This window comes from Glycine soja, chromosome 19 (assembly GCF_004193775.1).
Source record: "Glycine soja cultivar W05 chromosome 19, ASM419377v2, whole genome shotgun sequence".
Classification (NCBI taxonomy): Eukaryota; Viridiplantae; Streptophyta; class Magnoliopsida; order Fabales; family Fabaceae; genus Glycine; species Glycine soja.
In genome coordinates this window covers 36110609-36182697 of record NC_041020.1, presented here as the reverse complement: position 1 = coordinate 36182697, position 72089 = coordinate 36110609, and the positions used below count along the sequence as shown (strand labels likewise).

General features: G+C 31.7%; 5 protein-coding genes across 5 annotated transcripts in view; all 5 read right to left on the bottom strand.

The window, feature by feature from the left end:
- Positions 1-6369: 6369 nt before the first annotated feature.
- LOC114400139 (ricin B-like lectin R40G3) lies at positions 6370-9964 on the bottom strand. Its single transcript, XM_028362438.1, has 4 exons — positions 9297-9964; positions 8919-9041; positions 7112-7340; positions 6370-6679 (listed from the first exon to the last, which is right to left on the bottom strand). Coding segments are annotated over exons 1-4 (936 nt in total). The 5' UTR covers positions 9879-9964; the 3' UTR covers positions 6370-6677.
- Positions 9965-26064: 16100 nt separating this feature from the next.
- LOC114400762 (NAC transcription factor 47-like) lies at positions 26065-28507 on the bottom strand. Its single transcript, XM_028363390.1, has 3 exons — positions 28172-28507; positions 27453-27748; positions 26065-27128 (listed from the first exon to the last, which is right to left on the bottom strand). The coding sequence occupies exons 1-3, from the start codon at positions 28332-28334 to the stop codon at positions 26532-26534; spliced, it is 1056 nt and encodes a 351-aa protein (XP_028219191.1). The 5' UTR covers positions 28335-28507; the 3' UTR covers positions 26065-26531.
- A 25177-nt stretch (positions 28508-53684) lies between these two features.
- LOC114399683 (pentatricopeptide repeat-containing protein At5g15010, mitochondrial-like) lies at positions 53685-56955 on the bottom strand. Its single transcript, XM_028361893.1, has one exon. It carries the CDS (start codon positions 56059-56061, stop codon positions 54241-54243), a length of 1821 nt encoding a protein of 606 aa, XP_028217694.1. The 5' UTR covers positions 56062-56955; the 3' UTR covers positions 53685-54240.
- A 764-nt stretch (positions 56956-57719) lies between these two features.
- On the bottom strand, positions 57720-66036 carry LOC114400472 (apyrase 2-like). The gene is made up of 9 exons (XM_028362936.1): positions 65203-66036; positions 64875-65003; positions 64557-64613; positions 64371-64463; positions 59218-59423; positions 58946-59037; positions 58582-58799; positions 58292-58481; positions 57720-58191 (listed from the first exon to the last, which is right to left on the bottom strand). Exons 1-9 carry the CDS (start codon positions 65512-65514, stop codon positions 58079-58081), a joined length of 1410 nt encoding a protein of 469 aa, XP_028218737.1. The 5' UTR covers positions 65515-66036; the 3' UTR covers positions 57720-58078.
- A 5220-nt stretch (positions 66037-71256) lies between these two features.
- LOC114400473 (aquaporin SIP1-2-like) overlaps positions 71257-72089 on the bottom strand; it is a 10415-nt gene continuing 9582 nt past the window's right edge. The window contains exon 3 of the mRNA XM_028362937.1: positions 71257-71756. Coding sequence (XP_028218738.1) covers positions 71598-71756 — 159 coding nt within the window. The 3' untranslated portion in view covers positions 71257-71597. The remainder of the gene's footprint in view (positions 71757-72089) is intronic.

Below are 72089 nucleotides of genomic sequence, written 5' to 3'. Positions count from 1 at the left end.
TTCATAGAGTTTTTTGGACTTTTGGCCAATGTAAAGAGGCTTTCAAGTACTGTAAGCCAATCATACAAGTTGACGGGACACATTTGTACGGCAAATACCGTGGGACCCTCTTGATGGCCACATCACAAGATGGAAATGGTGGTGTCCTTCCTTTAGCATTCGCGGTGGTCGAAGGTGAGACATTGACAGCGTGGTCATGATTTTTGGCACACTTGCGTGAACACGTCACAGATAAAAATGGTATTTGTCTAATATTTGATCGACACGCGAGTATAAAGTCCGCTGTCGCTAACGAAGCACTTGGTTGGCAACCTCCCCACGGTTATCATGTCTACTGTGTGCGACACATGGCAAGCAACTTCAATCGGAAATTCAATAATGCCAAACAAAAAGAAATGTTGAAGAAATTGGGTAAGATTTCATATTTCATGGTCACGTTTATTTAACTTTGATATATACTTAAACTTTTTATTCATAACTAATTTTATGCAGCCTACACTCCTTGCGAGCACATTTTTTATCAAAATCTAGAAAAATTTCGTGAACTGAGTCCAGCCATAGCAACATGGATTGATCGCATTTCAAAAGAAAAATGGACGATGACTTATGATAGAGAAGGATGTCGATATGGCCACATGACAACCAACCTCTCAGAATGTATCAATAAGATTTTGAAGGATTGTCGCAACATTCTCATAATAGTGTTGGTCAAATCAACGTACAGTAGGTGTCGAAAATACTTTGTTGAGCGTGGCCGCCAAGCCCAAAGACAGTAAAATGAAGGACAAGTATATTGTTCAAAGCTTGTTAAAGAACTTAGAAAAAATCAAGAACAAGCTTGTTCGCACATCGTTCGCGTGTATGATATCCACTCCACAAGGTTTGAAGTTGAGGAGACCTTCAATCCTATTACGCAACGTGGCGGACAAAAGTGGGCTGTTAACTTGAATGGTCATTATTGTCAATGCGGAAGGTATTCTGCGCTTCACTATCCATGTTCACACATTATTGCAGCTTGTGGTTACGTGAGCATGAACTACTACCAATATATAGATGTTGTTTACACAAATGAACACATCTTAAAAGCTTACTCCGCACAATGGTGGCCTCTTGGGAATGAAGAGGCTATTCCTCCTTCTAATGACACAAGGACACTTATCCCTGACCCAACTACAATTCGTGTGAAAGGTCGGCCAAAATCAACAAGGATAAGGAATGAGATGGATTGGGTCGAACCATCTGAGCATCGACAAAAATGTAGTAGATGTGGAGCCGAAGGGCATAACAGGCGTCGCTGTCCAATGCAATATGAGCATGGGAGTTGTTCAAATCATTGATTTATGTATGTTAGTGAATTGACTTGTATTTGTTTAAGTTCTCTTAAATGTATTGAATTTTTCGGGTTGAATGAATTTGTTAGTTTATAACATTACTTATTTTGATTTGTGTACATTACTTATTTTGGTTTGTATACATTACTTATTTGTGGGGTTCAATGAATTCATTACCCTAAGCGCTAACTATTACCACTAACCCAAAACCCTAAGCATTAAACCCTAACCCCTAGAACCTAAACCACAAACCCTAAACCTACACCATAAACACTAAACCCCAACCCCTAAGCAATAAACCTTACCCCTAACCCTAAATGGTGAACCCTAAACCCTAACCACAAACCCTAAACCTATATCCAAAACCCCAAACCCCAAGCCCTAACCCTAAACAATACACCTAAACCCTAAACCATAACACGTCAACCCTAAACATAGGTAGAGTGAAAGTGGGGAGTCCAATGCTTTAGTTAAAGGTATTCAAATTGATACTAAAGGAGAACTATCTACAATGATGAAGTATGGACTTTGTCAATGTGGAGTATCTGCACGTTTGTCAATGATGAAACTTTATTTGTTCTTCATAATTTCTTTTTATTATTATAGTTTCATGCGCCACATAAACTGTATACATTAGTAATAAAAATTGATAATAAAAAATAGAAAAATAGAAAAATGTAAATTAATAAAATACATAAAATTAGTAATAAAAATTGTCACAAGTCCCAAGTCACAACTCACAAATGATGACATCAAGTGTTGCGAAGGACACTCGGGAATAGGTTGTTGCATCCCAAATTGTCGCAACACTTTATCGGGTTGGTGCCACTCAACAACATGGAAACAAATTAGTGGCACCACCGCGCACCATGCTACGCTACCAACCAAACATATCGGAGGCAACGACGACATAATGGTTGTTGTGTAAGGCTCCCACAGAAACTGCATACAATAACAAAGTTGTTAATTTTCACTTAAACATGACATTGTATTAATTGTTTAACGAATTCATTATGATCTTCTTACCTCATGTCGTTTCATGATATCCAACTTGCGACGAAATACAATCAGATCATCATTCCCAATATGCTGATTTCCACGTCCCAACCACCTAACAAAAATATGAAATCATCAGTGGACACGCGTTACATTATTAGACCTATTCAAATGAAATCTTATTTTCAAAACAAATAACCTGTGTCCGAGTGGCTTATTTTGGATCACGGGAGGAGTCCTCTTTGGAGCCAAAGTCGTGCATCGTTCCCATGCCCACATTTGGATTAAGATGCACATACCTCCGATTGATTTTATTTTGTAATCGGTGGCGCTGCACATCTCTCTATATAAATAGGCAAGCACGGCAGGTCCCCATGCATACATGCTGCACTGCTCAAAGTCCCGTAAAAATTATAGGTACCATAGGGAAACTTTGCTGCTGCTTTTGTCAACAAATAGGACTCCTCCTATGAATCTAAGAATCCATGCACGGGTAAACCTTTGTAATTGTTCTACGTTCCCGTCATGGTTATTGATGTGTGAAAAATGATGAGCCAGCCAGCTTAATTTAACGACATTGCCTTGGAGTTCACCTTCCTGTAGTTTGACTCCCAATAATTCTTCACACAATTCAGCCCAATCAAGATTAGTTTGACCAATTAATGGTACCCCGTCAACACGCAACACGCAACACGCATACCTAATAATACTGAGACATCTTGAAGAGTAATTGCACACTCTCCACATCTCATGTGAAACATATGTGTTTCGGGTCTCCATCTTTCAATCAAAGCAGTAATTAATGAAGCATTTATTTTTAAATAGTCCATCTTGATTATCCAATAAAAACCGCATTGCCGAAGAAGAGGAATAATTTCCTCTGGAATTTCTTCTTCCCCTTGATACGTGGGGACAGCTCGTCTTATGTGTAATTTGTTGTTTTCTTCCCTGTTCCAAACATGTTATGAAACATGCTTAGCTTGCATCCATAGTACGTCTCCATCAATCGGGCCAGACTTAATTTTAATATTTGATGAAGATGATGACGAAGATGTCATTGATACTGCAAAAAAATATATAATACAATAAATTCACATAATAATTTATACATTAGTTATAAAGAAATAAAACTAACTACATTTACAATAAAATAATTAATTATATATCCCACACAATTTAAATTTTAATAAATAACAAAATATATAAAGAATTTATTTAAATATATAACAAAATTTAAATATATATAAAAATTTATTCAAATATATAAAAAAATTATTTAAATCTATTCCGTAAATAAAATAAATTACATGCAAAAACAAATTTTAAAAAATAACATCATATATATATTTATAGCCATAAATTTATATAATATATATACAAAATTATATAACTAACCTAGCATAGCAAATTTAAATATTTGTAATTAAAACTAAACCTACACTAAATAATTTAAATTAACAAATTAAAACCTAATTTAGCATTTAAAACTAAAACTAACTAAACACAATTTTTTTTAAATAACATCATTTATCATTTTTAATTAAAACTAAGTAAACACAAATTTAAATAAATAACATAGATTACCATTTAAAAATAAAACTAACTAAATATAAATATATAACGTAATATATATATATATATATATATATATATATATATATATTTAATATCATGTAATATATAACGTAATATATAACGTAACATATATATATATACCTACAAAAACTAACTAACTATAACTTCAAATATATAACATAATATATATATATATATATATATATATATATATATATATATATATTTAATGTAATGTAATATATAACGTAGTATATATATTTACCAAAAAAAATTAACATAATATATATACAAAATTAAAACTAAACCTAATATCATATAAATCTCATATAGAAAACTAATCTATCATAGAAAACTAATCTAACATAATCTACCATAAAAAATTTATACAATGTATCATATAAACCTAAATTACCATACAAAATTTAAATATATTTCACTAAAACTAAACCTACAACTAATCTAACATAATCTAACATAAAAAATTTATACAATGTATCATATAAACCTAAATTAGCATAGAAAATTTAAATATATTTAACTAAACCTAAACCTAAACCTAATATTATTTAAAACTAAAAATAAATCTATTGTACAAAACTATAATTATCAAACTAAACTTAATTTATCATTTCTAACTAAAACTAACTTAAAATACAAAACTAATAACATACATTACTAATTATAATCAGAATACAAATAAAATAAATATATTTAACTAAACCTAAACCTAATATTATTTAAAACTAAAACTAAAAATAAATTTATTGCACAAAACTATTTCTAACTAAAACTAACTTAAGATACAAAACTAATAACATACATTACTAATTATAATCAGAATATAAATAAAATAAAATTTTAATTAAACAAACTTACTACAACTGAATTCGTTTTGAGAGAAAGCTTCTCAAACTTAAGAACCAACAGCTTCCTCTAGCTTCCTTTTTCTTTCCTGCTGGATGCTCTAAGACACACGAACAACAACAACACTCACGTTCCTCTAGCTTCCTTTTTCTTTCCTGCTGGATGCTCTAAGACACACGAACAGCAACAACACTCACGTTCTTTCTGCCTTTTTTTCGCGTGATGGTCTACGGGGGAAGGGGGGGATTTAACGAAAACAAATCGCAGGTGCTGTTGGCGGTTTAGGGACCTCAGCAAAATCGTCAGTCAAACTGGCGATTCCTTGCTCTGCAGCTCCCTCGGAAATGGCTTCTGTGCATCCTGCACCCTAGCCTGATAGCCTTGGAAATCGCCAGTCAAAGCTGCGATTTCAGCACAGGCTTGAAGTCGCCAGCAGAACTGGCGAGACGCGCTTCCACCTGAAGTCGCCAGCAGCACTGGCGGGTTGGGCTTCCACGTGTCCAATGCCCACGAAGTAGCCAATGGAGCTTGTGTTTTGCATGCATTTTGCATGCAGACCACGTAAAAAACAACACCATGGCAGAAATTGTTTAAAAACGACCCCATTTGGGGAATAAGTTTGCAAAAGGGAACCATTTTGGAAAATTTGCTTTGATTGTATTTTGCCTTATCACTACTGATCCTTTATATTGTAAATTGATGGTAAAGTGAATGAGATTTACTCACAAAGGAGCATTGAGTGGGAATGAAATTGACGGTAACGTAAATGAAATTGACGGTAAAGTGGAAGAACAAAATTTGAAAGAAAGAAAAAACCTATAACACGTAAGATGAAGGAGCATTGAGAGGATAGTGGGATAATGGATGTAAGGAAAATATATCTGAATTTTTACAGCGAAGAGGAATTCTTGTCACCTTAAAATAAATTTTTCCTACCCTATCCACCGGAATTAAATTTTGGTTAAACATGGCATTAAATGACTCTCAAGAATAAAATATATACATAAATAGTTATTTAATTTCTTCGTATCAAACGTATGTTAAACAAACATCTCTAGAAAATTTAGTTTCACCATAATACAATGACTTCATTTGTTGAAACTAAAAATACCAGAATGTATCTTCTATGCTTTAACAATAACTATAAACTAAAAGATTTTGTTTGTGTAAAATTTATAAATAAAAATAAGAATGTTTTTATTATTAAAAATAAATATTTTATTTTATTAGACTCCTATAAATACTCATTGAAAAGTAAAAATTCAATACATAATACTTATAATTGTATTTCAAAATAAATAACGCTACACTTACAAGTTACAACATTTTTTTACAACTTTATATAATTCATTTTTTCCACCTAACTTGAGATTAGATTATTCATCTTATGATCCATTTCTCTTATCTTTTTTCTATTTCTTTTTTAAACCGTAAAAGTTGTAAAACAAAAAATAAAAAATCAGTGGCATTTCTCTTTTAAAAGAAGTTCTCAAATATAAAGGAAAATTAAGAATGAAAAATGAAACATTGAAAACCCATGATCTAGCAAGTCACATTGTACTCTCCCCGTGTTAGTTAACTAGTCATCACTCATCAGTGATAGATGTAACAAGTAACAACAGCAGTAATTGTTCACACTGAATCACATTAAGATATACTAGTAAGAAGATACATGAACTGTATACCAATATATATATGGCAATCAGCACATTAACCAGTGCCACATGTATGCAATAAATATTAGATAAACACACTTATTCTATTGAAAAAAGCCGATTGCTTGGTACCAGTAAATGCAATACACACCATTCATACTCTAGACAACACCAAACTACTCAAATAGAAGGGCCAATAGTCCTCTCAACTTAATGCATCTTCAAAGCCACTCACAAATCCCGTCAATTTTACTCCTGCATTTAGCATAATCGTTAAGATTTAAGAAGGAATCAGTTACAATATTTCATTCTTAGGGAAAGAAAAGAAAAATGGGGACAAATGATTTTGTCAATTTTTCAGGCACATTCAGCAACAAAAAGTATGTCAACTATTTTTTTTTTTCTTCTGGATCATATGCTACCAAAGAAAAAGAAACATAAGCTATTGAGTAGATAGTATAACTTCGGAATCATTAGGAATCCTCTGACCAAATGTTGAGACTTGAGACACTTAAAACATCAAAGGTTAGTCTTGATAACAAACACAGCATATATACATTACAAACTTCTTTACCGTTAGATAATAATGTTTTAAAACTATTTAGGCATTTAGAAGGAATCACAAAAGGAAGAAACATGATAGAGATTTGCTGGGAATTTAATTTATGTTATGGATAGAAAACTTACAGTAAGGTAAGATCTTCCACCGTTGGTTATCACCTTTGTTCCAGTCCCAGAGGACTATTGTAGTGCCATCACGCACACCTCCAGAATTCTTATCGCCATGAAAAGCATCCACATTAAGATGAACATTGTTGACCATCCTTATAGCTCTGTGGCCATCTCCTAAGTCACGGCTTTCAGTCCACAGAATAGACTCATCAAGATAGTCTGGCTTGTAAGGTATCAGCCGAACCTACATGAGAATTATAAGATTTCTCATGTAATTAACAAATTACCAGAAAGGGGGAAATGAAGAGAAGGTAGGAATGAAGATGTTATATAAAATTGCTATTTTCTCCCAACAAAAGGATCTTCCCCTCTATCCACTTTCCATTCACTTTCTACTATCCACGAAACAGGATACAGGGAGAACCACACACAAACAAGTGATGATATGGGCAACTCAACCATAAAACTCAAGAATTCAAAGCACATTACTGAAAGATCAAATTGGCAAAGTATAGAAAAATAAAGAGATACTGTCACATGTTTTTGTTATAAAAGTTTTAAGGGCCAGAGAGCATTTTGATGCTGTCTCACTGCAAGGTTACGCCATGCCACATGCCTTGGAAAAGACTACTACTACTACTAATAATAATAATAATAATAGTGATAATACTTGAAGATGACTTGTCAAAGAAAGTCTACTGATAAAAATTGATCCCAAGATCGTTTTACTGTTGCTCTTGGCTACACTTTTGTTTCCTTTAACTTTGAAGTTTGAACCCATTTTTTATTCACTTTGGGGGAAAGGAAATAGACAAACCAAGATGCTTCACTCTGCAATTATCCCAATGCAAACAGATTGGTAATTTGCACATCAGAACAAAAGCAACTTTATCTTAAAAGCAGAAAGCCCCAAGCAACTCATAAAGCTATTTAAAAAAGGACCTCACTCATCAGGGTAAGTTTCATTATTTGATTCTAGAGTAATTATTATTATTATTATCATGTATCCACTTTCTCATCCATCTCATTTCCACAGCAACTCATTATCAGATCTATCATTTTTTTTTCTCTTTACTTTTTCTTTCTACCTCTCTCTTCCATCCACTCATAAACCCCCCCATTTTTGGGGTGTAAGTTAGCCATTTCCTTGACTTTATTTGAAACAGAAAAGCTAGCAAAGCCATCATGTTTGTACGGTAAATACTGTAGTAACAGAACATCAAGAATCAAAATTACCGATTGACATGCATTTGCTGTAACAGACATCACATTCCGATTCAAACACAGATTCGCTGCAATCAGGAATTTAACACATTCCCGCAATCAGCTAACTGTAACCCATTAGATGAAAATCAGACGAATCATATTTTATCTCCAAAATCAAACTTAAAAAAAAAATGCATCTGAAATTTAAACCGTCTGATCTTCATCCAACAACAGTGCTGTTTCACTATTGCATGAAAGCAACAAATCTGAGTCGGGTTCCTTTCATTTCCATCACGAAACACAGGCAAGAAAACATAGCATAGCTACAATGCTTATCACCTATTAGGATCATTCAAACAACTCACAATTCTAAGGATGAAACTTTCTTAGGCTGTTTGGACAAACTTTTCTAGAAGCATTTCTGGGAGAAGAAAAACATGAAATGGACTTCTCCGAAAGCTAAAATCATTTCATTTTTTTTCTTCTTATTTTCTTCTAGTGGAATTGCTTCTGGATAAACTTATCCAAACATGCCCTTATTCCAAAATCTTAATTGAAAACCCAGCATAGCAAGCATGATCATATCAACGGGTAAAACTTGAGAAAGAGATCTTACTGGATGAGTAGCACCGATGGAGTGCTTCAAGGCCTCACCAGTGGCCTTGTTGATCAAAGAGAAAGCAGGGCACCCCTCTTCATCCTTCACCCTCGTGCTGTACTTCTCATCCTTATACCAATGCTGCGTTTCAAATAAAAAGATAAACAAAAAATAAAGGCTAAATGATCATATTGGTTCCTGAACGGGTAACCGGATAAAAAGTGTGACAATTTCATCCTGTCTTGTGGTGTCTGCGGTTAAGTTTCTTTCTTTTATTAAGGGACTAAATCGTCACTGGCAGGTTAAAATATATTCAGGGACCAAAATGGTGAAACATTACAAAAAGAAAAAAAAAATCAGATTTAGGGTAGAATTGGGGTTGAGAGGGAGACACACCTGGTACTCATTGGTGGGATCGGAGGGAGCGAGAATGACTTGGCCGCGACGAATGGTGAGAGAGAAATTGGGATTAGCTTTGGTGAAAACCCTGACAGTGGGTTTGGTCGAGAGACCACCGGTGTTAACCTGGTGGCTCACGTGATGAACAGTGGTGGGGGGTGCGTTGTTGTGGGAGGAGAAAGCGGAATGGGGGGTGTGGTGGTGGGACTCGTGAGCCACGTGGTGCACGGTGGTACTGCTGCCTCCGTGAGCGGGGTAATCAGCTGCAGCGGGAGCAGGTGGGTAAGCGTGGGTGAAGGAGTCATGATGACGATCATGATGATGGTGGGAAGGGGGTGGAGGCGGGGGAGCGGAGTAGTTGTTGAAGTCATGGGACACGTGTCCTGGTGTCACGTGAGCGGAATGGAACACGTGGGTCTCCGGCTGAGGGGGTGGTGGTTGAGGGACGCCGTAGAACGGAGGTGGCGGGTTGCTGAAGGAGTTTCCCGGCGGAGGGTAAACGGTGGGTCGTTCGTCGTCGTCGTCGTCCCTGCGGTGGTGGGTGTGGGTGGCGTGAGAGTGGTTGAAGGGGAACGACATGGTTTGGCTCTGCGTTTTGGAATATGAGTTTAGTTGAGGGAAGAGAAATGGTGCTTTGTTGTTAAGCTGCTTACTTTGGTTTATACAATTTGATGTTGAAATAAATAAGGGGAGGGCCCACCTCTGCATCTAAACTTCAAAAAATATCACTGGCTTATGGCTTTGGGGTCCTATCGGATACGTGGCGCCATCTCGCTTCGTGCGGAGAGGTTTTCTTTTCTGCAACTTTCGATTAACTATGTCATCACGATGTTAATTGATATTAATAAATTGTTAAAATTAGACTAACGTGTCCGTGTGAATTGATAGACATACGATTTGTTTGTGTTTTTTTTTTTGATAAATAGTTTTTTTAAATCATATATTATTGGTATGTAATATTTACTTATTTTATTAATAATTAATTTTTGTTGAAAAATTTGGTTGATTATTTTTTAGTAAAATTCTCTTCTTTCATTTTAAAATCTGAGTATAAAATTTTAGTTAAGGGAAATCAAATTTAATATTACTCAAATTAATTTGGTTTTTGATAAATTGTTTGGGTTTATGTAGTAGTGTTTTGAAAGTTTATAAGTGACTTTAATGCTTTAGATAAATAAATTAAAAAAAGTTAATAAAAATATATAACAAAAGCAAAATTATTTAATTATTTAAAAACTAGAAAATATTGAATGAAATATATTAAACTTTACTTGTTTTGTTTATATGAGAAGTAAAAAAAAAATTCAAAAAGACAAATCAAAATTAAGTTAATTAATAATTTCATACATTTAAATTGTATTTTAAAAATATTCATAAAATTAAATGATTTAATTTTTTTAAAATAATTAAATAATTTAAGTAATGATTATATTCAATCACACAACACATTAGTCACGGAATAACTTTTCCAACTAATGAGTGTACTTGTATTGTTATAAGTCCAACTAATGTATCAACTTACATAGGGAATTAATTAGCATGTGTTTTATTCTCTTAGTTCTTTCTCATATTTTTTTTATTTTAAAAAAATAGTTCTGAAGTTTTTTATTTGTATTCTACAATAATGCATATGTATAAATTAATTAAAAATTGAGTGAAAAATAAAGGTATCCTTATGGCGCGCCTATACCAGTAGAGTTTTCACTTCTCGTCATGTTTCAAGGGAGCAAAATTGCGCAGCTGATACTTACTTTAGTGAAGTGGGCTTTGGGGAGTGATTCTTCTTTCACTATTCTTGATGAGCCTCCACATTTTAATAAATGAAATTTGAGATAATAAGTGTGCTAAACATTAGGTTACTTGAGCATGTTCTGTTAAAATATATTTTTTTTTGTAATGTTAAATTATTATTTTTTATTTTCAAGTTTTAAAATTAATTTTTTAAAATAATAGAAAATATTACCCTCTCCCCCCTCCCATATAATTTGTTTTGTGAATCACACATGGAGATGTACTAGTTATAATTGAAAAAAAAATAATGTTACTTTAAACTTTGAAAATGTCAAATAAATAGATTTTTTTTTTCAAAAATCCAACAATTAAAAGAAACGAAGACAACATTACTCTAAAAGAAAATTAATAATTAACCTATCTAACATTGGGTCCATATTTCTATTTCTAATAATTAAGACAAAAAAGTGCACATATTTGTTTGTTATATAAAACATTGAATAGGGTATTTAACTATTAAATTTTAAATATTTAATTATTATAAAATATATTAAATGAAAAGTTATTTCTCACCACGAAGATGAGATCACAATAAAGAATATAGATTCATCAAATGGGGTTGGAATTGAAGGTGAAACGTCTGTTTCAAACATCATTTTGATCTCAACAAAATTTCTAGTATTGACGTTGAAGAAGCCATAAAATCTAGTAAAGCATCTACATTAGAAAGTTAAATTTCAATTCGAATGATTAATGTGAATTTTTCTTTTGGAACTAAACAAGAAATTTTTAAATATGAGAGATTAAAAACATAACTAACAAAAAAACAATTCTTTTTTTTTTTATCGGTAAAAAAAAATCCTTTGGATTTGATTAAATGAGATTACCATTCATTTATTTTTCACGATAAAATGACACTTCACCTAATTACTGATGTTGCATTTGAATTATCAACTACTCTAGATTGCAATGACCATTGCCAATTTAAAGAAGAGAAAAAAGCTCATACTACTCATCTCTCTTATGTTTATTAAGTATTAAGTCAAAACCAAGTAGTTATTGTGGTTCTTCCCCACAGATGGTCACCCTATTATAAACCGTAAACAATGCTATATAAACTTTTGTATAGATAATTATTTTAGTAGTTATAAGAAAAAATAAAAATAAATTAATTCATTTTTTTCGTAAATTAAAATTAATATACCCCCTTAGTTTTTATCTAACTTCTTCTTCTTCTTCAAATGTTAAAGTACGTAAGTTACTTTTAACTTGCAACATCGTTAGAACAACAATTGGTGCTGCTATCCTTCCAATCCTCGTGCAAGAGGCAACTACGGACAAGAAGGGTCATTGTAGAACATAAATATAAGGTTCTCTTTAGATGAATTTTTTTAATAAGTATTTATAATAAGAAAAAACAAAATGAAAACTTTTTTTTAAAAAAAAAAACTTATGTACTTCTATTTTTATAGATATTCTTTTCTTTATCTTCTCTAAAACCTAAGATGATTATTTATTTTTAACTTATGAAAGAAATTTGATTCATTTTATTTTATTTTCATAAATACTGATTAAGAAATTTATAAAATTTTAAAAATTTATATTTATATATATATATATATGAAGAATATTATTCGAGTATACAAATTGTTATTTACATGTTCTCGCAGTTATGATATCTTAGGCTTTATAAAAACTAGACCCAACCATAAACCCACACGACCCAAGCTAATGTGGGCTTGCATCACTCTTTAGAGGGCCCAAATTACACATAAAACGATAATAAATTAATTGAAACGAAGAGTTGGCAACAACTTTGCATATAAAATTGGATATTTTTTAATTTTAGTCTTTTCAAGCTTTTTTTTTAATTCTTTAGGAGCATTTGTTTCACGGATAATTTTTTTAATCTTCAGAATTTTTTTCCCTCTAATGTAACATGACAATGTTATTTTTGATTAATCATAAGAAAAATATGTTTGGTTAACTATTAAAATTGGTGGATAATATTTTTTATATTTCTAAGAATAATTACTTGAGTTTTGCAGAATTATTTTTTCTTAAAAATATATATATTATAATTATTAAAATATCCTTATTGTATTAAAAGATATTTTTTATACCGAATGTAACCAATGTGCAAAAACCTCAATTTCTATCTGCCAAAATGCTAAACAAGTTTCGTATCTAACATTATATACATAACCATTCGGCATGTAATTGGCAGTAACATGAACAAAATTGAGGGAATGAAATAGGTGCAACATTAGGGTTGACATTGTGGGCGGGTCTTGGCCCAGCAGTCCAACCAACCAAAAATGTCAAGAGGTGGGTTAGGTGACTCAATTTCTCTGTCCCCATATTGTTTATCCCGCCTAACCCTGCCAACTAAGCGGGATGGGACGAGTTGGCCCACCGATCTGTCATACATTTAAAAAAAAAATGTAAATACTAATTGGTATTTGAGTTTTGGGTTGTCACTTTGTATTTTTTTAAAAATTTACAATATTATTTAAAAAATCAAAAAACATATTTATTATTGTTTTATATTATTTTATAAATTAAATTTCTCTAATACTAATAGGAAATTTTTTATTAAAATCAAATTTAAGATAAATAATTGATATATTTTATGTTCTCTAACTATATTTGTTCATTTAGGTTAATTTTATGAAATAAAATATTAAAACTTCCCTTTTTTTACCTTTTCTTTTTATTTTTGACGGCCAATCCACCCCTTAAGTGGGATGGATCAGGATTTTCAACCCATCCGAACCCATTTTTGGTAGGCCAAGATGGGTCTGACCAGCTTTGCCACCTTACGCAACATATAAAAACAAAATTTGTGAGAAAGGAAAAAATCATAACACCTAACATGAAAGAGCATTCTAAGGATAATGGGATAATTGGCAATAAGGATGGTATATCTGGATTTTAACTTATGAGAAGAGATTCTTGTCACTTAAGAATAAAATTTCCTTATTCCCTTCACCGGAATTAAATATTGATTAAATGTGAAATTATAGTTTATCTAGGAATAAAGATTATCAAAACTAAAAAAAGTATCTAACAAATATTCCTTTAAAGATTATTTTGTTTTTGTTTTAGCCCAATGATAATTCCCAACATAATGAAGTTAGGAACCCATTTCCTTGTCATATAATCAATGACCATGACAATGCATTCATATGTAATTTTTTTTATAAACTAAGTAAATTCTTAATCAACTAATTATTGTGACATCATCAAATGTTTTGAATAGATAAGGAAGTACTTGCATATCTTTTGTTGTATTAGTCTAAAACCAACTTTTGATTGCCTACCTCGATATAAAAAAACATTAGTTACTAAAATTTTCATTTTCTATATGATGAAATTTGGTTGCCAAACAAGTTAACAATCAAATTGATGACCAAACCATGATAGTCACAATAAATCTTGTCGCTAACAATTCTAATTATTGAATAAACATTCAGTTGAAATTAGCGACCAATATATTCGGTTAGCATTTTGTTTGCAAATCAGTTAATCATAAGATTCTTGTTGCTAAAATCTTAGAAAGGGGTGAAATTAACAATTGAATATTTTGGTCGCAAATTTAGATGCTAAGTCATAATTCAACATAAATATTAAAATAAAAATTGCGTTTGTAACTGATAATGTGATCATCACAAAGATTTACATTAATAAAATGATGCTAGCGACCGTTCCTTCGATCTCTATTTTGGTAACTAAATATAAATTGTACAGAGACATTGTTATTTGATTAGTTTTTTTTACTTGCTTTATTATTATTATTATCAACAGAAATTAAATAAAATAATAAATATGTTAGTTGCAACCCAAGAGATCAAATAAATATGATGAACTAATTTTAAAAAATGATAAAAAAAATATATTTCAATATAGTGTTTCATGTGTCAGTGCGCTAAATGGCATGCTTGAAAAATCAATTTTGAATTGAGATAAATTAATTGGGCACATCAAATGTTAATTTTGATTCAATCCAGTCAGGTTGAAATTATGCCTATCCAACGCATGCATATATTCATCTGGGTGCATGTTGACTAAAAGAGAAGATCTCTATTTCTTGTTTTCCATTTTTCGGTGCTTATTTCTTACCCATTTGTTTTAATATCCTCCGTGTAATAAACAATAAAATTTAGACATATGACATGTTTGGATGCACAACTATAGAAGATCTTATAAGAAAAGAATTTATTCAAGAAATTCTTATCCAAAAAATTGTTTTTACACAAGCTAATTTAATGTTTGGATGATAAATTCTTAAATGTTTATTTAAAATAATATGATATTTGGATGAAATTGTAGAAGGTCTTTTACATACTTAAAATTACCAAAAATGATATTATATGCTTTGATATTATTAAAACTAATAATTAAATACTTTAACATTATTATATAATTATTAAATGTTTTAAATAATTAAATATTATTAAAAATTACTTTTTTCTTCTATTTCATTTATAAAACTATTTTAACTTTATCATTATATTTAAAATATTTTTATATATTTTCTAGAAATTTTGATTAAAAAATAAATATTTTTATAAAAATAAAATAAATATATCTCATAAAAATATAATTATATGTATTTCTATATAATTAATTTTCATATTTAAAATTTAATTAATACATTATTGTTTTAGTAATGTTATCACTCACATTCTAGTTTATAAATTTAATTATTATCTATGTAATAATATTTTGTAACATATAAAATATAAAATGTCATTAACCTGGTAATAATATGATCAATAATGTCTTCCAATATAAAATTATTCAAATGTACTCATACCATAAACATGCAACTTTATATTATTAAAAAAATAAAGAAATTAAATACGTGTTGGAAACATATTCTTTAGAGATTCTCTAAATCGTTCCATTTGTAAAGTACTTTGAGCATCCGATTCTTCTCATGTTGTAATACTAAGACCAACTTCACTTTCATCTTCATCACTATCTATTTATTCGTTATCTTCATCTAGTGAATCAAATTCTCTATCACTCTTGTCATTTCTTTGAATGAAGTTATGTATAGTCATGCAAGCAACAATGATTTGGTTTTGTTTCTTCAAAGCAAAAGGTGGCATATTATCCAATATCTTTTATCTCGCTTTACATAAACCAAATGCATGTTCAATTGTACTTCAAAGACTAGAATGATAATAATTAAAAACTTCAACTCTCCCCCTTATTCTAGGCCCAATTCTAAATTGCGAGAGATGATACCTAGTTTTCTTGTATGGCCCTAAAAAACCCATAAAAGTAGGGTAACCAAAATCAATAAGATAATATTTACCTAAAGAATAAAACAATATTGCATGTTAGAACACAAAATTATAATGATACAAATATTTATAATATATAAATGTTAAGTACCTTGAGGAGGATGTGGAAAATGCAATTCAAGCTTACGTAAAGCCTCCATAAATATCTTAGTATCATGTGCAGAACCTTCCCAACCTGCCCAAACAAAAGTGAAACACATGCTAAAGTCACAAGCAACCATGACATTAGTGGTAGTGTAGCCTTTTCGACCAATATAGACTCCTTGTAGATGAGAGGGAACACAAACTCGTATATGAGTACCATCTATTGCACCAATACAATCCCTAAAATAAGGGCGATATCTGACATCTTTCATACTCTCATCTCTCATCGGGAGTATCTCTAAATGATGGATCAACAGGCTTAATTATGTCATTTGCAAACATACACACAGCTTCTAAGACACTATGAAAATGTATAGATATTGTTTCACCTGAATGTTGAAATCTTTCCTCACAATTATGAATAAAACCTGATTGACTCAACATGTATAAAAACAAGCCAACTTGCTCATAAATGCTGACATTTTGAGTTTTCTTTAAGTTGTACTTGGTTTCCAAGATATCACATAATTCAAGAAAGACAAGTTTCTTCATTCTAAACATTTGATAACAACGTATTAGATGACCATTTAGAATTTTAGATACCCAATGATGGTCTGTCATGCTTGAATCTCTACATGAATTTTTCACAACATAATTCATGAAGTAATTGGTAACATTAACTACAACAAACATCAACACTTTGTTCTTCGTAATGTGATCGTCATCGTCAGATGAAAAGTCATTTGATGATAGTGATGAGTCATTTGATTGTTGGATCAAGTGGCCTCATAATAATTAAGAAGGGGAGGGTTGAATTAATTATTCCTAAACCTTTACTAATTAAAAATTTACTCTTCTAAGGTTTTTACTATGTTGTTAAGTGAATAAGGAGTAAAAGAGAAACTTAACCAAAAGTAAAAGCGGAAATTAAAATGCACAGCGGAAAGTAAAAGAGTAGGGAAGAAGGAGACAAACACACAAGAGTTTTTATACTGGTTCGGCAACAACTTGTGCCTACATCCAGTCCTCAAGCGACCTGCGGTCCTTGAGATTTCTTTTCAACCTTGTAAAAATCCTTTTACAAGTAAAGATCCACAAGGGATGTACCCTCCCTTGTTCTCTTTGAACCTAGTGGATGTACCCTCCACTAGAACTGATCCACAAGAGATGTACCCTCTCTTGTTCTCAGTCAACAATCCAAGTAGATGTACCCTCTACTTGTACCACAAAGGATATACCCTCCAATGTGTTAAGACAAAGATCTCAGGCGGTTAAACCTTTAATACTTTGTGAATGGGGATACAAAAGAATTCTCAGGCGGTTAGTCCTTCGAATACTTTTGTATAAGGGAAAGGGAAGAATCAAAAGAATTATCAGACTGTGTCGTTTTGAATTCTTTGACAAGGGAGAAGGGAGACACAAAAAAATTCAGGCGGTTAATCCTTCTTTCTTTTGGAAAAGAGACACAAAAAGAATTCAGGCGGTTAGTCCTTGGCGAATTCTTTTTGGCAAAGGGAGAAGAGATGAAAAGAATGAATAGCACAAGTTTTCAAGGTTTAGAAAACCAGAAAACTTTGGAAAGCTTTTGGCACAAAGAAGAAGAAGAAGTTCAAAGAGACTCAAAAACCAATGTGGAAAAATTGCTTGTGTAAAGAATGCATTCGAGAAGATAGATGTGTAGATTAATAGAATGGATTGATGTAGGATAAGATAGATGTGAAATGCAAAACAAAGTCTTGCTTTTATAGACTCTTCATATCTGGTCAAGAGAACCATTAGAAGAGTTATGACTTTTAGAAAAACTTAAAACCAATTTGAAAAAGTCAAAAACCATTTGAAGAGTTACATCTTTTGATTTGTTTAGAAACTATCACTGGTAATCGATTACCAAATCATTGTAATCGATTACACAAAGCTTTTTTGTGAAAGAATGTGACTCTTCACTTTTGAATTTGAATTTCAACGTTCAAGCACACTGGTAATCGATTACCAAAACATTGTAATCGATTACAGCTTTTTGAAATCAATTGGAACATTGTAAATTTTGTTGAAAACTTTTTGAAAACCATTTTGCTTACTAGTAATCGATTACCAGAGAGTAAAAAACTCTTTGGTAAACATGTTTTGAGAAAAATCCATGTGCTACTTAGTTTTTGAAAAAACTTTTTAATACTTATCTTGATTAATTCTTCTCTTGAGTCTTGAATCTTGATCTTGATTCTTGATTCTTGATTCTTGAATTCAACTTTCCTCTTGAATCTTGAAGTGTTCTTCAACTTTCCTCTTGAGTCTTGAAGTGTTCTTGATTCTATCTTGAATATCTTGAACTCATTCTTTGAATGACCTTTGAGTTTTTTGTCATCACCTTTGTCATCATCTTTGTTATCATCAAAACATCTTTGAATCAATCTTGATTCATCATGAAGCTTTGCTTCTACATTAATGATAATGATGAAGACATCCTGTAGAAGGAAAGAAAAAGTCATAACACAATTGAAAATAAAAATCAAGAGTCAAACCATAACCAAGTTCCATAGCATAACCAAAATTAAAAACAAAGATCCATGACATAACTGAAATTAAAAACTAAGATCCATAACACAACCAATGTTCATAACCAAGTAAAACTAGTAGGTGTCAATGATATCAGATAGAGGAGAAACTAAGAAACTTGTGCTTAAGTGTCAGACTTGATCCATCCAAGTTGTAGCTCAGACTCTTCTAAAGCAACAAAGGTGATCTTGTTTGCCCTTTTTTTCATAAGTCTAGTGGCTTTGTAAAATAGTTCACTCTCACGCTCAAGTCCTGATAGATCTTTCAACTTTGCTACACGTGTAGTAATGCTAGTTGGGTCTTGAGCAAATACACTAGACTCAAATGTTTAAATAATACGATCTAATTGTGAGGAAAGCTTGGCAACAACCCTAATTCTTTTGTCACCCTCTCTTCCTCTCTTCCTCTGTCCACTTTCTTTTTCCAAAAACGTTATCTGAGTTGTTGTGTCTATCTCAGGCTCATTCACTTCCATCTCAGTGTTATCATCAATGTTATCATATGTCTCTTCTGTTCTTCTGTTGAATCCTTCATTTTGTCTTGAATCTTTAGATGGTGCATATGTTGCCAAAACCCGTAGCAATAGTACCCTTAAAGAGAAATTCCATCTCAATCAAGAATTTGAGCCTTACTCTCTAAACTTTGTTTGTTACTTCAGGATCCTCCTATAAAATAAAAAATAAGAATTATAATATATATTTGATATGGGAGTTAAGAGATAAAAATTTATCTCATTATAATATATAGATAGATTAGTAAAATACATTGTGCTCTAAACCACCTAATAAAATCATCCCTAGTAAAAAAATACCAACTACTCCATAACCGACACCCACCACCAACGGGATAAAACCATCTTCCTATACACACGACGAGACATATGTTCTCTGATCCGAAAACGTGTCAACCTCTTACCAAGTAAATGTTTCACAACCATACAACTAACAATTCCAATTCATAAAACTCAACTTTCAAATTAGAATCCGCTCAATTAACACTCCATTAACACCTATAATTTCTTTAATTATAACGTACATATCTACATTTTTCTCTCTAAATGTCAAGTAAGATAGTAATATTCATACATAATTTTTCTTCTTGAAGCATTATGGAACACATGTACATGAGCAAAATAAGATTAGAAAAAAACTATGTCACAAAAGTTAAGTTAAATGTATATATAAGAGAGGCTTAATTACTAGCTACAACTCTCTCCAATGTCAATAGGAAAATAGTCACAGGTAATGCTGCAATCTTGAGGAAGTCGCACCTTTCCAAAATAAAAAAAAAGTGTCCTGTTTTAGACATTTAGAAAAATCTACTCAATAATTAAGAATTTTTAACGAATGTTTTCGAAAACAAACTGATGCATGCAAAACTGCTCAAGATACTAATTCAAAGTTTAATGGTTTAATTATGAGACAAATTCGACATTGATTACTTTTTAGATAAAAGCTATATAGATGTATTACTGTACTAAATTTCACTTCTGACATTATTTCATTTTATCTTGTATATATCATCTGCTTATATATACATGACTATCCATTCTGATACTATTGAGATTAAACTCATTAAATGGTATGTGTATAGGAAAAGGAAAAATACACTAGTAACATAAAATGAAGGGATTCACCTAATTAACAAACTATTATTCCTTATACAAGTAATTTTTATGTGTTGTAAGATGTTTGTCTCCATTTGTTCCTTACCTATAGTCAGTCATTGAATGCATCATTATTGTTAGGGGAGGAATAGACGTATGGTGAAGAAAAAGTAACCGCAGTGAAAATGAAGAGTATTGTTTTTCTCTTAATGGAAGCTGAACTTGACTAGATACCATATGAATATATGCAAACCTTGATTGAAGCCTTGCAGCATTGAAAGTCTCAACATATTGAGTGGCAATAAGGGTACTTCCATAGTAGAGATAAATGATCACTGAGCTAAAGTCCACATGCACCTTCTTGTTTGGATTGTGAAGTTAGCCAGCATTGTTAGATCAGCATTGAGTAGATATCCAAGGTCAAGGTATGCAGCATTTAAGGTCACACTAAACACATCAAAATGAGGACTTTGGGGGCGAAAAACTAAGTACACTATATGCAGCATAAATACTCCACCTCAATATTCAACATTCTAACTCCTCCATTCTGACATTGAACTGCGACGGGATAAATCATATAAAAAGTCATCTTGCCCGATAAACTACGTTTCATAATTAAGCAGAGACGAATGTAAAAAGTAAATATATTAAAGTTGCTTTCATATTCAATGGCAAGATCCAGGAATTAGAATTATCGGCTTGAAATCATAAATTTAGATAACCAAGCCTTTGATTATTCCTGGTCTAATTATGTTCAATACTGGATGGAAAAATCTATTTCTTCTTCTGAAATCCTATATTCAGGCAAGTTGAAGTCCAATTTCATTTTGATAACCTGGGATTATATTAGAAGTGGATTCTCAATACAATTGTGATAAGAGTTTCTAAAATTGGTTTAATATGTGTGAATGAAGAACTTGACATACCACATGTTGGAGAAATGAAAATCTTTGAGAAATACACAGTGAATGAATGAAGAAAGGATTTGTCAACCCAGTTTCAATACTGCACTTTTCCAAACTAATTCTAAGATGTAGCAGTTTTGAAACTAATTTCCTAATACAATGCATTGTCTGACATTAATTTATACATTACAATCGTGCAAAAAATAAAGGACAGGAAAGAACATAATGAGATGGGACAAAACTACATCATCTGAGCAAGAATTTAGTAAAAAGATAGATAACCACCCTGCAATTATTATCAGTGAAAAAGAAAATCAACAATGGGATATTACGATTAAAAGTAGAGTCCAGAGAAAGCGTAAGATTGCAACAGAAAAGAAAAAGAAATAGAAACAGAATCACACATAAAGAACAAAAGAACAAGAGACTGGCTTGCACGAAAATCACACATTGAGCAAACAATACTGATCTCAAATTGGAGATAAAATTCTAATCGCAATGTTTTTGGAAACAACACATTGACCAATTATACAACTACCACTAACTTTATTTTAGTTGAATAATACACACCTGAATTTTGGCTTCCCACCATTCATCACTAGCAGTAATAGTTTTCTTCTCTCCATCCCAGCCAAGACCAGTGTCCTTCCCAATAAGCTTAGCCCATAATTGTCATCCCTTTTTCAAAGAATCCCACCTATTTCTGAATTGTTTGTATTCATATATCAAATTTGTTGTCTTATTGAACTTTTCTGCAACACTTGCCCAACTAAGCTTAGTGAAGTGGTTGTGAGGTTTATTTCCAACATTCACCTCTTCTATGCACACTTTCAACATAATCTCAATATTTTTATCATACCATCTTGCTTTCTTTCTTTTCACAGGAACTTGATTGAGAGACATTTCTCAAACTTAATGAAGCAAACAAAAGCATAACCCTAATCCATAACAATTCAAAATTTAATGAGAAGAAAAAGAAATTAATGAAAAATTGGTTAACCCGTGATGTTAATAAAGGAAGAAGAAGAGATGCTGAAGGATGATCTGAAGAGAAATTGAAAATGGAAGAGAGACTGAGGAACAGAGGAGGAAGGAACAACATGTAACTTGTGAGGAACAAGAGAGAGAAACTTTGAAGGTTTAGAAAATATGGAGGGCATGCTTTGTCATTTTGAAATTTTTTGAGGACATAATTGTCTAGGCATCATTTAGGGAACAGATTCCCGAAAAGTAAAAATTTCACAAGCTGAAAATTTGAGCTTCAAGAAAAGATTTGCTAAGAACTTTTACTTTTATAAAAGCTTAAAAAAAATTAATAACCAAACACTCTTAAAAAATAAAAAAGATCTTTTTTTAATAGATAAGATGCTAGAAGGTCTTTTGCGCTGCATCCAAACGACCCTTTAGCAGGAGGCTACTTAATTTGTACATGTAATTTTGCATGCATTTTGTGTAAGACTAACAAATAAGGGGATTGAAGAGATAAAACATATTAAAATAAGTGGAGTCTGGTTAGCACATCAATTGCATTGTATTGGTAGTCCTTATGTTTCGTTGTTGTTAATTAGCATTAGAAGTCAAAGTTCAATCGCCACACACATGAAGACTAGTCAAGAACACGTGGGAGAGTAGTTGGAAACAAACATGATAATCATCCCCCCTCATGCAACCTTAATTATATTTTTTTATTATCCGTGAGAATTGACAATATTTTTTTTTGAAATAGAAAAAAAGATATATTATTGTAATGTCTAGGGTCCACAAAATACACTCGGCATGCTACCTAACACTCATAAGTATATGTCAGTCCTGGCATAGGAGCATAGACATCCATTCCTCAGCAGTCAGGCACTCAATGAACATGTTATCTCTAACCCTCTTATTATTTGAATATATTGCGATCTCCTTATATCTTGGGCAGATATTCAATTATTTACAAGTGACACATTATCTATAAGTAATAATTATCTACAAGCTTTTATCTCTAAGTTATACATTATCTCAAACTTTATCTATAAACCACCTTTATCTAATTATTATCTACAAGGGTTGTTACGTCATCGTAACAACCTTTGTCAACAAGGACTCACAACTCCCTCTCCACACTATAAGTATCAGGTTCTCTCGTACTCTTTTCACATTCTCATTTACTCTTCTAACTCACGTACTTACGAGTGTCGAAGTCATTTGCTTTGCAGATCTCCCTTCTTGTTTTCTTAACAAAGATAACTCTCAGTCCAACGTGTTAAGTCTAGGAGTTCACCTTAGCCACGCTACTCTCACAACTAGGGACCTTCCTCTGAGACGTTGCTTGATCGCGATCGAGGCACTGCTAAACAAGGTGGCCTTAACAGGTGTTGTGTCTGGATTGGAATGTGAAGTAGGAGTTGGTATTTATATAACAAGTCTAGTTTGGTCAAATGTGTTAATGTCAGGTGATTCATAAGTTATTGTATGTTTGGTTATATTTGGGTGGGTAGCTATCCTTAAAACTTGGTTATTCTATATTTTTGTTTCCTAGTCATTAATATAACTTAACCTTTGTTCTGGGGATTGGTTTTGTTGAACACGGTTAGGGGCATATGTGTGTTCCTTTGTCTTGTAACCGTTGTCTGGGTATATCTTATACCTATGGTGCTTTTGGTTTATATAATTCTATATTAATGACTAGGAAACATAAATATAGAATAACCAAGTTTTAAGGATAGCTACCCATCCACATATAACTAAACATACAGTAGCTTATGAATCACTTGACATTAACACATTTGATCAAACTAGACTCATTATATAAATACCAACGTTTGCTTCACATTTCAATCTAGACACAACACATGTTAAGGCCACCTTGTTTAGCAGTGTCTCGATCGCAATCAAGCCACGTCTAAGAGGAATGTTCCTGGTTGTGAGAATCATTATGGAAAGGGCACATCAAAATTCTTTCCCACAAATTTTAGTCAACACCAAGTAAAGTATAAGATATTCTCCATGAGCAAGTCCTTGTCAAAAACTTTCCCCTGAAAATACAAGAGTTTCTAACCCTCCAAGTATTCCAAACCACAAAGCACCACAATATCCTCCACCTATTAGGAATTAAAGACAATGTCAAAAAATTTATCACAATTTACACATTTTACTTAACTAATTAAATTAGACCTCTTAACATCCGATCTTAATTATATGACAAAAGACAAACATAGAATAATATTCTTCTTTGGATAGGGGGATGCGATGCATCCAATCCAATGCATGTTGCTATTTTATATAAATTAAAACAACTTCCCAATGTGCTAGCTAAATTGCAATAGTTAATTAACTGTCCACTATTTTATATGCATATATTATATGACCAGTTTATGAAAAGACAATTGATTATTTAGTAATTTTTACGGGTTTATGATTTTGATTATGTCATCACTCTAAAATAAGTTATTTGCTATTAGCTTATTTTTTGGGACTTCCTATTTCTCTCTCTTGTGTTTTATTTATAGTTATTAGAAACAATTGTTACAATTAAAAACCAACAAATGATTAGTCCGGAGAGCGGTGGACACGGATTCCTCTAACATATTGGGATTCAAATCCTAACTTATGCCTACAAAGTAAAACTTGGTAAGAGCATTATAAAAAAAAAAGAGAAAACTTGTTTAAAGGGGACAATCCACTTGTTAATATAGATATATTATTCGTAAATCATAGACTTTAATGATGACTTATTGCAAAAAAATTACATTATCAACTATTAAAAAATTATCGTTAATATAATTTTTAAGATAATTATTATAAAATTTAATAAATTTGAAATTCATATTAATTTCTAATTGATTGATAATATAAAATTATTTTATACTAATATATGTGCATGACCTATCTGTTCTAAATCATATAATAATAAAAAAAATATTTATTTTTATAGTGTTTTCAACTCAAATGTATTTCTTTAAAAATTAAGTTTTAATATTTATTTTTATATTAATTTCTTTAAAAAATAGTGTCTTTCTTATACTCTAGTTCTGCCAATGCTACTAAACACGATACTGTATTCGTGTTCAATAAAAGAAAGAAAATATTATAAAAGTGAATTATATTTGCTGTATTTTAAAATATAAAAAATGAGAATATCCAAATATAATAGAAAAAGAAATATTAATTCTTGAAGTACAGTACCATGAAGTCAATAAATATATATGCATTTTTATAAAAACATAAATAATCTTTTAACCATATGCTGTCACGCACACTTAACTATTATATGGTACGACAAAGCAAAGTTGGACTTGGCAGGGTATTTTACACTTTGAAAAGTAACCAAAAAAGTTGGACTTGACAACTGAAGTTTGGAGCCAGTTCTTCAACTAGATATTTAGAAGAAGAACCAAGGAAGAAACGAAGGGGGCGGAAAAATAAATAGACAGAAACACAAAGATGACACGTATTCATTGCTCACCCTATTGATGTAATTCATGTTTTTATTAATTATTTAATTGATGGTTTTCTTAGTACATACTCATAGGTTGAGGTTCAATAATGCATGTCATGGTACAAAGCATGTGAATAGAAACGCCAGCATGTTGATAAAGATAAATGTGACTATTGAACATACTGAAATGGCAAATCGTACCATTCCAAATCCAAAAGAAAATTCGTAGCTAGCTAACCTTTCCAGGAAAAGAATGAAAAATATCAACACAACAATCAAGTACAATACCTTATCTACAAAAGTATATTATAAAGCTAACCTCCAAACCCCAACATGTACAAATTAACATTTTTTGTACACAAATTGTTTCTAATTTGTCATAGAAACTTGGATATTTTGTTTTAATTGTTTCTTGACCCTCGAATGATGGAATCTTTCTTTATAATAAATCACTAATTACTAATCCTTTTCTATATACTAAATCACTAATTACTAATCCTTATCTAATGATCAAATTGATTGCATTCTTTGGTGGGCTCAGCTTCTGAATATTTTACTTTTCATTAATTTTCCTATTTCATTTTTTTTTGTCCGACTTAACCTTTTGATATTTTTGGATTATCCTTGAAATTGAAGATGAGGACCAAGCATTAACCGTTGATTCAGCAAAGACTGCTTCATGAGGTAGTTCCATTGTGGGTTCTCGTATTGGTTGTTGATGTTAGTAGGGAAGTTGCAAGAGGAACTAAGGTATTTCTTTGATGGGTACAAGGTTTCCTCATCCATGTTTGAAACTTGGCGCTTTGGCCTCATCATGTTTTCCATGTTGGAGACTGAAGGGTTCAATTGGGGGTTGTTCTTCTGAAACATGTAACCATTGCTGTTGTCGATTGGAGATGGTTGCTGATCCAAATTCCCAGTGTTGAAGCCTGTACTTGATCCAACCCCTGGTGGGTGGGTGGTATGATTTTCAGATAAGAAACTGCTTAGGATAGAGTAGTCCATGGCATCCAACAAGTTGGAGAAGGACACAGATTTCTGAGATATCAATGTGTTTTGAGGTGGAGGTGTTGGAGATTTTGAGATTGGCAAAAGGGTCTCTTTGAATACGTGCTCCTCTGCTTGATCTACATCACCTACCCCTATTGATGCCTCTGTTGAAGTTAGAGGATGTTTGGATTTCTTGTAAATCCGGCACAGAACCCAGTCATCCAACTGCAATAGACCAATAATTAATGTAGATCAGCCATAAGCAATCAGCATGTGTTATTGTTAATAAGGTTTTGAAGAAGGATCTATAATATGATAAATTATTACATGATCTGATCAATCTCAATATGACACCTTATTAGCTCTTTTTGTGTAAATTGAAAAATACGGTTATGCATCACTTGGAAATTGATTAGGATCATATAGTAGAATATAATAATTTCTCCTACATTAGATTCGTCAATATCAAGAATTCCGATGAAAATATAATCTAATATGACCGCAATTTAAAACCTTGGTTGTTAGTTGGGATCGACATGGGACACTTACTCTCATGGAGGAGTCTTTGAGCTTAATGGGTTTGTTGTTGTCTACAAGGCGATATTCATGCATGATCCAATTGGTCTTCACACCCTTTGGGGGTCTTCCTTTGTAGAACACCAAAGCCTTCTTCACACCAACGCTCTCTTGTGCTCCTCCTTGCAATGATGTCACTATGGTCTTATCAGTGCCAGTGGCCTTCCAATAACCTGAAGCAGCTGCCCTGTTTGGCCTTGCACCATTAGGGTACTTTCGGTCTCTAGGACTAAAAAAATACCATTCTTTCTCCCCAAAGGTTGCCTTAGCTGATAGAGAAACCACAAAAACAAATCATTAGTAAAGCTTCCACATCAAACATTAATAAATGGACTTGAATGACACACATCACTAACTCTAGTCCCTAACTTAACATGATATTTTTATCTTGAGTAATAGAGTTTATACTATTTCATTTTATCACATTATGTCAATTATCAATTATTACATATATTTCTCTGGGATTATAAGATTGATTTAATGATAAAGAGAAAAGAGAAAATATGATTTGAATATTTTACTAACAAAAAAACTAACATATTAACTAAGAATATGTATCGATCAAAAATAAAAATAAAAGCATACATTTCTCTCTTTCTAGGTGTAGATTCGTACATGGGTGTCCATGCATCATTTATTGAATATCTTTGTAACAAAGTATCAAAATCAAAGGAACTAGAAGAGATACAAACCTGGTAAGTCCCATGGATCTAACTTGTAGATATCAACCTCTGCAATGATGGAAACGGGCAAGGGTATGGATGCTACCTTTTTACTAAGGTAGTGAAGAATGAGCTCCTCATCGGTTGGGTGGAACCTAAAACCGGGTGGCAAATTGGATTCTGGGTTTCCCATTATTTGCCTAATTAATAATTAATTTGGCTAGCTAGCTAAATGATGTTTAGGGGGTTAATTTGATGAGGATGAAAAAAAAAATGAAGACACTAAACAAAGTGCCCAATTGGTACTACTTGAAAGCATAGAACAAGAGGGAAAGAAAGAGAGGTTGAAATTTTTGGGGTGTAGAGATGGGAAGGGGTTATATGGTTGTGGAATTTGTCGCCTTGTGGGAAAGGATTAGGTCGAGATGGGCATGGGGTATGAATGAGAAGAGATTAGAGATGAGTTCAAAATTTTCCCAAGTGGGGTCCATGTAAAGTGAGAGAAGCAATATGGAACTAGTGATGGCTAGCCACATCTACGGAAGAAAAGAAGAAAAAAAAGAGAGACCCAATTGGCATTGTTTTGTTTGTGAATTGTGATATTATTATTATTATTATTATTATTAATACATAAATTATCTTTTATATTAAACACATAACCAATATCTTGTATTTTTTATTTTTATCTTTATCTTTTTATAACATAATAAATTTTATCATATTTAGATTTTTTTTTCTTTCTTTTTTATCTTTCTCTCTATGTATTAGATACCATTTGGGTTGTTTATACAACATATTATTATAATTATTCAGACATTCCACTTTTGTAGTTTCTCTTTTAAATCCTGGTCCAACGCTCCAGGATTATCGTTGTGCAATGGCGGCTGCAAAGTGACATCATCGTTCTTGAGATAAGATGATGACACGTGTTATTCCAAGCCCACAAGGTAGAATGATTGATGATATCATTGAGGGTAAATAAATCACACGGATAATGTTACCTTACCTTTTCTTTCAATAGTTTTTTCTTTATTCTCATATATTTTATAGAAATTTTTTTGCCAAATATAAAACATGTTTTATGTTTTGTTTATTTAATAAATATTTAAACTAATTAAAAGTGGGTTCAAAAACATTTTTATCCTTATAATTTAACTTTTTTTTATTCTTACAATTTTTTTTTAGTCGTTACAAATTATATTCTTTTATTTTTAATTGTTATAGGATTTTATATAATATTTTTACTGTTCAAAAATGTTATTTAAAATATTTTAAAGATAAAAAATAAATAAATAAAATTTATAAAAGTTAAAATAAAAAATGTATTTAAACCTATTGTAAGATGGCGAAGAATTGTTCGATCACTAAATGCATGGTGATTAACGTTCTTTGTGTTGGTAATTTGGTATTCACTTTCTGATCCTAGGAAAGGCAGAAAAATATTGTGGAGAAATAGAAATAGTATGTTATTCTCACTAGAAAATGTACATTTTAATGTTTGTGGCCGTTGTCATCGTCGTGAATTAAGGTACTCGGCTGGGATTATTATGCGTGTGGCTTTGACACTTTGACTAGATACCCACTGTTTTATACTACTAGGTCTAGAACTAGGATAATATTTTTAGCTCTTTTTCTTTTTTTATTTGTTATGTTTTTTATTTTAATTAATAATGTTTTCGGCTTGAGTCAAGAGTGTGCATGGCACGAGCATATGTTATTAAAAGAAGTTCCTAGTTTTATGGTACTTATAGTACTTCTTCTTTCTTCTTTCATTCAACGTTATCCAACACTTCATTTTATCCTTTATTTCTATTTCTAATTTATTTCATCCAGTTATATGTATGGAGCTTCCAAGCATAATTAGTCGACTGTTTCGTTGATTTTTTTATATGTTCATAACCCTATAATAATGCTATACAAAAACGAGATACATGTACAGATTATTAAGTATTTTTCTGTTGTTTTTTCTCTCTCTCATTGTAGTTATTGTTTTACTTTTTAAATCACATGTAACAGATATATAATAGAAATCAATTTCTATTACCAAAATAAAGCTTTAATTTTAATTGAAAAATAACACAAAAACATTTATAAAACTGTATCTAAGTTTTATCATACTATATATCAAATCATCACAAACTATAACAACGTCTCAACCAGTGGACCAGCGGATTGGCCCACATGGCAATCACCTAAACTAAGATAAAAAAGGATAATAATTCAAAGTTTTGGAGTGCTATGGGACAAAAGAAAAAAGAAAACTTTTGGAATACGTTATTATTATTGTCCACTGCTTCAGAGAACTGTAGCCAAAGGCATAGCCTCAAAACTCAAAAGTGCGGCTAGTGCTTTCTCATGTGGGCCAAAAGGGATAAAAAAAAATATCCTTCGTTGAGCACGGGGAAGCATCTTTAGTAGTATCAAATTTATATTTTTTTTATAGGTTTTTTGGGGTTGTTATATAGTTTAGGTTTAACTTAATATTTAATAAAAAAGATTTATTATGCAGATTATTAAAAATTTAATTATGATTAGAAATTAGTTCAATAATCATATATCCATAAATATCTAAATTTTATTTAAATTTCTATTAATTGAAGAATATACGTGTATGTGACAATTATGATAAATAAGAAATATAAATAATTAGGGCATATATAGATGGTCAATATTAAAAGTTAGTTAGCGATTACATTATTACTTAAATAAAATATGTGCTTTGAGTTTGACCTGAGATATTTTTTCAATAATGTTCTTTTTGATATATTGTCTTTTAATTTGAAGTTTAAGACCAATGTTACAAAATTTAGATTATGTATTAAAATGATAAGGATATTACATTTAGTTAACGGGTTATTGGTTACAGCAATAAGTTACTCTAGTTAAATTGAAAGAATCTATATAAATTATGATAACATGACGTATCATAGGAGATTGGTTTCGTAGTTCTCACGAATATATTTATACTAGCTAGTTCAATCTAATTAATGAACAATTTAATGATGTTAGTAATAAGCGAATTAACTTATTTAATAACTAAATTGACCTAACCACAAGTCTGATAATTGCCTAGGCCGAGTGAATTTTAATAATAAATCTTAAGACAATCTTTTGAAGTCTTCAAACATCTAGAAGTTCAAGTTTTCCTTCTTTGATCTAGCTAGATGTTTTTTTTTATATAAATGTTAATTATTAATTTATTAATTTTTATTAATGTGAGAGATTCAAACACATGACCTCTCATTTCCTCTTCTCCCTTCAACTATCAAACCAATCTTATAATTCTTTCTTCAATCTAAATGTTAACTTGTTCTAATGATCCAATGCATTTTTCTTTAAGGGTTTCCTCTCCAATAAAATTTTGCTATCATATACTCAACTTCCAAACATATGTGATATGGAATTCTAAATACATCAAAATAACTTGAGCCACTGGTTTGATTAGCTCTTCACGACTTTCTCTATACAATGGTCTCTTTTTTCATCCCTTGAAATTCTTGCCATCACAATAATTTTTGCTATTACAGTAGGCCTCGAGGTCATTAACAATACAAAGAGATTAATTATCAAGGTTTTTCCTTTTGTAAATGGCATACATTATTTTTTTGTCAACAATACATATATAGAGATTATAGTGAACTTTTCCATCGATAAATTACAATCGTATTTTCTAATCAACAAATATCAATTATGAAATTTTAATTATTTTTTTATACACAAAAAAAAATATAGATAGTCAAATTACTAAAGGCTAAGCCTATGGTAATTTATAGTTGACTTAGCCAAAAATAATTACTAAAGGCTTAAACCACTATACTTTATCTAGAGATAAAGCCTCGATAAATTACAATAAGTTTAACTCACTGTAAATAAATTATGGTATATAATTAACTTATATTATATATTATTTATATAATGTATAATATTTTTTTATAATTTAATTACAATGAGATTAGTTCACTGTAAATTATTGAGGACTTCTCTGCTAGTAATTTCTTCGAAAATAAGATAAAAATTCAAAATTTTCCTCTTTAGTTGAGGAGTCATAAATTTCAAACGGTTGATAATTTATCGATAAAATTGAATTATAATGATTTTTTTTCTGATTACAGTAATTTTTTTAGCATGAATGAATTTTATAAACACAGTCCTAGACAAAAAAAAAAAAAAGGGTGATACTTTGCTCTATCAACTATTATTGGAAGACCCTAGAGTACTACTAGTATTTGACATGCCTTTCTACCCCATTTATACCCTTTGAATCTCGTTTATTCTGGGAGCACATTCCAGCTATAAATTCCTCCAGGTTGATTTTCTATTTGCATGCCAGCTCACAGGCTATAAGGATTGCACTGATACATTGCTTTTTTTTATTATTATTATTATTATTACATACATTGCCATTATTTGTCACATGCATTGATGTTTTTCTATTCATCCTTCCCATGCATCTTAGATTCCGCATAGAAAATTTTATTCCATATGCATAGTACGTGATTTACGAAAGCAAATCTTTTTAAATTAAAATTTGATTAATTATTACTGGGAATACTTAAACTTCCCAAAAAAAATTATATTATATAGTGTTTTTGACAGAGAAAAATTATAATAATCAAACCTCTTTTATTATGCCAATACATGACTGTATATGATAGTTAAAAGTTTTAAACGAATTCAAAATTAATTACATTAATCGTTGTGAAATCACTTATGTGTATGAGTGTATCACATTAATCGTTGTAAGTAATTAAAGGCATAGGTATAGAAAAATTAAATATCTTTTTTGTCAAATAATTATAAAAATATACATATTTATTTAAAGCAAAATGAAGTATAAACTAATGCCTTTTTTTTTATTAATAATAAATATTTTATTAGAAATAAATTGAAAAGATAAGATTCTTTTGAAATTAAAGGAATAAAATTATAAAAAAAATAAATTAAGACTCGTCATTTATGAGGATTTGTTTGAAAAGAGTAATTAATACCTTACTTAAAAGTTGAAAAGTTGATTCTAATTACAAATTGATTAAAAAGATTATAAATTAATAATATAAAAAGTTTTAGGTACCGTCATTTAATCATAACTCATTATTTATGATAAATTTATTGATTTTTATGATAATTACTTTAAAAAATCATATTAATAATAAATTATTATCAGTATAAAAATGTTTTACATTTATAATGTGTGACCATTAAACTCTTAAAAATTATTAGTTAAATGTTATTAAAATAGTTTACTTATATAAAATTTTTGGTAAAATCAAATGTTGAACTAGCTAATAAATGTAAAATGATATAAAAGGATATATTTATATGATTTTTTCCTTAATTTTTTTGAATTTTTTATTATTATTATACTTTAGATTCTTTAGTTTTGAAGTTTATTATTATTTAATGGTAAAATATTTACAAAAAAATTAATATATAGTGTGATAATTAAAAGAAATAATGTAATATTAAAAATAACCCCCAAAAAGTAAAAATAAATATAATAAGAGCTCAATTGTGAATGTAAGGGTGGTGTTTTTTTCAGTTTTTCCTAAATTAAAAGAAGGTAAAGGAAAAAAAATATTTACACATTAAAGGTTAAAATAAAGAAAATGATACCCTAAGTTTAAAATTATTCTGCGAAACGTCTTTTTTTTTAAAAAAAAAAATCATGAGAATCAAAGACACCTTTGAGGAGATTTATAACATTCTTATAACTTATTCAATTAATTAAGTTATACCTTCTTGTTACTTTAAGAAACATCTAAAAAATAATATTCAGTTAGTTACATAAATTTATTTATCAAAAAGCAATTTTGATGATTAAGAATACAATAATTTTAAAATCCAATTTATTAAAATAAATATTTTTAATTTGATATTGTGTGTCAATATTTAAATTTAATTTAAATTCAAATTAGTCTTATATCAAAGTTTAAAATTTGAAAATATAGAAAATAAAAAATAAGAGAAGACACTTAATATAAGAGAAATGGCTTGACTTAATAAAAAAATACTCCTAAGAATACTTTTTTTTTATCAAATAAAAATACTCTTCTTTCAAGAGAGTGAGAACTAGTGCATTAAAATTATTCGTTTACTTTGTGTAGTAAACACGTAAATGACGTATTCCAATCATTTTCATTTATTTCTTAATTTTTATTTTATTTGGATCATCTGCAATTTTTCTTAGACTAATGATAACTCGGTATTGCTAATGTATGTTAAGTATGAATAAGAATTAATCTATGATTTAGGTCACGAAAGTCAGTTGTTTCTCATTTTTCAAGTTGGTCTAAGAGACACACGAGCACGAGAACAGAAGCTACTTCACACCTAAATTTTTTGGAAAAAGTTTGTTAGACTGGCGTAGTCATCTAGTTTAAATATAATAGGTGATAAAAAGAAAAAAGATGAAAAAAAATAAAAGTTGATGAAATACATGATATATTGAAGTGTCTATATAGCATACTAAAAAAATTTACATGATATGTATTAGGTGATTAACGTGGATGCATGAAATACCCCACATGTAACGACAGAAAAGCAAAAACTGTAATTACTATATATATAAGAATACATTTTTAAGAGAAAATGGTCTATATATAAATAACGTAAAAGAGTTTTTGGTTTTACAAATTCGTGTAATCAAAATTTATTATATTTACGATAAATTTGTTAACTTTTTATAATAAGTATCTTAAACATCACAATTATTATGATTTCTTGTTGATAAATTATGTAAATTTTTTTACAATAAAGATATGTAAAAATTAAATTATATTTGAAATCTCTGACATTTAATTTAAAATTTATTAAATAATATTCATGGGATAATATACTCAGGTATCTCCCAAAGAATCTATTTGCTTAGAACGTAAGGCATGCACTCTCCAATAATTTGTAACCCCTCGTGGCCTCGTGGGCCAGCTTGCAAATTGATTTGCTCAAGATAAGTTATAGCCAACACCAAAACAAACAAGGAACCATCCTAAACAGAATAAAAAATTCAAAAAAGTAATAATCAACCAAGTATGGAGTCACGCCACTTCCTCTGATCTTCTCCATGTATCATTAACCAAAAATCAGCAACGTTATGTACTAATCTTTCTTTCATTACCACATATCTGGGAGAGTTATTAACTCAAACAACAATGCTCCAAACTACGTGTCACTTCCACAATGACCCAAATGGCCAACACTTGTATCATTGCCATGTGGTCCAGGTCCAGAGGAGGGTGATAAGTGATAACTTTATCTCTTTTTTCTGAAATTAGTATTGTGCCTAATGCACTTGGCTTTCCTTTTGAGATAGAAAGCATAGTCAAAAGCAGCAATGTATTGGTTAGGACATTATGGATCTATATATCAGTATGTCTATATATCTATGATTGAAGTGCTTGTTGAATCCTAATTGTGGCTTTGATTTGTTATTGATTGAATAGTTTATTTAAATACCTTTTCAACCCCTTATTTTATTACTTAATAAATGAACGAATCTTGGTTTTAATTTGCGTACCAATGAAATCGAGTGTGGGCAATCTTTCTTCTCCAATTAGAAATAATAAGAATTAAATATTTTTAACCTTATTCATAAATGATCAAATTGTTTAAGTCTCTGTTGTAAATTTAAGTGATGATATGATATAATTATATATAATCGTCAATAATATTAAAAATATCGTTTTATAAAATGATATATTATCACTTAATTAATAAGAGTCAATATAAAAATTTCAATATATCAATTAAGTTTTAAAATAATAATTTTTTTTATTAGAGATCCACACAAAAGTTTAATCATTTATTAAAGATTTTAAAAGCTAAATAATAATAGTTTTTGAAGAGCCCAATGAAAAGGGGAAACTTCCAATATAAGTGTGGTTAGGATAGGTTGTGCACTATGTACAAGGAGGTTGGTCCTGATTCTTTGGACCAAATAAGTAGAAGAAACAATGAAACTTGCTATATAGGGAGATCAGGGTCTTACAACTTTGAATTGGATATCAAAATATCATGCTGCATGCACATTCCTACATCATTAAATATCTTGCATCCTTTAATCTTTCACTATTTGTGTCCAGGATGAAAAGAGAGAAAAAGATGAGGGATGCAAATAATGATGAAATCCTTTTAGAACAAAATTTAAGTTATTATAAATAACTAAAGAGAAAAAAATTATACATTAATTGTGTAATTTTTTTTTACAAAGTCATCCGATTACAATCCATAACCATGTATTAAATTTATTAACTTTTTAAAATAATTTAAATGGTAGACATTAAACCCATAATTAAATTATATATAGCTAAATTAAACCGGTGAAATAATTTCTTAAGAAAATAAATTCCATACGTCTTTTAATTTAGGGATGTTTGTGAGATCGAATTTACCTAATAACTCTGACAAGATATTCTTTTATCAGCTTTTTGCATATCTCGTGTTAAATTTGCTCACATTTTATATTAAATTTCAGTTTTGCCTTTAAAAAACGTAATAAATATGATAATTCAATACAATTAAATCAATTAATTTCAAATCAAATTAGCTAGGTCTTCGAATTTTCTTTTCAACCTGAATCGATCTAATGATCCAATTAAAAAAAAATTGACTTTTTCATTAATACTTGTAAAAAAAATCGCTTGTATTAATGAATTTTATACTTTAGTACTTAAATTTTTTTGGGTCAAATGTGTTTTGAATCTCTTTATTTTTGGTGAAACTTGATTTTAATTTTTGAATTTTAACTTTAATGAATTTGATTCTTAAATTTTATAAAAAAAATAATAATTTTCATCTCTTCACGATGAAAACTGTTTGTGATGAGGGATGAAGATTTACTTTTTTAAAGTTGAGGATCAAATTAATCAAAGTTTAAGTTCAATAATATTTTTATCTTGTACTATAAAATTAAGATTTATAATTCACCAAAATAAAATAAAATTAAGATTTATATAAAAAAGAAAAACTTGAAAAAGTATATTTTTTTATTATAGCATAATATTTTTTCATCACAACTAAATGATTCAATCAAACCAAATTAACATGAACTTAGTTAAATTAGTTTAGTTTAGATTAATAAAAAAAAGTTTTCATAAGTTGAATGAAATCAGTTATTCAATTAAATAACATTGTTTAAGATTTAATTTTAACCTAGGCAACTACTATTATAATTTACATGCCTATAGTAAATTATATATTATAATTATATTAGTTTAATTAGTAATATCTCAAGTGTAGGTGTTATTTATGTAATTAATTGCATGAAATACTAAAAAAAAAGATTTTATTACTCGACTGAAGTAAAATTACTTAATACATGTGATCTATTAAAAAAACATTTTTGGGGAGAGATAAATATGTGAAAAATAGGAATTTCTAAGCAAAGTTACCCTGTAATGTATGCAAAAAAGTACGTGAGAGCTAAAATGTAAGCCACTGTTATGAACCCAAGGTGATGATTATCCACAACTGTGAAACTATAATAATTATACCTTTTTTCTGCCTTAAAAAAAATTCTTCTTTTTTTAGGTCCATAACTACAATAATATGATAATTATCCTTCAAAGATGCTTTTGTGCGATCGAGACCATGGCTAAAGAGAGCTCTCTCCATACTGTTTTGGGTTTTCATACACTAATGTTTTTGGCTGTTTGCTTCACCATCGGGATGGTGTCAGCTGTGATGTAAGAAAAATTAAAGAATAACAATTTGATACATACTTCTATCAAAAAAAGTAATTTTATACATACTTATATATAGCTTTACGTACATAAATACAATTTTCATTAAGCGATGATACGTAGTTTTATTTTATTTTATTTTGTACACACTTATAATACTGTTTCTTATAATGATAATGATAATGATATGCGGGTGAGTTGATTTGTTTACAACGTGTAACGAATATTTTGAAATTAAATATCTAGTGTTTGGATTTTGATTTTGAATTGACCTGAAATAATATTATATTATTATAGGCGAAAATGATATGCCAAAATGGAATTGAAAACACAAAAAAGAAGAGAAAGCCAACTTATTCCATCTGATCCCTTATCTAGCTAACTTGTTCACCTTAAATTCCAATACCCAAACGCGATCGTACCAAAAACTTATTGTTAAGTACCAACAACACCAATTATCTAACTTTTTATTTTCTTTTAGTATTGGTGGATTGGGCTTTTTGTTCTAAAAAACGTGAAAAGAACTAGAAATGAGTGTGGTTATCTAATGATTTCAGTTAATTTATAAATTTATTTGCCTAAAATAAAGTGTTTGTTTGGTTTGCCGGCATAATATTTTTAAAATATTACGTTCGAGTTACTATTTTTTATTTTAAATATCTTCATAGTTTTTCATTTTTTTTAATCCTCCCATTATAAATGGAAGAAAAATCTTGACTAATCCAAAATTCAGTCAAAAAATAAATAAAATTTAATACAAAATTATTTCGATCAAGGATCAAATTCGAGTACTACACAAACAATTCAATCTTAATTTTAATATATTAATCACTTGTATTCTTGGTTTCATAATTTTTCATTTATTCTCTCCTTTCATATTACATATTTACTTTAATATTTTTTTAATATAACACTATTTATTTTTAATACGTGTTTAATAAAAAAAAATAAAAGCATTTAAAATTAACTAAAAACCTAAAAATACATTTAAGTAAATATATATTTTTTCTATAAAATAATTTTTTTTTTAAAAATATAATCTTTTAAATTAGTGTCTGTTTGGACATGTACGTTGGACACACATGTTAGAAGGAAAAAAAGGGCATGCCGCATGCACTAGAAATAGTATCCAAATAACAAACAGTACTAAAAATTACTTATTTTTTCAGCACGCAATTAATTAAATTACAAAACTTGTATACTTAAAATAAAATAAAATAACCATTATAGAATTTCATACGAAGAATATGTGTATAAATAAATAAAATCACATACAAATAATAGTCCTTATGGTGTCTATACAAGTATAAAATTATCAAAAAAATCTATAAAAATATAAGGAAAAAAAAAGTATCTAAGCCTTTCAAAATTATCATCCAAATCATTCCAATAGTGTGGATGACTTGACGTTCGACTCTCAACATCTGATCCTTGTTCTGACATAGTTTCTTTTAGATGCTTTCTTAAAGATCGAGCTACCCCAATAACTCTAAAGAATAGCCCAAGCATGTTCTCCTATCCAAGTTGGCTTTAGGTTGTGCCTTACGTTATATTTGATTTGGAGAACCACACTTTTTTCTTTCTTTCAAAAGAGGTACTTATGTCTAAGAGCCTGCCTGAAAGCGCTTTATTTAGAGAATATTTGACTTTGATCTTAAGGAGACTTGAAATAGAATACTTGATAAAATCAGGATTAGAAATATCTTTATATCATGTACTCCTCTTAGTATAAATCTTGGTTGTGTAAAAAATTAGATGCAATCCTCCGTTGTAAGATGTGTTAGAATTCATTAATTGTAGAGATTAGTTATATATGATTTGAATTTAAATTGTAATTGATCCAAATTCCTATATATTTTCTCCTTTTTTATTTGTGATTCTGTTTTTCTTTTCTAGTAATTGGAGATTAACTTCTAAATATGAAAATGAATAATAAGTCAAATGAGTTTCTCCACATATGCAGCATTTATCTTCAATCCTTACACCTGAGTGTCTTGATGATATAAGTTATCTTAAATGATACCAAAAGGGAAAAAATGTGAAGTCTCCCAAGGACAACTCCACCTGTCTTTATTCCTTACACTTGATTTTCTTGATGGTACAAGTGATCCTGAATGACACCAAAGAAAAAAAAAAGGTGAAATCTCCCAAGGATAACTCCACAATTGCTACTAGATTTGTTGGTACATTTATGTTACAATTGCACCCCTCCCATAATTTTTTCATTTATGTTACAATTGCACCCCTCCCAATCAAACAGGGTTGACTCCGTTAGCATGTGATGGTCACGTGATATTTAAAAAAATCACCCAAAAATGCCCCTTTCTTCTCTGTTACCGTGGGCTCCTAGAACAAAGGGTTGATTCCGTCGGTGAATATCACCGGAAACGGAACTTCCCGTTCACAACATCACCTTTAAATCTTTACACTGCTCATCACAACACCACCATCTCGAATCAGGACCTGCATCGAAACTATTGTACCAGACGTGAAATATCCACACGAGTAGCAGCAAGGGCCAGAAGCAGCTCCAAAATGACAGTTTCTAAATGCTTCTCACAAACCCAAAAGCCCACGATGTTTAAGAAACAAAAAAAAATGCCCATTGTTTGCAGGTTAAGTAAGAAAGGACTTCGACAATAGTTTTGAATCTAAAAGCAATTTCTATAATGTAATTGTTGGTTTCTCACTAGTTCTCAAAGCAATTTCCATTACATGTTGTTTAGGGTTAAGTATAAAGGATAATTTAAGTTTCACACTAAAAAAATAAGGACAATTTCGTCTATTACAATAAAAGATAAAATGTTAGTTAACACTTTTAGTAGAAGAGAGATAAAAGTAATGCTAACAAAAAGAGAAAATACATATGTAATTAAACTAAATTTCAGAAAATGTCTATGTAATTTGCTAAAAAAATACCTTTTATCTGTACATCACTAAGATTTTTATTTCAACCATATATCTAATCAGAAGCCAAGTTGATCATACTTTCTTTATAAAACATTCCTAAACAGAACAACCCATTCCTTTTTTTTTTCTTTTCTAGTTTATGTGAATGCACGATATAATTATTGCAAAATGTTAAAAAGTAGAGTCAAGGGAGAACTTAGATATTTAATCTAAAATAATGGACCTAGGAAGTCTAAACTACTTACTTGAGATTTAATTTGTCTACTATAGGCGTATCTTTAATTATCTTCCAAAGGAAATATGTAGTTGATCTTCTTAAGGAGACGAGTAATAAGTTGTACTCTAAAGCTAGTAGAGCAAAATAATTAATATGCATGAATGGAAGTGATGAGTTTAGCCTAACTATGGACAGGGACTAAATATCAAAGACTAGTAGGAAAACCTTATTTATTTATAATACACCAGGCTAGATATAGGTTCTACAGTGAGTGTGATTTGAGGTAATTTTTCATCTGAAGAGATAACTAATAAGAGATGATTATCGGTGTTCGTTTCCATCCCATTATCATCCCTAATTACTAATGCATATACTCAATTAATCCAATAAAATTCGATTATATTTTATCATTATTTTGGATAAAGATGTATGGCCTCATTATTTTCTCTCCTTAATTTTCTTTCCAAGAACATGGCGAGAGGCCACATGAATATATTAGCAACGGATTTAATTGGCCGTAACGGTCATTATATAGAAAATTTGTCTCATTAAGTATTTTGAATATCAATATATTTTGATATTAAATATGAAATAATCAGTATATTGCATATAATAACAAAATTGGAATGAAAGAGTTTTAATATAAAAAGTAAAAAAAATCACTTAAATATCTTTTAAATCCTTGTAATTTAATTTTTTTTATCCTGATGAATATTTTTTAGTCCTTTCAAATTATGTTTATTTTATTTTTTGTCATTATAACATTTTAGATAACAGTTTTTTTCAATATTTAAAGTGGTAACTAAAGTGTTTTAAGGACTAAAAATAAAACAAACATAATTTATATTATAAAGACTAAAAATATAAAAAAAGTTTTTTTCAAAAATAAAAAATACTAAATTGGAAGGGAAAAATATTTAAATCTTAAAAATTTATCAGAATAAAACATGCATTATATAGGCACACAACCCCATTCAATTATTTTAATATTTTATCATTATTTTGGATAAAGATGAGCTGCCTCATTGTTTTCTCTCCTTAATTTATTTTTTCCAAACTTGGCGTGAGGCTGCTTAAGCATGTTAGCAACGGATTTTATTGGATGTAACGGCCACGGCCAGTTAGTTAGAAAATTTGACTAATCAAGCATTCTGAAAATATATGCCAGAGACTAGTCAAGGACATGGGCATAATTAATTAATTAATTAAATTAAATTAAGTACATATTTAGTTAGTTCCCAGCTACCATTCTTGATTGTGACTCGTGTAGTAGTTTAGCTAGCTAATCCAAAGGATTTGCACATTTGCACTTATCCATTGTCAAAGTAGAGTGCCGGTGCAGCTAGCAGTGTTTCTTTTTTCTACTTTGGAATTACATGCCAATGACTAATGCCTTGTGCCAAACGTCCAACTGTTCAAGTAATTAACTTTGCTCTTTTATATGCCCACGCGCAACTACTTTCGATAAGAAGGAACGTTCTTTGATCACAGGTTCCACGGTGATGAGACTGTAATTAATACTTTAATAATCAATTAATAAGCTTTGTAGGTACCATCACGAGTATATAATACTAGTCCAAGGTAACTAATAGGATCACAAATTTAAGGTTTAAACCTACCCAACAAATTATATATGTTTTAGTTAACTCCAATCCATTTTAATAAGAGAAAAGTTATTTAATCACAATTCAAACGATGATTGAATAATAATGTATAACTATTTTATATTGTTTCATAAACATTAAACATTTTTAATAATTATATAATTAATGATCAGTTTTTCTTATAAGTCACATGATTATATGTGTAAGTTTTAATTTGCTGCGCCGGCTAATACTTCCTAATACCATTTGTACCATACTTATCCCATATTCGGAGAATTTACACACATGGGGTTCACCATGATAATTTTGGGTCATTTTTATAAATAAAATATTAATATAAATCTCTTTTAAAATAATGTATCGATATGGGTCTTTTTTTATTATTGAGCGATCAAAATAACATGTTTCACCAATAGGTTCAAAAAAAAAAAAGACATGTGTCAAAAAACATATCACATGTTATGTTTTCCTTAAACCTACCAATTAAATTATTAATTTTGATTTGTTAATGGTAAAAAAAAGACTCTAGTCGGTTAATGGTCAAAATATTATGTCAGTTTTTTATAAAAGAAAATTAAGTCATTTTAATGTGATTATAGTCCTTTGTCAAATGAATTATAGTTCAATTCTCTTTTGAGGGTGATGTCACATTAGCCACTAAAAATATATATTTTGAGTTTAATGCTGTCATACAAAATACTTTGACAAATAAATAATAAAAATAAAATATCACGCACATAAATAAGATATAATTATACATTAAAATTGTTGGTTTAAGTGAAAATAGTTTGAATTCTTATTTAAGATGTCTTTTTATATCATCACAATGTTGATGCAAATTATCTATTAATTTTATTGAATCTTTAGTGAGATTTTTCTTTCTAATTAAGTTTTTTTCATCTGCAAGATTTGAATTTGAATCATTTCTTAATAAGACTAAGTCTAAGAATAATCAGACCAACGACTTGATGATATTCTTATTGAATTTGAGTTTTATGAATGTGAAAAACAGAGAGAATAAATTTTATTAAGGTTATCAATTAGATTTTTTAACCAAGATTGACTATTGATAAATTAATAACATAAAATAGTTATATTATTTTTCTTCTCTATGTTTCTTTTATCAATTTGCAAAAATTTATTCCTCACTTTTCTCTCTTTTTTGTCGAAAAAATTTAAATTTATTTTCTTAGAAGAAAATTTAAATGTATTTATTATATATGTAAATATAATATCTCAATTGGCACTGCACTTTTTGTTTTGTTTTTGACAAAATTGGCATTGCATTTGCACACTACATTAATTGATTGTTATATTTTATTAATGTCGTCAAATACCAGCAACAATTTCACGCCACCCTCGTGGGACAATAAACCACCAAACTGAAACTGATGGGAGTACAATAACATACTAACAAGTCTAACCTTAAAATTAGTAATTTGGATAGGCCATCGAATGCTGACCAGACTTTTAAAAGCCATGGGTAATTCCATTGTTTTCACGTCTTTCATGTAGTTTACTTTTATTTTTCAAATGTTCACACTCTTCTCCAAAAGATACGAGCTCTTAAATTGATAATGTTTTTATACAATAAATAATTGCAATCTATTTTTAAACAAAGTCAATTTTTAAACCAAGTCTTTCATGAAGTGATTTTTAGACACACTTCTATAGACAATAAGAAGCATGCTTATTATCTTAAAAAAAAGAAAAAGAAAAAGGAAGCATGCTTATTTTTTTTTATATAGATGTATTTTCATCTGAGTTTTCGCCCAGAATTTTCGTTTTAAGATTTCTATTATATAATTATGTTGATGCAAATCTGCCGTAAATAGAGGAAACTGTGAAAGATGGCTACTTTTATTTAACTTTATTTTGTTTTCCATAACTTCTCAGTCCACGCAATTGTGGAAATTTCGAAGGAGGGAGATTCAATGGATATTCTATATATTGGACATTCTGGGAATTGCAATAGAATTACGTGGCTCGAAAAATATTCATTCTTTTATTGGAAAAATATTCATTTAAAATAGGCTTAATTGAATTTTTTGCTATCCAATTTTTCATTTTTGTAATTTTTTTTTCAATTTACTAAGCATTGTGATTTTTCTCCCTTTTAAAATTGCTATAACCAGACGTGTTTAAATTCTAACCATTCCAAAAATAAATTACAAACTAATCCAAAACAAAAACAAAAACATTATCTAATACACTTATTCACTGAAATTATTCAAAAATGATAAAATTTGGTAGATCTCTTACCATATTTAATAATTCTTTCTTGATTTTGTAATTCATAATAAATTTTAATTAAGAAAAAAAATATTTAAATGAGTGTGCTAAAGAGTGTGATCCTAACACTCCTATCCAAAAAAAAATCATAAACTTATGAAAACAAATTCTTTTGTATAACTGATGGATTTGATTCGAATTTTGGATGATGTTTCTAAAACTAAAACGAACCGCATAATATGTTTTTTTATTACATGAGATAGAACAAGAAAACAAACAACAAAAGACTACAATTGGCTAAATTAGCCACATAAGAATTGGACACCTAACGTATATGCAAGCAAACACGATTTTTTTACAAAGCTAGTAATATCACTAAGCGAAAAAAGGGACCACTGGGACTATACAAAATATCATTAAAGGATGATAAAAAAGAAGTATTAAGATGGGGACTATATCAAAATCCATGAACAAACAATGGGAAGTAAATCCCAAAATTAAGAGAATCTGTAATTAGGGAGCCCTTGTCTACTACAGAGCAGCTCTCCCCAAACAAAAACAAGAGCATTATCCCACCAGGAAAAACAAGAGCACAAGAATTGTCTTCCTAAATGTGAGAGTAAATTAAATCTATAATTTTACAAAAAAATTAGCATTTTCCCCAATGTCTTCGAATGCATCAAGGAACTATAAATGAGTCTTTGAAGGCTTGAATGACAAGAGTAGAATCACATTCAATCCAAATTTCCTCCAATTCTTTTGCATGGCCATTTCAATATCCAACATAACAACAACTAGCTTTTCAAAAAGAGCATTACAGGTACCGAAATAAGATGAGAAGCAGCCAAGAATAGCGCCTGAGATCCCTGAAGAGGCCACCACTTCCAACATGACCAGGGGTTCTAAGAGTAGCCCCATTAGTGTTACATTTTATAGTATCAAAAAGCAGGGGGAACCAATCAACCCTCATGATGATAAGAGACTTAAGAGCAGGAATGCAAGACAAAAAAGAACTTCAAAATGGAGAATTCAACAATGCTATTTTTTAGTGAACCCTTTGAAGCAAAACTATTAAGCTATATTTGGAAATTAGTTATATTTGGTAATCTTTTAATGTGCAAATCAATGCAAATCAGAGTTGATTTCGTTAATAGTTATTTACAGCTGTATAATATTTAGGCACATGTGTAATTGATAAATGTGTATATCAGAGACACAATTTTAAGAGGAATCGCAGGTGCACATTCTTGTATATAAACAATGACCCCTTGAAGAATAAAACCATCTGAACCGACATTCAAACTCACTGACTCAATCCCTACTCCCTTTAGCAGTCAGCAGTTGAGGCCTTGGGGCTTGGAGCTTGTATCTCTCTCCATCACATTTCTCTCTAATCTCTATTGCATCACGATTGGTCTCTCTCTCCTTTGCGTTGTGACTCATGACTGATCTTTCTCTCTCCCCTTGCGGCCTTGCATCTCTCCTCCCTTGCGGCCTTTCATCTCTCTCACCCTCGATGACTTTGCCTCGACGAGTAAATGGTAATGGGGTTATGCTTTCTCTTTTGATGTTGGAAAATTGCTCTATTAACTACTATAATGTTAATTTCTTCTCTATTCTATGCATTCTCCCGTTGTCATATTAACCCACTTGGAAGATTTGATTTGATTTCCCTAGTTGTGTGTCTAAATTGCACAATTCATAAGGTAATTTCTTATTCATTCTCCATATTTGTGTTTTTGAGATGATTAAAGTGCCCTTGTTGCAAGTTAAATATTGTTGAGCTTGTGGAAATATAATGTAAGAAATATACATTTATTTAAAGCAACTTGGCGGTATTTAAATTTCTTAGAGATTGTATTGAGTGTTAAATGTTGACGATTAAATGAAATTGTTGAAGGAATTAATTTGTCACAAGGGTTTGAAATTGTTGCAATGGATTGTTGTGGCCATTGACTGAATTGGTCCTCCTAATTAAAGCATGAAAATCAAAGTTGATTAGCTAACTAATTCGTGTCATATAAGAAAGATATTATATATATATATATATATATATATATATATATATTATATATATATATATATATAGAGAGAGAGAGAGAGAGAGAGAACTCTAAGCAACAAAATCACAAAATTACAAGTATTTACATACCAGTATCCTTATAGTGCAACGCCAAGCAAGAAATTAATCATATCCCAAATCATAAAACAACGATCTGATTATTAATAAGAAATTAACCTATCTAAATTATACATATTCATAAAAATTGTATTAGTTTAATACCTTGATTGATAAGAGCATAAGGAAGTTTTAAGTTGCCCATCACTTCGTTTGATGACACAAAATTCAGCTACTATATCCTAAATTAAATACAATTTGATGTTCTCATAACTTCTTGTTTATAAACAATGCTTCTTGGTCATCTCTAAACTTCTTCATATAATCTTTTTATCATGCTTTTGATTGTTCTTTATTTTTTATTGTTATCATTTTTCACTTCTTAAGTTAAATATTGTAAAGCTATACACTAATTTTATATCTTAATTTTTAAGCAAATAAAGAATCAAAATGGATGATCATGATGACCTTCTAGCTTCAGAGATGGCTGAGCATTCGACCCCTTCACCTACTGCCTCAAACATTGCTAATGACTTACAACCTTGCACCCAAAGATGTAGAAAAAATCGGTCTAGAGTTTGGGATCACTTTACTCCAGACCCTGAGTTAGAATATAAGAGAGCTACATGTAACCATTGTCAAAGCTCAATCAAGTGCGATAATGGAACAAGTTCTTTGCTAGCCCATTCAAAGAGGTGCTATGATAGGGGGCAAAGTTCAACTTCAACAACAAAAAATGTGGAAGACCATGTGAGTTCTTCCCCCTCATTGGTCAAATTTGACCAATAAAGATGTCACAGGGAACTAGTAAAGATGTTTATAGTAATGAAGCTTCCTTTCTGACTAGTGGAGCATGAGGCTTTCATAAAGTTTTTAAGCATCTTACAACCAAAATTTAATGTCATCTCATGTGCTACATTAACTTGTGACATCCTCACATTATGGGATATGGAGAAGATCAAGTTGAAGAGTTTTATTTCCCAACATTGTCAAAGAGTGTGTCTTACAACCGACACTTGGATTTCTAATCAAAATCTTAGGTACATGTGTTTGATTGCCCATTTTATTGATAATAATTGGAAGCTAAGCAACAAGATTTTAAATTTTTGCCAAGTCACAGGCCATTCAAGAAAGGTTATGGCCAAGTTTTGGGAGGGATTCTTGAATAGTTGGGGGCTACATGACATTAAGTCTTATCATTGATAATGCCTTGTCAATGAGCATTGGGATTCAACATCTCAAAAAGAGGCTAATGTCTTGGAATAGGTTTGTTTTGAATGGAGACTACATTTACATGCATTGTTGTGTGCATATTCTAAACTTGATTGTAAATGAGGGTCTAGAAAAAATTGATACCTCTATTTTGAGAATTCGGGCTGCAGTGAAGTACATAAGATCTTCTCTTTCTAGCTAGATTGGCCACATTTAAGGATTGTGTTGAACATATGAATAGTAAACACAGGTTTTGTATGCTTAGATGTTAAAACCAGGTGGAATTCAACATACTTGATGTTAGAGGCAACTTTAAAACATCAAGAGGCATTTTTAGAACTTGAGTTCTAAGATGGCAAGTATGCTAATGAGTTGAAGAAGGGAAAGGTGAAAAGTGCACCTACTTGTCAAGATTGGGACTATGCACTCTCAATGTTACCATTTTCTATGTGTTTTTATGAAGCTATCGTGTGTCTTTTTGGTTCATCTGATGTGACCGCTAATATGCACATGTTAGGCCTTTAGAATTGGATGAAAGATCAATGAAGCATGTAAGTCTAAGGACGTGGGTATAAAGTCAATGGCTGAAAAGATGAAAACAAAATACATGAAGTATTCAAGATATCCCGACATTTTGAACATATTGTTATTGATTGTTGTTGTCTTAAACCCCTATTATAAATTGATTTTTGCAACACTACTAGAAAAATGTGCTTTAGCAACCGATTTATAGTCATATCAGTCACTATATTTAGATCAATGACGAAATATGTGTCGGTCGCTGTCTCATGACCGATACATTCAATCGCCAATAAAAACTCCTATGGTGATTTGGTTATTTTATCGTCAAGAGACCAACTCAACGAAACTGTTTGTCTCTAATTTGGTTAGTAAGGTTTATTTAATTTTTTTTTAATGTTGGTAGCTGTTTCAGTGGCTGTGTAGCGATCGAGATATATCAGTCGTTGGAGTTTTTGTCTCTAATATGGTCGCTACATTTAATTTATGATATTTTAAATGATACTTTCTGATAATAATGTCGGTCGTTCTTTCGGTGGCTTTGAAGCAATTGAAGAGTTTCGGTCACTAAAATATATAAATGATTGTAAATACTAAATTCATAAGAAAACAAAAGTAGTGGTTGTTTCGGTCACTAAAAGAATCAAAAAATAGTCACAATTCTACTCACTAAATTAAATTCTACTACCTAATTTGTTCAATTTTTGGTAATTAATAAATATTTAACCTATTTAATCTGCTTAATAATTAAGAATAAAAAATTCTTAATTACATTCAAACCCAGTAAGATATATAATATATCCATAAATTCGAATACTTAATTTGTTAATTACTTGTAAAAATGCATTTTCATAACTCAAAAAGTGTAGATTCACAACTCAAATAGTACCAACAAAAATTCCATGGCGTGTAGCTATGTAACTAATAAAATCAAAATAAACATGATGCTAAATATTATCATCTAGTGCAATGAATGGTCCTTCAGCTCAATCAACTCTCGCATTGTCAGCATCGTTTTGAATGTCATTTGCACTGGTAGTAGTTGTAGTAGGACCTGACATGAGAGATGTAATATTGAAGTGCTCTAATATAAGTTGCATCTGGTTCTTTTGTTGACAAATTTATTATTCTGCTGACGAATCTACTCTTTTTGTTGGTCATGATTCTACATCTTGCTAGTGATTGTGGCTCTTTAATTATTATAGAATTTGTGTCTAGGAAGAAAATCATGCTTTCGGTAACAATCGTGAATAATATGTCAATCCTTACCACAATAACTACACAACTTGGTATTGTAATTTCCTTTATTATTATTGTAATTTCCTTGACCTAGCATTCCTTTGCCTCTACCACTTCTAGAAGAAGAAAATCCATTCTTTTGATAGCATGTTCAACAGTATGTTCATATTTACCACAATAACTACATGGTCAACTCAAAGTTGAACTTGCAACATTTATCATAGTATTCTTAGTTTCAAAACTCAAATTTCCAATGAGATTACAATTAAAAATATGGCATTCTTGTTGCACTACATATGAAAACACTTTGGCTATTGTTGGCAAAGGATCCATCATCAAGAATTTGATCTAACATTGCTATATTGATAATTTAATCCATGCAAAAACTTTTACTTGATCTTGTGTTTTTTTATCCATAACACTAGTAAGAGCATCACATGAGCACTTTGTTGAACAAGTACAAATTGGATCTAGTCTATAATTCTCAAGTTTTTCCAAATTATTAGTAATTTTGTAAATTATTCCGTTACAAAAGAATCACCTTGCTTTATTGTTGGGACCTCTAGTTGTAAATCATAAATTCGCAACAAATCACCTTGTGAGTATCATGCTTTTAAATCTTTCCATATATCTATTGTTTTGTCCATCCTTAGAATGCTTTTTCGAACGAAGATCGAAATTGAGTGAGCTAACCAAGAAGCCACCATATTGTTGCACTTCCATGCACGAAACAAAGAACTATTCATCATAGGTTGCAAAAGACTTCCATCAACAAACTCAACCTTGTTGTTCACAGTCAATACTATGAGCATTGATCTACTCCATGAATTGTAGTTTGGGGGATCTAGAACTGGTGAAATGAGAGCAATAGCTGGACTCTCGGTAGAATGAAGATAATAAGGCTATGAACATTTAGGGTTTGATCATTATCTATACTCATGATGATGCAAGAATCGTTAGAAAGAAAAAAAAATCAATTGAATAAGAAAGATTTGGATCAGAGTTACGCAGCAAAGCTCTTCATCTGATGAACTCTAGTCCCATAAAAAAACTATGAATCTTCATAATAGGGAGAGTTTCAACATAGATGAATAGGGAAAACAAATGATTGAAGAAGATGAGCTTAAATTGATCAATTGAAACTTACAAAGAGTTGTTTATTACATGTATTTATATTTGGTTGAGAATGAAACATAAATAACAGTAAAAGGACAACTCATCAATAATTAACTCTGAGTTTAATTAACTAATTAATTAACTATTATTAACTATTCAATTAAGAATTTACACTTTTGAGAACTAATTAATCTTTAAAAAGACAAATATTATTAAGATAACACAATATTTGAGAAGCATATTGTATGTACCAACACTTTTAAGGGACTAAAGGTAAAGAAGATATTACTTTTAAGGATTGAATTTTATATCAACTCTGTTATTAAATAATTAAATTTAACTAATTTTGGGACAACTAATTATTACTTTATTAGTGAGCTAAATCATCAAAGTGAGTTAGTTGGATTGAATGTAATTCAGGTAATATTCCCTTACAAGTTAGAGCCTGGTATATGTTTGGTGAATGGTGATGCACACCATGCCAGTTTGTGACTTGTAATGGAGTAGGTGATAATTTATTTCAAGGTTTAGTTTGTTTGTGAAAAGTTGGGTTAGTATTTTGTATGGTAAGTAAATATAAACCTGTGGGTATTATCCAACCTTGGCCCAACTTTAATAGTTAAATAATTTAAATTATAATAATAATTAAATAATAAACTTAAAATTATATGTTTAGTTAAAAATATAATTTAATTCTTAATATTTTATTTTTTTAAGTTCTTTGTTATTAATTAATTTTTATATATTATTTGAATTAAAATATAATTGATAACATGATATATGATTTATTTAAAAAATGTATACGTAAATTAGAAATAAAAAAAAGTGTGGTGAGTTATTTTATGGATTTTCTCTAATCCAATAAAATATGATATGAATGGATTAGGATTTTAAAAAATTAAGCCGGTCTCTTTTAAACTCACCCAAATTTGCCTAACCTTTTGTGGGGTCGGGCAAAACCGAAGTTGGAAGATCCTAAGGCACGATCCTCAACTTTGGAAGATGAACAAGATATAGTGTGTTGCTTCTTTGTGCACTACGAAGGGGAAAACCAAGGAAGAAACAGTAACCAGAAAGTGAGCAACGGGTGTCACATACAGCCAACTGTATCACTAAAATTGAATACTTGCAAGCATAAAAATCTTGGGAAGAAAAGACCTTGACCACTCCTTGAAATATCGAAGCATTCCGCAAGTTGCATTACAATGAAACATACTGAGCCTAGAACGAATTCCATAGGAACATAAGATGACATTAAAAAAATGTATATAATATTTATAATCATTGCTTTAAAGGTAAATGGTAATAATCATAATTTCAAATGGGGCACGTGAAAAAAGTTGAAGGAGGAGAAAAGTCAAAAGGCCAGCTACGACCACTGGATAATTGATGAAAATAATGCCATACACATATAACAGAAATACGCCTCTTTATTCCTTGCACAGCAAACAATAGTTACGTTTAGAAGTCAATGGCTCAACGCATTTGAACCAACCATTAAAAAAAAAAATACAATCAAATTTAGAAAACTTGCATGATCTAGCAAGTGCAAGAACCACTAGACTAAATACGGCTATAATCCACAAATTGTTTCGGAAACCATTTTGAAAAGGATCAACTTAGCAATAAAAATTACAGATTCCTTACTGTAAGCTCACTCATACACCTTACTAAACTCTCTTTCCTGCACTCCAAATATTTGCAAGCCAGCCCATCCAACAGCAGAGTTCCCTCCATCTAAAGGTTTAACAGAAAAATGTTAAATCACGTTACCTGGATTCAAAAATAGCCATTATGAAAAAATTTAAATACAAAAGTTGTTTAGATAGCAATGGCATTACTAATTTACTCTTACTGCTGGGTCCAAAACAAAAACTTAGCACAAAAAGGGCATCAAAATGACCCTCAGGCCTCACCTCCATGGTGTTTTATGTAATCAGCTATCCAGCTAACCTGATTAACAATCGTGACACTCTTTTAAGACCTGGTATGGGGTGTAGGTATAGGCTAAAGTTCAAGCAAAGAAGCCTGAGTCATCAGTTCCAGGATCAAATAGTCTCCAGAATCTCGATGGTATGAATTATGGTTCTAGGTCAAAATAGCATGTTTGCAGGGACTCTAACAACCAGTGGCGGATTCACGTTGTTGGGTGTGGGGGTAATTTCACCCACAATAATTTTTTTTTACATCGATATATATAATAACATTTATTTTCTGTCGCCATAAAAAATTAGTTTTGTCCCCATAAAACATTTTTTCTTTAAATTAATGTAAAATGTTATAAAAGATAAAAGAGAGAATAAATTGATATTAATTTTATCATTTTATCTTTTTAATTTTTTTATAGTATTGACAATAAAAAAATTATACAATATTTTTAAAATATGAAAATATGTAAAGAGTAATTATAATTTGTAAAAACATAAGTATTTTAGATTTTTTTTTTTACCTACACATTGTATATTCCGTAAAATTTGTAATATTTTTCTTCTATGAAAATATTTTAAAAAAATTGCTCCCACTAGAAAAAATTTCTGAATATGCCAGTGTTAACAACCCAAAGACCAAAAGGGCTAACTACAAAATCCAGAGGTCATACTAGATATTATGTCCTAGGACCAAAGGCATGAAAATAAAAGATGTTGCATTATGCACTACAGCATAAAAAAAAACTAATGGATGCCCAACTCAAGGTGAATAGTTAGAATTTCATGCAGCTTCATAGATAAGGCAATTAATTTCTTCCTCAATGTATGTTAACTTCATATGTCTATTAATTTTACTTCTAGAGTAGATTCTATTAATAACACCGCAAGCAACTATCAATTCACATTTTTCTCAGCAATCAAAGCGATAACAGCAGTCAGTGGTTTGAGTTTCTACATCCACTTGTGGAATTTATACCGAATTCATGAAGATACATAGAAGCACCTGAGTTCAGCTCCAGTATTACAACATTCACCAAGGTTAACCGATAGTAAAGGAGAAATGACATTTAGATCACTATAAGTTTTAACTCAAAAGTATCCAATTCTATAACAATTAACAAACTCAGGTTGTTTATTAATTGCACTAACCTTGCAGCTCTTGCTTATGATAAGGAAGTTGAAGTCTGGCTATACATCAAGAAAAGAGTATGCTATCCACTTGTTTGGGGTACACAACTAAATTTAAAAAATATACTGACCAACAAGCGTCATCTTCTTCATAGATAAAGTATTAAAGTGTCATTGGACCTCTCATCAAATAAGGATTTACTGCTCCCAGAAAGAAAAACCCCGTTCTCTTGTTACTCTTCTGGTCTCAGGTTCACGAAGAAAGGCTTTTTCCCTGTCAAATTTACTCGGTATGGCCTTTACTTTCTTTTTAAGAGTATCATTTTCCAGTTGATTAGGTTCTAAATTTGTCTCCTGACCCTCTGTTGCCTGTTTCCCGGAAACCCATGCTTGAAGCATTTCTTCTGTCTTCGGTTCAGGTAGGAAGCCTTTCTCTTGCATCTCTGCATAATATGTGTGCGCTTCCTCCAGCTTTCCATTTAGAAACAGCCCATGAATCAGCACTATATATGAACTACGATCATGGCCTATCCCATCTTCCCTCATTGCATCCCACATCTTAAATACATCATCAAGCTGGCGCCAGCGGCAAAACTTTCTCATCAACATTATATAAGTCTCAATGGTTGGGTAGCATCCCAGCTCTTTCATTTTGTCCAAGAGCTCAAATACTTCTTCCTTGGTCCGTAATATACGGAAGAAAGCATGAAAAGTTTGAATTGTTGGGGACAGATGCCGTTTCAAAATCTCATAAAAAAGTTGTTTAGCTTCATCAACTTTGCCGGCTTTGCAGAGAGGTTTGATCAGGGAGTTGTAAGTTACAACATTTGGAGTAACATCATTGTCTTCCAATGTTCCAATGAGATTGACAGCTTCTTTCACAAGCCTGCCCTTTGCTAGGGCATAAATGACTGCATTATAAACCTTCCTATCTGGAGTGATCTTCCTTTTCTTCATTTCATCAAACATCCTGAGCACCTTGTAAAGTTTAGAAGATTTTGAATAGCAAGATATGATACTTCCATAGGAGACAACATCGTGTTGGATTCTTCGCTTGCTCATCTCATGCCATATTCTTTCTGCATGACTAGTGCTTACAATCAAATTACACCATCCATTCAGAATGATGTTAAAGCTTTTGGTATCTAATGGGAATAAATTTTTGTTGCAGAACAGTAAGTGCTCAGCATCTTGCACATTCTTATACCGACAAAGGGCAGAAAGAAGGCTATGAAATTCCTCTAGCCCAACTTGAAAGTTAAACTGTTTATAATCATAGAAAGTATTGATAGCCCTTGCAACATCATGTACAGCACAGTATTTCCTGATCATAATCAACAGTGTTTGGGGAGTGACAAGAGATGGACCAGTTCTACCTCTTCTCATTTCCTCAATTAAGTTCCAAGCAGTATCAAACTTCCTCATTTTGCCAAGGATGGAGATCATAGAATGGTACTCGCGAATCGAATGAGCATACCCCGGTTGCTTGCCAGCCCACAAGAAAAAAGTGAAAGCCGCCTCCCAATCATTGCGAGTTCTCAAAAGGACCTCCACAACCAGCTTTGCTGATAGCACAACACTGCAATGCTCAAGCTTCTGCTTAGTTTGAGATGGTACAGAACCCATTTCATGCATTATATCCAAAATGGTTTTAACATCTTGGGCAAGTCTATCATCCCTAAAACGTAACTGACTACAATGGGTATCTTTGTTCTTGTCATGATCATCATCATCCCCATCATCATTATCATCATCATCATCATGACTCAAGGCCTCATGTGCAGGGGCATCAGTTGAAGCCCCAAAGTTTCTGGTTGAAGAAGTAGAAAAATGCTTGACTGAGAAACCAAATTTTGGTGGTGCTAAAAAAGTTTCAGAGCTAAAAGGCTTAAAGAAATTGAAAGTAGCACTCATAAGGGGGTGCTCAACTTTATGACTATGAGTAACAGTGAGTGAGCTATGGCTGATGCGTGATAGCTCAACAAAGAAAAGAGTTAAGTTAAATCTGATTCTGATCATGATTTGATAAATCAGCAATGCACACTTCAGTCTATCGAAATTGGACAGAGCGCCAAAATAAAATAACCCAAAATTCTTCGGTTCTTTAACGCTGAGCGAAAGGTGTTTGTGAAAATGACTGAAAGAAACTCAAAGCCAAGGTAACTCGTAAATTGAAAGCAGTATAACGTGGTGTCCACAAAAATCACGGGTTTTATGGAATGTTTGAGAGAAAAGAACTCCTACCTACAGAGAGGGAACTGGAGAGCAAACATGATTCTTCTGATGATCAATACTGGGCCACATCGTTGAGAAGCTCTTTGTGTTAACGTCTACGGAAATGCTATCTACATCATCTTTTTACTCTTAACACTCCCTATTTATTATGGACTTTTAAAAATTCCAAGATTACCTCTACCTTCATCTCTAGTCCTCTACCCCTCTTTTCCTCCCTGCAACCCCGCTATCTCTATATTTAATTTTCACTTTTCACAGATATTTCAAAAACTAGTTTCAACAACAATGTAAAATTTACTTTATGGAAAATTAAACCTTATCTAAACTAATCTTAAGGTGAATTAAGTTTTGCTGAGTTGAGAATAAAAACTTTACATTAAGAAATAAAATAACGATTTTCTCTATTAAAATTGTATTTACATTTTCTTTCTTAAAGTAGAAATTAATCCATCAATTTCCTGTCTCACAAAGACCACTGCCTCGCAACCATGACTGGGAGTAGCATATCATTCAAGGATTTCGCTAAACCTTTTAAAGTGAACCAATTGGAGTCCATTGCCACCAAAATGAACTCACCCAAGTTGAATCATGGTACAGAGTCATATACCACAATTGCATTTGTTACGGTGTAGACACGAGAAGTTGAAGATATCGAAGAGTTGTTGGAATCTGAGAGAGAATGGCTGTGTGATTTTGTATTGAATGAGTGTGTTAGTTACATTAAGTTAGGATCTCCTTATTTATAGTAGTCTTAGATGCCACGTTTCAGGGTCTTATTTGATTATGACTTGTTCGGAGTCCTATTATTCCAGTCGGGCTATACATCGGTTTTAACTGTATTTTTTAAGTCGGGTCTTCTTGAGACTTCTAACTTGAGATCCCCTTTAGGTGTTAAAGTTGGTATTTATTCCGAAACAATATTTTAAACCATTTACACGACATTGCTTACTCAGATTCGTTTTGGGTTGTTTTGTATCAACTCCGTTTGAGTTACTGTTGAGCAGTACTGATACAGAAGAAATAAACAAGGAGAAAAAGTGTAATAAAAAACCCGACTCTGTCATTGTTTTTTTGTAATAGGAAAATGTGATTTTATTCTGTTTGTATTTTCAATATTACTAATTATTTGTTAGCTATTTATCCGAGTGTGTATGCGTATTTGGCTATTTGCTATTGTCTATTTTTTGTGTACTGCTGTAATGCTTTTGTTTTGCATCCTGTGTTATTGCAAGTGTTAAGGCATTTTAAATGAATGATTATTAGACCAAAAACATCTCTACATGAATGCCCATTTGTAACAAAAATTAATAAGAAAAAAATACTATAAAAAAGAAAAACAGAAATGGTCAGGAATGCCTGATTTAGATGAGAAATTGATCACAACGAAGTTATTAACCCACACTCCTGCAAGCGACAAGCTAGGTCTGGGCAATCAACAAGATGAGAAGTAATAAAGGATTAACTATGATCACGAATGAAACCATTTATAGAAACAAAAATGAAATGGTGTATCACCATTTTGTTCGTCTCTGAAGACAACATAAAAGATGCCCATAACGAATCGAATGAATCTTCCAAAATCGCAAATTAGATATGTTGTGAATTAATTACATACAAAAAATAATGAAAAGCTATAATCGCCCATTATTTCTGAATCACAGACCCATATCCAATCTCAATTCAGCCTGAAAGTTAATCTCTGATCATCATGAATGACAGTATTTCACCACAAAATCCTGGTGATGAAATTCATGTGCCCCTAGGTTTCTGAAAAATAATCTAAGCGATGATCCCAGTAATTTTACGTAGATGACACGGCTTCAATGGCGCTGCCTAGGGGCCATGCTGCCTCAACCAGGGCATCATCGTATTTAACTTTCTTCACCAATGTAATCTCTTGCCATGGATATATGCCTGCCAACAAATTGAAGCAATGAGTGCAGGAAGATAAAACCATAAATCAGACTTTGTAGAAATGTCATTATAGCTATTCCAACATTGAAATTAAACCTACCAAACCCATCAACAAGCAGTGTATACTGGTATATAAGATCCATGCAAAGATATGGAAGGTTCCCCTCATCAACACGAGGAAAAGTGGATTTGGCATTCTCAAGTTTTGTTTGACATGCTTGCTTAGCTGCATCCTCAAAATCTGCAGGACGAACTATCGCGACTGGCAAGTTGGGATCAGCAAAACCAGCCTATGAATAAATAGTATGATTAGAACGGCAATGAAGTAGCATTCCAAGCAATGGCTAGCAACAAGCATTCCAAGGTTGAATAAAATAAAATAGTAAATACCTCGACAGCTCGGTCAAAGAAGAAAGAGGCAACAAAAAGGTTCTTCTGTCCATCCCCCCCTCCACCATTCCATATCCCACCAAAAGTACACTTCATATGAGTACATGTTGACTCATTAACTTTGAGAGCCCTAAGAGCAACACTTTTGCATTCATTTAAGCTTGTTCCAGAAGAGCCGGATGAAGCCTTAAACAACTTTCCTCCATAATTGTAGGATCCTAAGAATAAAAAAAAGTTTTAAAAAGATATTAAAAAAAAAATTCAAAGCTCTTTTTCCTTGTGGACCAATGAAAGGTTAAAAAAAGAGCCAAAATGTAACTTGGCATCAAAATAGCATCAGGCAGACAGAAAGGAGTATATTTACCATCATAGCCAGATATGATACAAGGGTTTTCAGCATCATCAGAAGCCTTTAAAATCTCTGCACGAGCAGCTAGTAAACCATAGTGCAAGTAACTGAAAGCAAGATGTAAAAATCTATCAGACAAAGAAAAATAGTATTACAGAATATCAGTGAACATGTACTAGGAGATGAAAAAGACTACAAAGTGGAAGTACACAGGTCCATGAGTTAATGCTCCTAGAGGCTGAAAAAGATGACAAATCAAACTGACATAACAAGAGTAAGTAGAAAACCTGTGAACATAAAGATAGTATTTCCTTCCCCTCAGGAACATCTCCTTGACATATGGGTCCCCGCCATCTGCTACTTTTGGAGCCATGGCAGCATCTGTCTCTGAGATGGCATAAGCCATTTGAACAGATCCACCTCCAAGATCAACTACCCCAACAGTCTTTGAATGATCTTTTCCCAAGTTTCCCAATAGATAGTTGATAGTAACCTAAAACATTTTGCAAGGTAAGACAAACAAAATCGTGTCAGTTCTTTAGAGGAGAATATACACAGTTCATAATCCCTTTACAAGCTATAGCTAGTAGTGCATATTGATGCTTTAATTGATACACTTCTGTACCAAACATATGTTTTATAGCACTGTGTACGACTTTAGATCTATGAAAAGCTATCTGACCATCTATTCAGTACATTAACTTTGAAGCAATTATCATATATCTAGCTTTCTAGTGTTCTAGAGACACCCGTCCTTTAGATTTTAGAGTTCTAAATAAATTATATTTTTCTAATACATCTAAGAATTGCTCGTACCCTCTTCATATAGAAATTCCAAAAATTTAATTATGTTAGAATAAAACTACAGTTGAAATAATTTTATTTTGGCAAGGGAACATAGATCTTTCCATTGTTAGGTTTATTCCACAAAAAAAATATAGTGAACAATTACTCAGTTGTTTTAAATTTGTCAGAATGAACCATAAATTGAAATATCTAAGCTTTTTTATAGACAAATCTTTGGAATCTAACAATCAGAAACAAGAACCAAGTCCACATGTCTTTTGTTCTTCTGAATTCAGATCATCCATGATTTAGAACTCTAATAAAATAATAATGCCCATCCCCAATTTAAAACTTACAAATCTTTATAATGTTGTCCATCTCTCCATCCTAATTCCCTATTTCAAAACTCTTATAGTACTGCATATCACTATACTAAAACTATTACACGATGGAAACTACCAGTGAGATGGCATCATGGACAGACCTTTGTGTAGTAGTGTGGGGACAATGTCATTTACTCAATTTCAATTTTTTTTTGTAATACTACTATAATATTAGATTCTCATTTAAGCTTCATTGTCTTTGAATATGCTCCGTATCAATTTTATTATTATTTTTTCTCATACAACGTAAGAGATAATGAGATATTATCTTACCCCCACTACCGAAAATTTCCAAGTCTGTAAGTAGATGTTACTAACAATCCTGCCTAGAATACTACTTGTAAAAAACTGTTTCATTAAGAATATAGTACATTAGTAGAAGAATATTAATTAGAAAGAAAAGTGAAGATATATGAAATATTTTTTATATGGACTTTAGACTGCACAATTTTTCAGTAGTAAAATATGCATGCTCCTTTATTCTATTAAATTGCAAATTCTTATGCTTGATGTGAATATATATCAGAAAACAATCTAATGAAGAAAATGATTATATCAAATATTTTACACCAAAAATCTCATCATTTATATAAAATGCATTATCTCTTAGCAATGCATCAATATATTAGTTTTAAAACATTTGAGACCAAATAACAGGCAAACACCCCTCAAATCAGTACTCTTTATTTGAGAGCATATGCAAGCAGTACAAGAATAACTTGTTGAACTCTAAAGTGAGAAAAAAAAAAAAAGAAGCTTATATGGGGTGAAAGGTCATGTAATTATAATACAGTAGCAAATCAAACATAGAGTTACAAAGTACAAACAACTAGGATTATTCAGAAAACAGGTCTGGGGAGGTCATACCAAGTTCAATAAGTTAAGTTTTCCACCCAACAATACAGGATGCACAAATTCAAAAGAAAGTTCAACTATAATGATATGGCAGGAGTTTGAATGCAAGTGGGATGAAACTTTCTCTGGTGAAGAAGCACAGAAGCAAATTTTATAACTTTTCACAACAAACTGGTAACTGATTTTTTTAAATAAACTTTATAATTGCATTTTGAATAAAATATTCCAGGAGAGCTTGCAATAAATATAAATCAACAAGCTATATCATCGGTTTTCCACCAATTAACAAAGAGCATATATTCTCAAGATCATGTCATGAAGCAGGGTTATAGAAATTCAAGATTCGCTAAATTGCCACAAAAAGAGGAGTGTAGATGGCATTGATGATATGAAGATCATGCTCCAGAAATGGATGCAGAAGCAAGGCATTTCAGAGACATTCAACGATCATGGCGGCAAAAATTCTGACGACACTGGAACAAAGATCGTAGTTCAAGAAGGGGCACCGGAATCAACACCGCAAGAATGGTAAAAATGGGAGGAGTTGCCTTCATTCGAAGGTAGCAACCCGCTGGGGTGGATAGCACGTGCTGAGAAGTTTTTCGTGGTTCAACAAGTGAAGCCCAAGAAAAAGCTACGCTAGGCTTTTTTCGGGATGGATGGAAATGCAGTTCACTGGTTTCAGTATTGGAGGAGAAATGCCAAGAACCCAAGTTGGGAGGAGTTTACAGTGGCGTTGTTGAGAAGGTACGGTGGGGTTAGGTGTGGTACTGTGTACGAGAGACTTGCAGCTTTGAGGCAGAAGGGTGGTGTGGAAGAGTATGTCCAGGAATTTGAGCTACGGGTGGCTCAAGCAACATCAACTTCTGAGGATCAATTGTTGGGGTATTTTCTTGTTGGGCTTCGTCAAAATATTCGAAGTAAAATTCTCCCTCATGATCCAAGGGAATTGGTGCGAGCAATGGAATTGGCATGTGACATTGAGGAAACCAAGAGGGAAGAGAATAGGTACGGGGAATCACGAAATCGAGGGAGCAGCGGAGGGTTCAGATTTCAGTCAGGGGGTGGAACAATGGTGCGAAGTTCGTCCTCTAGGGGCGCGAAACAGAACCAACAGAACCAATTGCAGAATAAAACAAATTTTGGGGGAGGTCAATTCGGTTCAAGCTATGCGGCCAATAAGCAAGGCAAAAATTCTGCTTGGGGAAACAGAAACAAAGGTATAAGGAATTTTTCATATCAAGAATTTGTGAGAAGGGATGATAAATTGTGCTTTCAATGCGGGGGACCTTTTGGGACAGGACACAAATGTCCAGAGAAAAGCATAAGGGTGATGATTTTAGCAGAAGATGAACAAATCAATGAGAAGGGAGACTGCAAGGATTGAGGTGGAGGAAGAAAGTGAGGAGGAAGGTAGTGAGAGGGCTGAGATGGAGTTTCAGTGGATGGAGTTGTCACTATGTTCAGCAAGGGGTCTTACTCAACCTCAAACTATGAAAATGGAAGGGGTGATTCAAGGCAGGAAGGTGCTGGTCTTGATTGATAGTGGAGCAAGCCACAATTTTATTTCCACTCGGTTGATACAGGAGTTGAGATTAGGAGTAGATCCAACTTTTGGGAGTGTTGGGGAGATTCGAGGGGTACACCTGTGGACCACGAACCACCACATAAGGAGACCTAACACCACACTCTAACCCAAAACCTTTCTTCCACATGGTAATCTTCCCCTCGAGTGGAAGTCTTTATCATCCACAAGTATAGTCATTCTGGCCACCTACGATACTTGCACTGCCGCTCCATCTGCGGGGCATGCTGCGCCGCCATCTTATGGGTCTTCTCCTCACTTATATGGTGCTCAACCTTTCCACTTCTACCCGATGTGGGACTTCACCTCACACTTGTAACCCAACAGGGAGATGGTCACAAAAAGAATGCTCAAGGACGTTGTAAAGAGGTGGCTATTAAGTTGGGAGAATATGCAATGGTGGGTGAATTTTTCTTGTTTGATTTAGGAGTGGATCTTATCTAGGGATGGCTTGGTTAGCTACTTTGGGAGAGGTTAAAGTCAATTGGCAAACACTTTCAATGAAGTTTATGCAGCAAGGGCAGTTAGTGGAGGTAAAGGGAGATTTGGGGTTCTCAAGAGTGTTGGTATCACCTCAAGCCTTGATGAAGATGACAGAAATAGAAGCTGTTTCAATGTTATGGATGATAGAAACTGAAACAGTCAAATCAAATGAGGAAGTTCAGGATAATGGGAAGGAATTAGGGCAACAACCACAACAGTTGCAGGCCATTTTGGAGGAATTTGCTGCAGTTTTTGCTGAACCAAAGGAGCTTCCACCCAGTAGAGATGAGGATCATCGCATCCCCATCAAAGCAGGAGTTGATCCAGTCAATGTCAGGCCTTACAGGTATCCCTATTTGCAGAAGAATGAAATAGAGAAACAAGTGTTTGATATGCTTAATGCGGGTTTAATAAGGCCTAGTAAGAGTCCATATTCTAGCCCTATGATATTAATTAAGAAGAAAGATGGTAGTTGGAGGTTTTGCATTGATTATAGAGCCTTGAATATGGTGACAATTCCTGATAAATTTCCAATTCCAGTAATTAAATCCTCTCTTCAGTCCATCTTTTCTGTTCTAGTTGGGTACAGAACTCATCTGAGTTATGTTAGAGGATTTATTTAAGAAGAATCCTAACAGGTTGTATCAGCAATTAAATCCCATTGCCCGTCTGGTATAAAGGTGAAGATTTTTATCCCTCTCATCATTTGTGGTAGAGTTTTATTTTAAGAAAATGGGACTGTAAAGCAAATGCATTTTTTACGACTTTATTTTCTTTTCTGCTTGTTATACTTCTAGGAGAACCCCTTGTCCTCCTTCCTTGTTTCAGACTTCTTGATATAGTGTTGAGCAACTCAATAAACTATGAACATAGTATATAGCACAAACTTAATAAAAGAATAGAAAGATAAAAGGGAACTTCTGACTTAGTCTGTCTCAAAAATACCTTCATCAACATAAAAATCCATTTAATAGAAGAGAGTTCATTCACAATTGGTCTTTCAAACCCCTCTCCATCACACTCAAAAATAAAGAATCAGAAACCACTGAACCACCAAACCTCATTAAACATTATTCAAATCCCACAATCACCATAAACCATCATGTAATCTAATTAACAATCTGATCTATGTTCGTGAAAGCTAGTCAATTCTCTTATAGTCCCTGTGCACTCAGTTCCAAAATTTTAATTATCTGATCTATTTCAGTAAAAGATTCTTAATTCTCCCCAGTCAGGATGCATTCTAGTCTTGATGTGTAAATAATAAATGGCATAAAGGCCAGAGGCAATCCTAAGAAAATATAAAGCCATAGCCAATAACTAACAACTTTAAGTTCATAAATCATACCCATTGATAAGCACCTTCTTGTGTTCCATCCAGTACCGTAACTGCATCACTCTCAGATTTAAGGCTACTCCTATCCTTAAGCAAATCCCTTACCTTAAATTAATGAAATTCAAAGAAACAAAATGTTAAAACAAAACTAATTGTGCATGGCTGCTAAAACCATTGAAATTGAGACACAGTAGTCACCGCTTGCAAAATCCTATCCGATGCATCCCCTTCCAAAGCCCTCAAACCCGCAGTTGCCTGCATATAGACACTAATTCAATTCAAGTTCCCTTCAGAGAAACCCAAATGTCAATTAGCACACACCGATTCAATGTATATTTGGATGTCAATTAAATGAGTTCAAAAATACCCTTAAAGCAACAAATTCTTCCTCTTTCATTTTGTGCATTGAAATTCGGGAATGTGCATTAGAATTCCTAAAAGGACATTCCCAAATTCCAACTTTTATCTAAAATAGGCTTGGCAGAATATAAATCTAAAAAAAAAAAAAACACCCACCCCAACTCGAACTGGTGTCTTGGATCGCAATTCACGAGGAACAACACTCTCCGCTTCCTCCAAAAGCGAAACCAAAGATTCCGCTGCCTGTTTCGGATTCTTAGCGAACGCACTCAAACCCGGTTTTTTCTGCAAAATACAAACCAACATTATAAGACCAAAAACACAAGCAAATAACAGCAATAACCACGGTTTCATCGCAATCCTTGATACTATGGCAAATGGCGACCAAATGTGGCTTCAATGTCGCGTGAATCCAAAAAATTTTACGTTGCGATCGTAACCTCAGTTAAAATCATAATATAATAATAATTTGATTTGATTTGACCTGGACGAAAAGCTCGAGATCTTTGCCAATGTGAACGAGATCTAGGTTGTGATCGAAATGGAAGACGTGGACGCGGCTGCCGGAGCTGCCGGCGTCGAAGATGACGGCGTAGGAGCCGGCGGATTTCTCGACGGGGGATACTTTCCGGTTAACGAGGGCGTAGCCTCCGACGGACTCGTTAGAGATGCTGGACGGCATGACGTAGAGGACGAAGGTGATGAGGAGAAGCGGGATCGCCACGACGAGCAGCGTCCCCCGGAACCGGTAGATCTTGTCGGCGAGGGACTCCTGGCGGCCGGGGCGCTTCAGCATTTTGCTGGACTCGAACTCCGGCGAGTGCTGGTCGGCGGCGTGCGACGGCGGAGAGTTGCTGCTGGCCTGGCCGTCGAAGAGCTCAGCGGAGGACGGCGACCGGTAGCGGATCTGACCGTTGGAGGAGGCGGCGGGCGGAGGCTCCAGCTCGGTGTCCTGGGATTGATTCTCAACTAAACTAATTGAAGAAGACGAAAACGACGACGACGGATCCGGAAACGACGGGGAGGCGAAAACGGCGTGATGCTGTCCGTCTTATGGGAAAATGCACGTTGCGTGCGTCTCAGACACTGAGGTCTTTCTCTCTCGCGCGCGCGCGCGTGTAGTGAGAGAGTCAGTGTCTGTGTTGTTTGTGCGGGAAAAATGGTTAAATGGTGTGTGTAACTGTAAATTGTGAAGGAAGGAAAGAAAAGGAAAGAGAAGGTTACTGAGTTGGGCCTTCTTCGCCCTCTGAGTCGGACTCGGTCTCTAGTGGAAGAGAAATACCGAGTCGTTCTGTTTCTGAATCTCTCCGCGTTGTCCTTGTCGTGTGTATTTTAAGTATTATTAATTAAGTGTAAAAACCAAAAAGTTACGTGGCATATACGGCCTGGTGGAAGAAAATGAGAATGCTACGAAAGAATAAATCTTTTTTCACTTTACATTATACTACGGGCTACTGTTGTGTGTGCACCAAACTAGGGACTAAAGCGTATGTGGAATTGCGTATAAATAGAAAAAAAAAAAAACAAATCCTTCCTCGTAATAACTTTAATAATGTAATAATTACTCTTTTTATTGACAAAATTATAAATTTGATTCCCTCTTTATTTTATAATTATAATTTTAATTTTCTTATAATTTAATCCCTTAATTTTTTACAATTTCATTATTTTACCCTCCAATTTCAAGATTAGATTAAAGTCACTTGTCATTTTATTAGATATTAATTTCATGCCCTAGTTAATATCAAACTTTAATAAAATTAAGACAAGTAATGATTAATGTTTAATAAAAATATAAGATGATGGTTAAATTAAACGATCAACGATCTCGAAATTAGAAATTAAAATAATAAAATTATAAAAAATTAATAGATTAAATTAGTGAATTAAATTATAAAAAAAAGTAGAATTGAACTGTGAGACAAATAAAATTATCAAATTTATAATTAGCCTTGACAAGAAATAAGTTTTTTCCTGATCGGCTCCGGCTCCTTTGAAGTACAAGCTGCACATTAGAGGATAAGTGCACATATTTCAACCCTTTATAATAATTGACGGTATAAATTGTTACACATAATTTAAATTATAATATTATATTATATTTTAAAAATAAATTTATATTATAAGAAAGGACAATATCATTCTCATCTCTGCCGACAACCACGACGGCAAAGTATTGCACCTCGCCGTTAGTGTCCAGGAAAAGATGCACAACTCGCTCACTGTCGATTGACCCCATTGCAGACAATCATCGGAGCAAATTCTAGTAAGAGCGACACGACACTCTCCTTGTTGTTTGTTGTCATAATCGGAACACCACCACAACCAATCGACCTTTTTCCCTTTAACCCTTTGCATCTTTGAAATAAATAAAAAATAAAAAAAACCCAAATTTCGACAGGCATGCAGTGGTGTGCATCCAATTCAAACAAACTTTGCATCTTTGAAAAATCAGAAACCAAATTGATGAACTGTGCGAGAAAGGCAAACAATTTAAATGGACTCGAAAAGCACACTAATTCCATTAACCAATTGAAATTGATTCACAAACTTTTAATTCTCCTTTGTCATTGGCTGTTGTGGTAACATTTACATTGTTCATTAATGTAAAGGAGTATGTGTGTACTTTATCTTCTAAAGTACAAGTTGGATGATTCAATTTTTTCATATCCAAAAATTATGATTTTTAATAATTATGAATCTTAGAATTAAGTTTTCTGAAAATGAATATAATTTTTTTTGGTTGAATATTATGGATATTTATATAAAAATTTTAGAAATTAAAGAATTACGTAATATTTTTACTATTTATTTTAATTTAATAAAAATAATATAATATTTTCTAGTATACTAAAAGAAAAATTAACTTGAAAAAAATAAGATTCTCATTTTTTTATGAAAAATTCTTTGTAAGAAATTAGTTAAAAAAAACATTATCAAGAAATATCCTTTTTCAAGAATATTTTTTTAAAAAAAAAAAAAAGATACCAAACAAGAGAAACTAGGATTCTTAACTTAAGATTCTCAAAAAACTAAAAAGTTTTTTCCTACAAAGCGTTCATTTGTATTCTTTATAATACTAATGAAATCGACAATAAAAATTATAAATAAATTAACGATGATAAGATTAATTTTATAAAATTAGTATTATTTTTTATTTATTTATTATTTTTTTTTGCCTGTGTAAAATAATTTAAGATCACAGTTATGATGAAACCAAAAAAATTGAAAAATAGAAGAAAAGAGTCGTCTACACACAACGCAGTGTGTCATGGTAAATGGGCGGAAAAACTATTGTAGATATGAATTATGAAGTATAAATCAAGTTTTAAAACTTTACCTAACTTGAGGGCGGAAAAACTGCTCTAGACCTAAGCTCAGATTTGGATTCAGATCTGAGCCCACCACAACTCAAACTTATGTTACCAGCAAAGAATTCGGCCATAAAGTATTACTATTCCAAAATTCTCAACATTTGTATGGAATTTGGATCTCATTCATATAATGTCAATGTTATAATGGTAAACTAATCGAACAAATGAGCTATTGGTTAAACTGCATAAATCAATGTTAAACAAATTTTAAGAAATATATACTTTAAATAATTAGGGAAAATTGATGATATACTTAAAAAAAAAAACTTAAGCAAATTGACAACACACTAATTTACTTTGAAACCCATCAGATCAGCAAATAATTCATCAGTTTGATTTGGTGGGTCACTAATTCACTAGAAAAATTGATCAAATTACTAGCATATTTGGGCTGGCATTGTGGATCCACATATAGATTATTTTTCACATAAAAAAAGAGTAAAAGACACAAGCTACTCTTTGTAGCGTCTGCGTCCTGAGCTTCAGACGTGTTACCAAGCACGCTATACACCAAAATCTCATAGCATTTCCAATCTAACAACCTATTCAGATATCATCATCAGCTGATCAGACCAATTCAATAAGCTATGCCAACTCAATTTTGATAATTTGATATGTTAGTATGTCCTAAAAGTAATTTAAAGTAATATTATATTTGGGATAAAATCTCAAGTAAGTTTAATTTACAAAATATGGTTATATATTTCTTATTTTAGGTAATTAAGCAATTAATGTCCTGGTTTTAGCAATTTCAATGCTATATAAAAACACAACTTTCACATAAATCTTTATTCTTTTTGTGCATTGTTGGACTTATTTAAGTATCGAAATACCTTTGTACATGCATCATTTCACACTCAATTATAATAAGCTCTAAAAGAATCATACTCTCGCAAGGGATGAAAATAGATTAGGATGTACATGAGAAATTTATGACATCCCATATTACATTTAATCTAACCTAATCCTATATACTAAAAAAGATAAATAGATAATTTTAGCATTATATATATAGTTAAAAATTAAATATTACGTTAATAAACTGGGTTGATTTAATTCTATCTCATGCATTATTAAATCTTAATGGGTAAAGTTAGAGTTTAAACAAATGATAAAAAACTTCGTACCCCATTATCCAGAGGCTCTTCGCTATGCGAAGGTATGGGGGAGGGATGTTGTACGCAGCCTTACCCTTGTATATGCAAAGAGGCTGTTTTCCGGATTCGAACCCATGACCAACAAGTCACCAAGGCACAACTTTACCGCTGCACCAGGGCTCGCCCTCAGTTTAAACAAAAGATAAATTAAAAAAAAATTGTTAGAAGAATCAATTAAGCCAAAGTTTTTCTAACCAAACCTATGAACATCCCTCCTCTTTACGTAGCTTGAGATGAAGGGGTTCACAAACTCATTGAAAGTGACTATGCCATTGTTGTGCAATTTGCTTGTTGGGATTTTTAACCTCAACATCCTTGTTTTCCTTAGGTTGATTCAGTTGACTAAATGAAGAAGCGTTGAGGAGTGCACATTATTCATGGTCTTCGTAAGGGAAACAACCTTTCTCACTCTTAAGCTTAGTGATACATATTTCAGATAATCCTCTTAATGGGTGGTAATTTTTTCTTCATGACATCACAGGAGGTTTCCTTTCCTTTTTTGTTTTTATATGGTTACTATCTTGGTAACCTAGATGTCTTAAGTTCAAACTTAAGGCTCTGTTTATTTCCAAAGAAAGAAGAGCGACGAAAGTTATAGGATCTACAAAAACGAGAGAAACTTTAGCTTTCCACTAGTAATAGTGAATTTTGTATGAAAAAAATGGGGTTCACCAATTCGTATTTCTTCACAAAATTGAGGCGATTTGTGAAGAAAAGGTACAGAAATTAGGGTGTTTACAAAATTACTTTCTTCTCTTGAAGGAAACGCAGAGAGAGAGAAAGCTATTTTTGTTTCAAAATCGGATATGTTGCAACCATATTCGATTATGTTGAGCAAAATCGAATATGCACCATGCATATTCGAATGTGGTAAAAAAATAAAAATAGAACGCGTCCCAAATTTGACCCTACTATATTCGTGGGACACGCACATTCATAAGGAGCACTTTTTTATTCATCCTATAAAGGTATTTTCACTGCAAACCTTCATTTATTTCTTTCATTCACTTTTGGCTGTCAACCTTGTCACTCCTAGTGTGTTTAGATCTGTGTCCAACCTCCAAAAACGTAGATCAAATATGTGATAATCTGAAGTTACAGAAGGTAATTTCTCCTTTAATGTGGAACTTAGACGTGAATCTTGTGAGACGCAACGCGGAACTGGACATCTTCAGACATATTCAATTATGATATGGTCATATTTGATTATGCACTACCTCTACTTTTTTTTAGAATTACATACCATTGTACAAGTAAAAAAAGTAATGAAACCAAAAGAAAGGATAAACTTGGAATTAAATAAATGTTTCATTTAAATTTCACTCATTTAACCTCTCTTTTATCTCTATCAAATGATTTCACTTTCTATTTTTTTCATTCATTTTCATTCATCACACTTTCTTTTTCTTTCACCCCAACCAAACACTACCATAATCCTAAAATGATTTATTTGCTGGCGAGAATAAATTTGTACACATTTAGCCTCTCTAAAACACCATGCACTAAGTTATTGTTTTTAGAGTCTTAGTACTTGTTTGTTTTAAGTTTAATGGGTGTTTGGTTTCCCATCCAACAACCCATAACGTGCATATCAGATGAGAAAAAAAGCTGTCATTTTAAGATTCTGCATCAAATGTGGACAGGAATTGATTTGAAACCCACACGACATATATCCAAAGACACTATCAGTTAAACCAACACGGCATTCAACACATTTACAGAAAGGCCAAACCTTTTGCTTTTGCAGCTTTCAAACAACAAAAAAATATAGGCTCTTAATGCATGTTTAAAAACCTGTTAGAAAGCCAGAAATCACGTCAAAACATAGAAGTTATAATTACTAGCTTCTAGTAAACATGAAAAACCACATTTAGAACGTGAAATCAAACATGCGCTTAGTTTAGTTCACTTTAATCCTTCCTCATATTAAGAAAAGAAACAAAAAATTACTATGCTAAAGTCAATCAAACAAACAATCCAACGTTTATTCACACAAACAGAATTGGATTTTGGCCGAAAGGAATAATATTAATGTGAATCAAATTGGAATCGAATCTAGATACTAAAATTCTACACTTTTTTTTTCTTCTAAGCGGATGCTGAATTTATGGGCCAAACAAAACCCATTAATTTGACACGAACATTTTCACGTCTGATTTTGTACTTAAGGGAACATGTTTAATTATAAGCTGAAAGGTCGAGTTAAGAAACATAAGACAGAATGAAGAAGAAAGTATATAAAGAAAAAAAAAGGGGGGGGGGGGGGGGGGGGGGGGGAGGGGGGGGTTCTTAATGCAGTAGCATGGTGTTTAACAATTGACATGAAGAACCAAATCCACTATCCCTCTTCATGCTTTCTTCTGTTTTACTTCTGGTGGTGGTGGTGGAGGAAAGACAGCACGGAACAGCCAAGCAGCCAATATTGCTCCGGTGAAGGGACAAATCCAGTATACATAGAATTGGTCCCATGTGTTGTGCCAGTTGTTTAAGTATGCCCAGCCAAAAGCCTGCAGGGACAATAACCGATCACAAAGTTATTCATTGGCATCTCTAGGTCTAGAACCTAATCAAACTGAAATTAAAATCAGAAGATTCAAAAACAAGAGAAGATATATATAAACTATAGGAACTTCAAAGGAATAAATAATAGGAACATCAAAGAAACAAGTTACAATTCAATGAGTAACACCAAATTCTGATTTTAAGACGACAATTTGGAGTCAAGCTATGAAAAAGTTCACCTTGACTATTTCAAGGCAAGCCACCAATTTGCTTCTCCATTATTTATATTCATACTAGAAACAATATGAAAGATGGGTAAGAAATATCATGTAAGGAGA

What these genes read in the sequence shown, in the direction of transcription:
- LOC114400139 (XM_028362438.1), bottom strand. Translation starts at nt 9,878, where the DNA reads ATGTCGTTCCCCTTCAACCACTCTCACGCCACCCACACCCACCACCGC. An exon ending in ATCCCACCAATGAGTACCAG is followed by an intron (nt 9,042 to 9,296) that starts GTGTGTCTCCCT and finishes TTTGAAACGCAG; the next exon opens with CATTGGTATAAGGATGAGAA. An exon ending in CCATCGGTGCTACTCATCCA is followed by an intron (nt 7,341 to 8,918) that starts GTAAGATCTCTT and finishes ATTCTCATGTAG; the next exon opens with GTTCGGCTGATACCTTACAA.
- LOC114400762 (XM_028363390.1), bottom strand. Translation starts at nt 28,334, where the DNA reads ATGGGAAACCCAGAATCCAATTTGCCACCCGGTTTTAGGTTCCACCCA. An exon ending in AGATCCATGGGACTTACCAG is followed by an intron (nt 27,749 to 28,171) that starts GTTTGTATCTCT and finishes TTTCTCTATCAG; the next exon opens with CTAAGGCAACCTTTGGGGAG. An exon ending in TCAAAGACTCCTCCATGAGA is followed by an intron (nt 27,129 to 27,452) that starts GTAAGTGTCCCA and finishes GGTCTATTGCAG; the next exon opens with TTGGATGACTGGGTTCTGTG.
- LOC114399683 (XM_028361893.1), bottom strand. Translation starts at nt 56,061, where the DNA reads ATGATCAGAATCAGATTTAACTTAACTCTTTTCTTTGTTGAGCTATCA.
- LOC114400472 (XM_028362936.1), bottom strand. Translation starts at nt 65,514, where the DNA reads ATGCTGAAGCGCCCCGGCCGCCAGGAGTCCCTCGCCGACAAGATCTAC. An exon ending in AAGAAGGTGCTTATCAATGG is followed by an intron (nt 59,424 to 64,370) that starts GTATGATTTATG and finishes AAAATGTTTTAG; the next exon opens with GTTACTATCAACTATCTATT. An exon ending in ACTGCTTGTTGATGGGTTTG is followed by an intron (nt 58,192 to 58,291) that starts GTAGGTTTAATT and finishes ATTTGTTGGCAG; the next exon opens with GCATATATCCATGGCAAGAG.